Here is a 72,089-nt window from a genome sequence, read left to right as displayed (position 1 = left end):
ATCTGTTTGTGCGACAGAGGAGTTGAAGTTTTACAAGGATAATGTCGACCCGACGGACATGACGTCTTTGAAAAAGCCAACCACGGAGCATGAGCCAGTGCTAAAGTTTAAGTCAGCCGACGATACCAAGATGATTGATTTTGTGCCTGGCGACTCATCCAAACAATTCATTATCAGTGCTAACTTGGATCCAAAATAGGAAAGCACGCTCATTGAGTTCATCCTTGAGAACCGGGACATCTTTGCATGGAAGCCTTCTGACATGCCAGGTGTACCGAGAGAACTCGTTGAGCACACTCTCAATATTGATCCGAAGTTTAAGCCGGTCAGGAAGTTTATTCGGCGGTTCAATGAGCAAAGGCGCAAGGCTATTGGAGAAGAGGTGGCCCGGCTCTTGGCGACCGGGTTTATTGTTGAAGTTTTTCACCCAGAGTGGTTGGCTAACCCGGTGTTGGTGCTAAAAAAGAACGGCACATGGCGTATGTGTGTGGATTAAACAGATTCAAACAAGGCTTGTCCGGCTGATCCTTTTGCTCTCCCTCATATTGATCAAATCATTGATGCTACGGCAGGTTGTGAGCATTTGAGTTTTCTGGATGCTTATTCTGGCTATCATCATATCAAGATGGCAGTGAAGGACCAAGGGAAGACGGCTTTCATTACTTTGTTTGGGGCCTTCTACTATGTGTCTATGCCTTTTGGGCTTAAGAGTGCTCAGGCGACTTATCAGCAGTGTGTGCAGAACTGTCTTCATAATCAGATTGGGCGTAATGTTCATGCTTATGTGGATGATATAGTGGTGAAATCCAGAGAGAAGGAAACTCTGGTAGATGATGTGAACGAAACCTTTGATAACCTCCGGGTCTACAAAATGATGCTTAACCCGACCAAGTGCGTTTTTGGAGTCCCAACCGGCAAGCTTTTGGGTTTTTTGGTGTCTAACAGAGGCATTGAGGCTAATCCAGAGAAAATTAAGGCGATTATGTCTTTGGCTAAACCGGCGTGCATCAATGACATTCAGCGGCTGGCGGGTCGTGTCGCAACTTTAAGCCAGTTCATAAGCTGGTTAGGCGAGAAGCCTATGCCGTTATATCAAATGATAAAGAAGACAGATAGTTTTGCCTGGAGTGACGATGCTAACTCTGCCTTTGAAGATCTAAAAAACAGCTCGTCGAGCCGTCGGTTCTTGCTGCTCCTGTTGAGAAGGAGCCACTGTTGTTATATGTGGCTGCAAACACACGTGTTGTTAGTGTGGCCATTGTTATCGAGTGCAAGGAGGCTGGCAAGGAACATCCGGTTCAACGGCCGGTTTATTACGTCAGTGAGGTGCTCATTGAGTCCAAACAAAGATATCCACATTGGCAGAAGCTTGTTTATGGGGTGTTCATGGAAAGCCGAAAGCTTAATCATTACTTTCAGGGTCATCCTATCACTGTGGTTAGCTCTTCTCCTTTAGGAGATATTATTCAAAATAGAGAAGCCACAGGACGAGTCGCCAAGTGGGCCATTGAACTTGGGTCTCATGGTTTAAAGTATGTGCCACGTACCGCCATCAAATCTCAAGCACTAGTGGACTTCATTAACGATTGGACGGAGTTGCAGATACTTGAAGAGAAGCCAGACAACACATATTGGACGATTCATTTTGATGGGTCCAGACAATTGGAAGGCTCAGGGGCTGGAGTTGTTTTAACTTCCCCTCGAGATGACAAATTTTGTTATGTGTTGCGATTGGTGTTTCCTTGTACTAACAACGCAGCTGAGTATGAGGCCTTACTCCATGGTCTTCGAATGACTAGAGAGATGAGTTTAAGCCGTGTACGGTGCCTTTGCGACTTAGATTTGGTGGCTCAGCAAGTATCAGGCAAGTGGGATTCCAAGGACCCTCTCATGGCGGCTTATTACTGTGAGGTTGACGCTGTTGCTGGACACTTCAAGGGTTATCAGGTGGAGCACATTGACTGCGGAAAGAATGAAGCGGCCGATGCTTTAAGCCGGCTGGGATCTCAGCATAAGCCGGTGCCACCTAACACCTTTTTAGATGTTCTGCATAACCCTTCTGTCAAGTTGCCTATAGAGGAGGACTTGGCTGTTCCAAACCCAGAAGCACAATTGGTGGCGGCTCTTCATGTCATTCATGATTGGACAGTGCCATATTTGGCTTATATGGCCCAGGGTGAGTTGCTGGAGGATGAGACCATGTCTCGACAAATAACCCGACGGTCTAAGTCAATGAAAATTTCCAATGGTGAGTTGTATCATCGCAGTGTCACCGGAGCGTTTCAATGTTGTGTCTCTCCTGAAGAAGGTCAAGAAATCCTTCGTGAGATCCATGAAGGAGATTGTGGCCATCGTGTCGGTTCAAAGTCTCTTGTGGCCAAAGCTTTTCATCATGGTTTTTACTGGATAATGGCTCACGCCGATGTGGAGGATCTGGTCAGTAGGTGTGATGGGTGTCAAAAATTTGCACGACGAGCACACGTGCCGGCTCAAGAATTGCGAATGATTTCAATCACTTGGTCGTTTGCGGTCTGGGGGCTTGACATGGTTGGACCTTCCAAAAGGTCCAAAGATAAGAAGACACACCTTTTGGTGGCAGGGGACAAGTTCACAAAATGGGTTGAGGCGGAGCCAGTCAGTAAGTGTGATGTGGCCATGGCAGTTCAATTCATGAAGAAGGTGATCTTTCATTTTGGCTTTCCACACAGCATTATCACTGACAATGGCACCAACCCGTCCCAAGGAGATATGGAAGAGTTCTGTCAACGAGAGCATATCCGGCTTGATGTTTCATCAGTAGCTCACCCCAATCCAATGGTCAAGCTGAAAGAGCCAATCAGGAAATCCTGAAAGGTCTAAAACCCCGGCTTATGGTCCCTTTACAATGGACGCCGGGTTGTTGGGTGGAAGAATTACCCTCTGTGATATGGAGCACCAATACTACCGCTAACAGGTCTACGGGTTATACGCCTTTCTTCATGGTTTATGGAGCAGAGGCAGTTCTGCCCAGTGACATTCGTCATGACTCGCCCCGTGTGGCGGCTTACGTTGAATCTGATAACGAGCAAGCCCGACAGGATGTGTGTGACGCCCCAAGGCCGTTGCGCCAGGTGTCTTCCAGTTATTCGTTGTTGTTAACTTGTCTTTTGCTTGGGTGTCGCTTCTTGCCATGTCATCATCCGCATTGCATCATCATGTTTTCAAAACTTGCATCTGTCCCGGTCTCATCATTCCTTCCGTTTTCCGTTCTGAGCCCAGACACACTTGCACGCGCCCGCAGCATGTCCGAAATAGTATTTTATAAGTGGCCAGAAAATGTTCTCGGAATGGGTTGAAAGTTGGCATGTGCTGTTGTTATGTTGTAGTTAGGCCGCCTGCCAAGTTTCATCGCATTCGGAGTCCATTTGATGCCCCAACGGATAAATATAGCGGCAATAGTAGCCGGTCAAAACGTCGGACGTTTTCGGTCTCTGGAAACAGTCGCCGGGCCTCTCTCTCTCTCTCTTCTCTTCTCTCAGCTCAAGCCCTTCTGCACAACCCACAAGTTCCAACCGACCCCTCGCGTGCGCGTCTGAAACTGTCCCGAACCCGACCCGGACAGTCGTCACCATTGGATCCGGATCATCCCCAAACATCCACAAAATATCACCGTTTTATTATTTGGACTCCCTAGCCTATTCTTTCTGAACCATCCGATTTTGATCGGAGGCTCCAGATAGCCCCTACCAAAAATCCAGTGCTTTATATATAGACCTAGGCAGCAACCCTAAAATCTAGGGGGTTTGTCCCATCACCGCCGCCACTCCACCGAATCCACATCGGGATCCTCCCATTCCTCCTCCCACCAACCACTGCTCGAGCCCGAGCTCTTCGATTCGAGGCCGCCAGAAAACCCCGCCGCCTCGATCGAGAGCTTCCTCCTCCCTCTTCGATCCAGAGGAGTGGAGATCCTCCTCGCTCTTCTGAAGCCCCTACCTCCTCTCTTGTCCACCAGGAACAGTGCCGCCCCTCTCCTTCCCGTGCTTCCTCTCCTCTCGCCCGTCCTTGACCTCTCTCTTCCCCTTCGCAGGTGCTCCGCTCGCCATGGCCCCGAGCTCCGCTGCACCAAGTCCGTCCACGCCTCGTCTCTGCATTGCAGTGAGCCGCCACCTGCGTTGACCCGCTGCTGCTCGTCTTCAACGAGCCGGCCAAGCCCTAGGAACGTTGCCCGCCCCTCTCCTCCTCACGGGTCCTGGACCCCTGCGCCCCATCACCGGCGTTCGGCGCCGCCATGGATTCGCGCCAAGGGTTCCTCACCTTCGCCCGGTTCCTCTCGCGTCGTCGCCCTGCTCCCCTGATTCGAACAAGGAGACGAGGGCCTCGCCGCACTCATTGACCGCATCGCTCCCCGCTTCCTCTTTGCGCTTGTGGCCCACTGCAGCCTGCCCGTGGCCCAGACCTGCAAGGCCCAGCGCCCGCCTCTGCGTTGCCATCGCCATGGGCCGCCAGATCCACAAGCCTCTCCACAAACGGGCTGAAGCCCACGGGTGAGCCGCCCCAGCGCCTGCCATGTTTCAGACTCGGCCCATTAGTGTTTTTTCCTACAGCTGCAATTTAGCTATTCTCCAGAAAACTGTTGTTTTACAGATTAGTCCCTCTAGTTCATGCATTTCATAACTCACCAACCGTGCATCGGATTAAAATAAGTTATATATGAAATATGCTTAGATTTCTGTCCAGTTTCATAATATGTCATTTTCATCCATGTTTAAAATGTTTAAAATCCTGTTTACATATATTTTGCCTATTGCCATGTTAAAATGATTTAATTCATAACTATTTAACCGTAGCTCGGATTTAATCAATCTTTATATGTAAATGGGGTAGAAAAATGCCTAGTTTAACATGGTGGCCTCACTTTGCATGTTTAATAACTCTAAAATTGTGTTTAGGGCAGAACAGTACCAAAACCAAAAATATGCACATGAGGAGTTTCCAAACTTGTTGTTTTGTTGTTCCGGCCTCATTTAAACTTGACTAGATCGGTAGTTTTACTTTCCTTCACCCTCTTGCCATGTTTAACAACATTTAATGTTGTTGGGTACATAAACGAGATCGAACTAAATAACTTGAATGTGGTGTTTCGTCAATATGCAACGGAGTTTCATATTGAGCTCCACTTAATTTGTAGGGTTGTTTGTGCACTTTGCCATGCCATGCTTCCTTAAACCGGACATGCATCATACTTGATTGTGCATCATGTCATGTTTATGTGATGGTTGTTTACTATGTTGTTTGCTTCTTTCCGGTGTGGCTCCTCCGGGTTAGTTCCAATAATGTCGCGTTTGTGAGGACCCGTTCGACTACGTCCGTTTGTCTTCTTCATGGACTCGTTCTTCTTCCTTGCGGGATCTCAGGCAAGATGACCATACCCTCGAAATCACTTCTATCTTTGCTTGCTAGATGCTCTCTCTATTGCTATCCTTTGCTGCGATACCTACCACTTGCTATATCATGCCCCCATTAGCTAAGCCAAGCCTCTAACCAACTTGTCCTAGCAAACCGTTGTTTGGCTATGTTACTGCACTGCTCAGCCCCTCTTATAGCGTTTCTAGTGCAGGTGAAGACTGAAGTTTGTTCCTTGTTGGAACATGGATATTTTGTTGGGATATCACAATATCTCTTATTTAATTAATGCACCTATATACTTGGTAAAGGGTGGAAGGCTCGGCCTTATGCCTGGTGTTTTGTTCCACTCTTGCCTCCCTAGTTTCCGTCATACCGGTGTTATGTTCCTTGATTTTGTGTTCCTTACATGGTTGGGTTATAATGGGAACCCCTTGACAGTTCGCCTTGAATAAAACTCCTCCAGCAAGGCCCAACATTGGTTTTACCATTTGCCACCTAGCCTTTTCTTTCCCTTGGGTCGGTCGGCTCAAGGGTCATCTTTATTTAACACCCCCGGGCCATTGCCTCTCTAAGTGTTGGTCCAACTGAGCGATGTCCGGGGCTACTAGTGGCAACTCTAGGCTGGCCTACCCGACGTCTTGCTCATCCGGTGTGCCCTGAGAACGAGATATGTGTAGCTCCTATCGGGATTTGTTGCCACATCTGGGTGGCTTTGCTGGTCTTGTTTTACCATTGTCGAAATGTCTTGTAACCAGGATTCCGAGCCTGATCGGGTCTTGCTGGGAGAAGGAATATCCTTCGTTGACCGTGAGAGCTTGTGATGGGCTAAGTTGCGACACCCCTGCAGGGTTTTGAACTTTCGAAAGCCGTGCTCGCGGTTATGGGCAGATGGGAATTTGTTAATGTCCGGTTGTAGAAAATCTGAAACTTATCCTAATTAAAATGCATCAACCGCGTGTGTTGCCGTGATGGTCTCTTTCCGGCGGAGTCCGGGAAGTGAACACGGTGTTGGAGTTATGCTCGAACGTAGGTTGTTCTAGGATCACTTCTTTATCATAGATTCTCGATCGTGCCTTGCCTTCTCTCCTCGCTCTCATTTGCGTATGTTAGCCACCATATATGCTAGTGCTTGCTGCAGCTCCACCTCATACCTTTTACCCTTCCTATAAGCTTAAATAGTCTTGATCGCGAGGGTGTGAGATTGCTGAGTCCCCGTGACTCATAGATTACTTCCAAACCCAGTTTGCAGGTGCCGATGATACCATGCAGGTGACTCAACCAAGCTCAAGGAGGAGCTCGATGAAGATCTCGTTCTTTGTGTTGTTCCGTTTCCAGTTGATCAGTAGTGGAGCCCAGTTGGGACGATCGGGGATCTGTAGCATTTGGGGTAGTCTTCTTTTATTTTGGTTCCGTAGTCGGACCTTGATTGTATCTGGATGATGTAATGCTTTATTCATGTATTGTGTGAACTGGCCATTGTAAGCCAGCTATGTATCTCTTTCCCTTATGTATTACATGGGTTGTGTAAAGATTACCTCATTTGCAACATTGCTTACAATGCGGTTATGCCTCTAAGTCATGCTTCGAAATGTGGGAGATATAGCTGCATCGTGGGCGTTACAAGTTGGTATCAGAGTCTTCCCCGACCTTAGGAGCCCCCTACCTGATCGAATCGCTGGCACTGTTGAGTCTAGAAAATGTTTTGAGTCATCTTGGAATTATATATATCGGAGAGTAGGATTCTTTTTACTCCTCGGTCCCTTCGTCGCTCTGGTGAGGCATCCTGACTTAGAGTTTTAACTCTTCTATTCTCAAATTTCATTAAATTTTTTTAGGATCATGCGGGTATCTTGGAATCGTTCTGATGGTTTTGTGACGAGAACATTGTTCTTGGTGCCTCCTGACATTTAGGGGTTGTGGCAGTGTCCCGGGGAGTTGAGCTCCGAGGTGTTGTCGTCACAATTTTATCGTTGCAATTCCGGAATACCTGAGTTTTGCCGACATCGAAAATCTCTTTTATGCAGTTGTTTGTGAGATAACCTCGATGCCACCCAGTACTGGGGTGGGAGTTCGGTAGTATTGCCATAACTCGTATAACGGCTTCTTTTCGAAGGTTGAGGTAAATGATTTTCGAGGGTTTCTTGGTTATGTGTTGAAGGATGGATACAGCTGGATGTAGGATTTGCTAGTTTTGGGTGAGATATTATGCTTCCCCTGTATCCCCAACACCTGATTGCATAACCGGAAAGTTTCGGGAGTTTATAAGTGGGAATTTAAGTAGCTCTTGGGATATCTTTCCGACAGATGTATGATATGAAATTGGGGTTCGACGTCTAGTGGTCTGCCTATCCACAGTTGGTTTTATAGTGGTCTCGTTGTGTCTTAAAGAGTCCTTGGCTATGCTGACTCGGGGATGCTTCGTATGTCATGTGCAGTGCCTTGTACATGATGGTGCTGTATGATCGAGCCCGTGTGGGCCCCACCACAAAAACTTCAGACGAAATCTCTATCATATGTTTGTTCCGGCTTATTCTGCAAGCCAATCCTTTGTTTTGCTTTTGAGTTGTGGTATTCGAGTTGCTTCGAAGTCAAATGTTGATTCCATACCTTTCCAAACCGGTGTTCTCATACTCCAATGTGAATACTAATCCTTCATGATAATCGAGATTGTCATGTCAATCCTTTTCAATCGGAGTTTTTCTCTTCAGGTGGATCCAATCTTTTCAACATTCGCAAGATCAACTCAAATCTTTCTCAACGGTGTTCGTTTTCATCCGTCTCCAAGTGTATTTGTTTTTTTCCCGCCCACCCACCCTTTTTCTTCAAGGACTCATATTTCCTAATCAAGTATCCATCTTATGGATGTGAATTCTCTCCATTCTTTTCCTTCAATGTTCTTATCCGGTGATTTTCATGAAGATTCTAATGGAGCTTCAAGATCATCATTCATCTTTCTTTTTTCTTCTCCGGTTGATCTAATTCAAGCTTGTTGATCATATCCTTTTCATTGTTTCAAATGTCTTCTCTTGCCGGTGCACCTCATATGCCGGCAGTCCAGAATCAAAGAACACAGGTATGACATTGTTGTTCGTAAACAGACTTATCTGTGTTTTTTCTTTAATCAAAGGCTTTTTCAGCCTTGTTTATCTTTACATCTGGTCCTGATTATTCCACTATGGTAATTCCATAGTTATATATTGGGTGTTTTGACCCATCCAGCGATAAACCACCAGGACAGTTTCTCATCTTTTACATACAGGAACAGGTTTAAACACTGCAGATATGATAAAGGATATACGGCATATATTGACATGACGGATAAAATGTTGTACGTAGTATGATATGCATGATGGCATAGGCAGAACATGCAGGTTTTGAAGCTAGCCTATTACAAGGCGTTGGGAGCCCAAAAGGTTAAAACTGTTCTATCTCCTAAGCAGATGCTAAGAGCCGGTTCATTAAAGTTTCAGCCGGATTAATTAGATGTTTACGACTCCTCCCTCGCCGGTTCATCTTCCTCCACTAGTTGGAAACTGGGCTTGCACCGATCAAAGCCATGAAGAGCAACAAACTCAACTTCATCGCCAATTAGACCAGACGGGTCAATTTCTGGGGCAAAGGTGTGTTGGCGAACCGGCGGTATGAGATCTGTCACTTTATACGACGGCGTCGCCATCTTTTTATTCTCAATATCAAAACCCGGCTAATACTTATCAACATTGGTCTCATCACCAAGGATAGTAGCATGCGGACGAACTCCCCTCACATAAGCGACAAAATCATCTTGATCAAACGGAGTACCGTCTTCCTTCAAGGGGGGATACCCCTTGGCTACATCCACCGGGTCTAGTTCTGGCACCCAGGCTTTCAAGCGGCTTAGAGCGGTTAGGGCTCAGTCTCTTGCACAAGACCGCTTGACCTCTTGGAATCTGGCGGGTAAGATAGATAACTTATTCAAAACATCACTCAAGAGGTTTGGTCCTTGGTTGGCTGGGGAGATAATAGCAAGCGCCCGTTGAGCCCCAGTGTACAGTTGCTCCACCAGGGTGTAAACCACCTTGAGTTTTGTCACACTGTTTTGGCTCAGATTGTCGCTCCATGGACCTATGAGTATTTTAAAGGGTTAAGCAGGCGACTTATATTTCTGGCAAAACTAGAGTTTAAGTAAATAATACAAATGACTCACCAAAGATTGCGGAGACCATCTGAGACACACGGTTTTTTAAGCCGGTAAGCTCCGTGGTAACCTCCTTGAGATCCGCCTCAGCTGTCTCAGCATGCTGTATCAGCAAGGTTTTCTCATTGGCCCGGGATTTCTTCTCTGCATCAAAACTGGTCTTCAGTTTTTCTGCTTCAGAGAGGCTCAACTGGAGCTTGGAGTCAACATTCTTTGTCTCGGTCTCTTGGTCCGCCAGCCGGGTCTTTACATCAGTCAATTGAGAACTCAATTCAGTTATGGCGGTCTACAGACATGCACAGGTGTGTTAAAAATTCAGCAACGCAACACCACTCGGCACTTTGGGGCTAATGTTTGCCAAAGTAATTTTTTAAATGCAAAATGGCTCTTCTATGATTAAAGTCCCAAGTGTTTTACAAGTAACAACGCTTGGCACTTGGGGGCTAATGCATGATATTAAGAAAGTTTTCATCTTCAGACGGATCACACTATTTGTTTGGAGTGATTCAAGACAGTTATGAAATCAAGTACTGGCTCGTTCATGATAAATTAAGCCAGCCCTTGGGGACTACAGGTGAAATTTATGCTAGTCCAATGGACTTAGGTAAAATCTAAGACAAAGGATCAACCTATATCACAAGTCTACAGATCATTCCGGTTCATCATAATCCGGAGACTTGGGGGCTGGTAGAGCATATGTAAACTAATGAAAGCCGGAGAACATACCTCATATTTCAATTGCAGCTGTTTGACCATCTCAATTTCAGAGTCACGGCTGGAATGCACAGGTATCCAGACAGCGCGTCACCAACATTCAGGTGAGCATAGTGAGAGACGTCAAACCGTACTTTATGCCTTTCCAAAGCCTCTTGTTTGGCAGAGTGCCTGGCCAGTACAGTTGGATTGCCCGGCTCAACGAATCTGCTACCGGTGAATAGGACGTCATTGTCAGAAGGCGCCGGTGGGTTAGCTGAGCTGGACGGCCCAACGGTGGATGGATTGAGAATGGTCTCATCAATTGACGGCTCAGGAAGGTTGGGTTGAATGTTGATAGGAGGGTCTTCTGGTGCTTCAGATTGATCAGGAGCAGGAGTTGGTATTGCCGGTTCAGGAGCAGTGTCTTTCGGGTCTTCCGCTGGCTTAGTCACCTTGGCGTTCTTGGGCTTTGCTTGACTGCTAAGAAGGATTTCATGAGTTAGTATAATGATGCAGTCTTAAAGATGCAGAAGAAAGATGATTTTCTTTACCCAGGGGGCAGTCTTGAAAGCCGGAAATTGAGTTTGTGAAGAATCGTCAGAAGAGCAAGAAACTTCCTGCAATAGTAAAATTACAGTTAAGAAAGTAAGGAAATAGATTCATTGACAAAGGTCAAAGGTGAAGGAAATCTCTTTCTGGCGTTTCCGAGGAGTTTTTGGTAAGCCGGAGGGCAGTTCATTGCCGTCGTTGGTCCGGGCATGACGGCGGCTCTCTTGTAGCTGCTTTTTCAAAAGAAAATGAGGATCCAAATAAGTCAAAGGGTGTGAAAACCTTACTTTCTGGGTTACCAGTCGAGGTTTCTATCTTGGCAAAGGGGCTAAGTCGGAGGAAATAGTTACCTCTTCTTCTACTGCCTGGTTGGCCCCCGTGTCATCCTGGCAATAGTCAGTGTTAATAAGATTGTTAAAAAGCAGGCCAAGAGAGTCAAGGGCTACCTCCGACTCAGAAATATCATCTAGCTTGAACATATCAGAAGTAGTTCTTTTCTTCTTGGATTTCCGGGTTGTCTTCTTGGCGGCTATGGCGGCGGCTCTAGCCTTCTTGGCAGCTTCGTGATCATATTTGGCCTTCCAAAAGTCAGATTTGGCCTGTAGGCAGATAACAGGTTAAAAGTTAGACAAGCACTTAACTACTGAAGAAAAAAAGGGAGTCAAGGGGACTTACCTCTGGTGTCGGGTTAAGGTTGCAGAAAGGATTCAATCCAACTATACTGCAATCCTCATATTTACTGTTTACGTGGGTGGTTGACATTTCAACAATGGCCTCTTCAGTCAGTTGCACAGAACTATGACGCAGAGAGTCATCTGGGCCTCCGCCATATTTATACATAAAGTTGGATCGTCGGCTCAGAGGGATGACCCGCCATGCGATCCAACAACGGATCAAGTCAACTCTAGTTAGGCCGTTTCGCAATAAGGCTTGAATCCTTTTAATGGATGGAATGAGCTTCTTACGTTCAGCAGCAGTCAGCTTGTCGGGGAGCACCAACTTAGAGTCAAGACGCTCCACGCGATAACCCGGCATTGGTTTTTCATCAGCTGGCGACGTGTCCTTGCAATAAAACCAAGTTTGGTTCCAATCCTTGGGATGGCTTGGTAAGATAACTAAGGGAAAGACAGTGCCCTGTCGGCGCTGAATCGAAATTCCGCCAAGTTCCAAGCTAGGGCCTTTGGTGCATCTGTTCTGGCGGTTCAGATAGAAATAATCTCTGAAGAGTTCAACGGTAGGTTCTTCTTGAAGATAAACCTCACAGAGAACTTGAAAATTGTAGATGTTGGATATGGAGTTGGGTCCAAGATCTTGAGGATGAAGCTTGAAAAAATGTAGAACATCTCTGAAGAATTTTGAGCCGGCGGTGAAAAACCCGGTTCATATGATCAGTAAAGATAATGACTTCACCATCTTTGGGCTGAGGTCATTCTTCGTCCGGGTCAGGAGCACGATAGGATATAATGTTTTTCTCTGGCAAATATCTGATGGTGACAAAATCCTTCAAAGTGTCCTCAATGACTGTGGAAGGGCCCCAGTTGCAGACTGTTGGCGTCTTTGGCGACAAAATGAAAAAGGACAAGCTGAAAAGAAAGTAATTGGCCGGTTCAAATTAATTGGTGGAGTTACAGGTTAATGATTATAGTACAGATGGGTACTGGCTTAAGTAAGGGCTAATGATATATAAAGGAAAATGTGCCGGCATGATAAGCCGCCATGACTAAAGATATTCGAAGGTTGCCTGAGACAGAATTGGCTAAGTACTGAGATAAACAAGTTTCACAAGTTGTTGCTATTATTTTGGATCAAGATGGTTCAAAAAAGAAAAATAAATCTAGACCTGAAGAACCAGCACAGAGGAGTTCATCAGTTCTAAGGAGGCCTTTGTACAAGAAAAAGGGATATGCTAGCATCTAGAATGGATGCAAAACAACTATCGCATGAGTTCTATAATTCTTTTAGATCAAAGGAGGATGTGGTGGAGAAACTACAAAGCACCCGCGATGAACAACAAAGAACATAGAAGGAACTCGCAAACCCTAATGCAGATCTAAGGTATGGGAAAGCAAGGACTTATGAACGCAGATCTACTGCGGAGAATCGCCACCGTTCTCTGGACAAACTCAGGGTGATGCAGCGGCCGAGGTTGAGGACGACGGTGATTGTTGCGATGGCGGCGGAGCTCGAGCAATAGAGGGCTTGCGAGAGGAAGAAGGAGAAGACTGAGGAAGACCGGTCGTACCTATTTATAAGGGGATAAGTGAACAGGCAGGCGCGAAAATCGAGGAAGGCCAAAATGATGATTATCCAACTAAACAGACGCCTCGATTTTCGGAATACATTTAAGATAAGGATCCGTTAAAAGATGACATCGTGGCGGTTTTCCAAATTTTATGAAGGTGATGTCATGGAGGGTTACAAGATTTTCACAGCTGTGGTAGATGGATTTTTTCTAAGTGTTAAAGATTTATATGAACAAAGTTCAAAACAACCTGGGGCCTAATGTTGGGGATATGACTACCAGGTATGACCTGCCCAGGAGGGGCCAGGTCAATCCCAAGGGCGGGTTACTTAAAAGGAAGCCCGAAGAGTATACAAGGTGACGATTTATGATAAAGCTTGTAGTAGGCCCAAGCCCAGAGGCGGCTTAAGGCCCGTAAGTGTAAACCGCCATGTATGGACAAGACTTGTAAGATAAGACATGTAAGAGTTGTCACTGAGCCGGACACATAGTATGAGCCGGCCGGGACTCTGTAGGCCGCAGGGCGTCAACCTGTGTATATAAGGGACGACCCGGCGGCGGCTTAGGGCAAGAAACAATAGATCGAGAGCCAAGCTAGTGTATTTCGCTCCTTGTTCATCGAAACCTAGCAATACCACATCAACTGGACTAGGCTTTACCTTCACCGCAAGGGGCCGAACCAGTATAAAAACCTCTCGTGTCCTTTGTCCCGATTAACCCCTTTAAGCTTCCTAGTTGCGATGGCTCCACGACTAAGTCCTTTCACTAGGACATCTACCGTGACAATTCCACGACACAAGGGGATAATTATTTTTGCGAGAACTATCATGAAAAATTCTACATTGTTTCCATGAGCATGAACACAAGTGTCCAAGGTCGACCCTCACTTCTCCAATGCATCACCTTTCAATTGCTTCTCTTTTCGAAAAAGTTTTTGGTTCCCCTCTATATTTTTGTTGTTTTTAAACTTTATAAAAGCACTCAACTGAAATAAATGACTCCCTAAAACTTTCGGGTTGTCTCCCTGGCAGCGCTTTCTTTAAAGCCATTAAGCTAGGCCTAAAGTGCTCAAGTAATGGATCGACCCGGATCCCAAGGTATATCAAAGCCAATTTTAATCAACAATGATTTGTAATTTAGTAGTGAGCACAAAGCAACATATATCATGAAATGACAAAATTTAACTCTCTTCCTATGCATCGGCATGTTATAAAACAACAATTCATGCACATCAAATAAAGGCCAATACATAGCATAAGCAGTTTCTTACAATTTTATCGTGTTGGAAACATAGAGAGGCGGTAATCTAGTTCCTCTCACATAATAATTACAAGTAGGCGTGGCAAGCACATGCATATTATATTCATCAAAATCATCATGTACAACAGTAAAAGGCAACCCATCAATGTAATCCTTAATAAAAGCAATCTTCTCCGATATAGTGTAGTTTGGAGAATTCAAAAATATAATAGGACTATCATGTTTGGGTGCAATAGCAACAATTTCATGCTTAACATCAAAAACTATAGCAAGTTCATCTCCATAAGCATAATTCATATTGGCATCATGGCCATAAGCATAGAAATCATCAATTTCATCAAAAAGGGATATTTTAAAGGAACCCAAGGCATCATAGCAATCATCATAACATTCATCCTTCAGTAAGAACGAAGAGAAATTAAATAATGTGTGAGTTGAAGAGTTACTCTCGTTAGAAGGTGGGCACGGGTAGCTAATCCGCTCTTCCTCCTTTTGTTCTTCGCTCTCCTCGTCATCTTTTTCATCCAATGAGCTCACAGTTTCATCAATTCCTTCTTCCATAGACTCCTGCAAAATATAGTCTCTTCTTGGATAGCGGAGACTTTCTAAATAAATACATCAATATCAAAATTTTATTTATAATTCTCATAGCAATATTAAAGGATAGCAAAACTTTCAGGTCTATAAATTGAATCATCAAAATCTTCATACTTTTCAAACAAAGATTCTATTTCATAAGCACCCTTAAAAGCAACAAATTCTTCGATTTGTTTCACATCATAGTAATCATATCTACCATTAGCATAAGAAGCCAAGGTTTCATTATCACTAAATTCACATGAAAAGGAAAGGCGTGGAGCCTTCATCCTAGAGCAACAAGTAAAATCATATCTAGAGCATAAATCTCGAGCATACCAATGCAAAATATGAATTTGATCCCATAAAAGTTTCCCTTTTTGAGTCAAGTGATAATCCCTAAAGTATTCACATTGATCTAACATGTCTCCCATTATCATGTTGAATGGGGTTTTCTCAGGATTATCAAAGTAGTCTTTTATATTTTTCACATAACGAGCATCGAAGGTTTTAGGAGGTTCCCCATCTCTATGAGTAGCAAGTACCACTAATTTTTTTTGGTGTTTCATGTTCCATATTCATAAATAAAGATAGAGAACAACTTAGAACAAAAAAAACTACTTAGTGATAAAGCAAACAAGCACACACGAGAATATTCACCCCATGCTATTGCTCCCCGGCAACGGTGCCAGGAAAAGGTCTTGATAACCCACAAGTATAGGGGATCATTTGTAGCCTTTTTCGATCAATAAGAGTGTGAACCCAAGGAGGAGCTAAAGGTAGAAGAAATATTCCCTCAAGTTCTATCGACCACCGATATAACTCAATGCGCTTTACCTAAAACAAGTATGTAACTATTTCTACTTTGCGAGAGTAAAACTACGAATAAATTGCAAGGTAATAAAAGTAGATAGCTTTTATCAACAAGAAAGTCATTTGTCCCTAGGCAATCGATAACTAGACCAGTAATCATTCATGCAATTTTATATGAGGGAGAGGCATGAGCTAACATACTTTCTATACTTTGATCATATGCACTTATGATTGGAACTCTACCAAGCATCCGCAACTACCAAAGTTCATTAAGGTAAAACCCAACCATAGAATTAAGTATCAAGTCCTCTTTACTCCCATACGCAATAGCCAACTTACTCGGGTTTGTGTATTCGGTCACTCACGCCACCCACTATAAGCGAAATATGAACATATTGCAACACCCTACAGTGGGGATCCCTCATGTTCGCGTGACATGGAGGGCGTTGTAGGACAACACCATAATAAAATATACACTCATACCAACCAAGATCACGATTAACCCATAGGACAAAATGGATCTACTCAAACATCATAAGATAGCCATAGATCATTGGGAAATAATTTATAGCATTGAGCACCATGTTTAAGTAGAGATTACAACGGAGAAGGGGTGTTACACCGCTGCATAGAGGGGGGGAGTTGGTGTTGACGGTAGCAAGATTGTTCATGTAGATCGCTATCACGATCCTTGCCCCGGCGGCACTCCGGCGCCACCGGGAGAGAGGGGAGAGAGCCCCCCTCCTTCTTCTTCTTCCTTGGCCTCACCCTAGATGGGAGTGATACGTCTCCAACGTATCTATAATTTTTGATTGTTCCATGCTTTTATATTATCATTCTTAGATGTTTTACAATCATTTTATAGCAACTTTATATCATTTTTTGGGACTAACCTATTGACATAGTGCCCAGTGCCAGTTGTTGTTTTTTACTTCGCGGGAAATTGATACGTCTCCAACGTACCTATAATTTTTGATTGCTCCATGCTATATTGTCTACTATTTTGGACATTATTGGGCTTTATTATCCACTTTTATATTATTTCTGGGACTAACCTATTAACCGAAGGCCCAGCCCAAAATTGTTGTTTTTTGCCTGTTTTAGGGTTTCGAAGAAAAGGAATATCAAACGGAGTCCAAATGGAATGAAACCTTCGGGAACGTGATTTTCTCAACGAACAAGACCCAGGAGACTTGGACCCTACCTCAAGTCACAAGAGAGGAGGCCATGAGATAGGGGGCGCGCCTACCCCCCCCCCCAAGGTGCGCCCTCCACACTCATGGGCCCCCTGTTGCTCCACCGACGTACTCCTTCCTCCTATATATACCTACGTACCTCCAAATGATCATATATGGAGCCAAAACCCTAATTCCACTGCCGTAACTTTCTGTATCCACGAGATCCCATCTTGGGGCCTGTTCTGGAGCTCCGCCAGAGGGGGCATCGATCACGGAGGGCTTCTACATCAACACCATAGCCCCTCCGATGAAGTGTGAGTAGATTACCTCAGACCTACGGCTCCATAGTTAGTAGCTAGATGGCTTCTTCTCTATTTTTGGATCTCAATACAATGTTCTCCCCCTCTCTTGTGGAGATCTATTCGATGTAATCTTGTTTTTGTGGTGTGTTTGTTGAGACCGATGAATTGTGGGTTTATGATCAAGTGTATCTATGAACAATATTTGAATCTTCTCTGAATTTTTTTATGTATGATTGGTCATCTTTGCAAGTCTCTTCGAATTACCAGTTTGGTTTGGCCTACTAGATTGATCTTTCTTGCAATGGGAGAAGTGCTTAGCTTTGGGTTCAGTCTTGCGGTGTCCTTTCCCAGTGACAGTAGGGGAAGCAAGGCACATATTGTATTGTTGCCATCGAGGATAACAAGATGGGGTTTTCATCATATTGCATGAGTTTATCCCTCTACATCATGTCATCTTGCTTAAGGCGTTACTCTATTTTCATTAACTTAATACTCTAGATGCATGCTGGATAGCGGTCGATGAGTGGAGTAATAGTAGTAGATGCAGGCAGGAGTCAGTCTACTTGTCTCGGACGTGATGCCTATATACATGATCATACCTAGATATTCTCATAACTATGCTCAATTCTGTCAATTGCTCAACAGTAATTTGTTCACCCACCATAGAATACTTATGCTCTCGAGAGAAGCCACTAGTGAAACCTATGGCCCCCGGGTCTATCTTCATCATATTAATCTCCCAATACTTAGTTATTTCCTATGCTTTTACTTTGCTTTTATTTTACTTTGCATCTTTATTACAAAAATACCAAAAATATTATCTTATCATATCTATCAGATCTCACTCTCTTAAGTGGCCGTGTAGGGATTGACAACCCCTTATCGCGTTGGTTGCGAGGATTTATTTGTTTTGTGCTGGTACGAGGGACTGGCGCGTAGCCTCCTACTAGATTGATACCTTGGTTCTCAAAAACTGAGGGAAATACTTACGCTACTTTGCTACATCATCCCTTCCTCTTCAGGGAAAACCGACACAGTGCTCAAGAGGTAGCAAGAAGGATTTCTGGCGCCGTTGCCGGGGAGGTCTGCGCAAAAGTCAATATACCAAGTACCCATCACAATCCCTATCTCCCGCATTACATTATTTGTCATTTGCCTCTTGTTTTCCTCTCCCCCACTTCACCCTTGCCGTTTTATTCGCCCTCTCTCTCTATCCTCCCTCTCTTTCTCTATTTGCCTCTTTTTGCCCGCTTGCTTTTTGTTTGCTTGTTTGTTAGTTTGCTTGCTTGTAACGATGGCTCAAGATAACACTAAGTTCTGTGACTTCACCAATACCAACAATAATGATTTTATTAGCACTCCGATTGCTCCTCTTACTAATGCTGAATCTTGTGAAATTAATACTGCTTCGCTGAATCTTGTCATGAAGGATCCGTTTTCCGGCCTTCCTAGTGAAGATGTCGCTACCCATCTAAATAGCTTCATTGATTTGTGTGATATGCAAAAGAAGAAAGATGTGGATAATGATATTGTTAAATTGAAGCTATTCCATTTTTCGCTTAGAGATCGTGCTAAAGCTTGGTTTTCGTCTTTGCCTAAAAATAGTATTGATTCATGGAACAAGTGCAAAGATGCTTTTATCTCTAAGTATTTTCCTCCCACTAAGATCATCTCTCTTAGAAACGATATTTTGAATTTTAAGCAACTTGATCATGAACATGTTGCACAAGCTTGGGAGAGAATGAAATTAATGATACGTAATTGCCCTACTCATGGTTTAAATTTGTGGATGATTATACAAAAAATTTATGCCGGATTGAATTTTGCTTCTAGAAATCTTTTAGATTCGTCCGCGGGAGGCACTTTTATGTAAATCACTTTAGGAGAAGCTACTAAACTCCTATATAATATTATGGTTAATTGTTCTCAATGGCATACTGAAAGATCTACTAATAAAAAGGTGCATGCGATAGAAGAAATTAATGTTTTGAGTGGAAAGATGGATGAACTTATGAAATTATTTGCTAGTAAGAGTGTTTCTTCTTATCCTAATGATATGGCCTTGTCTACTTTGATTGAGAATAATAATGAATCTATGGATGTGAATTTTGTTGGTAGGAACAATTTTGGTAACAACGCGTATAGAGGAAATTTTAATCCTAGGCCTTATCCTAGTAATCCCTCTAATAATTATGGTAATTCCTACAACAATTCTTATGGAAATTATAATAATATGCCCTCTAATTTTGAATCTAATATTAAAGAATTTATTACTTCGCAAAAGAATTTCAATGCTTTGATTGAAGAAAAATTGCTTAAGATTGGTGAGTTGGCTAGGAACATTGATAGAATTTCTCTTGATGTTGATTCTTTGAAACTTAGATCTATTCCACCTAAGCATGATATCAATGAGTCTCTCAAAGCCATGAGAATTTCCATTGATGAGTGCAAACAAAGAACCGCTAGGATGCGTGCTAAAAAAGATGCGATTATAAGAGCGTGTTCTTCTAGTTCCTATGAAAATAAAGATGAAGATCTAAAAGTTATTGATGTGTCCCCTATTAAATATTTGTTTTGCAATATGAATCTTGATAATGATGGGACTGAATATGGTCCACCTTTACCTAGAAGGCGTTCTAAGAATTCGAATTTTTTTGATCTTGATGCTAAAATTGATAAAAGTGGGATTGAAGAAATTAAAACCCTAGATGTTGCTAAACCCACTATTATGGATTTCAAGGAATTTAACTATGGAAATTGCTCTTTGATTGATTGTATTTCCTTGTTGGAATCCGTGCTAAATTCTCCTCAGGCTTATGGTCAAAATAAAGCGTTTACTAAACATATCGTTTATGCCTTGATGCAATCTTATGAAGAAAAACTTGAATTGGAAGTTTCTATCCCTAGAAAACTCTATGATGAGTGGGAACCAACTATTAAAATTAAAATTAAAATCAAAGATCATGAATGCTATGCTTTATGTGATTTGGGTGCTAGTGTTTCCACGATTCCAAAGACTTTGTGTGATTTGTTAGGTTTATGTGATTTTGATGATTGCTCTCTAAACTTGCACCTTGCGGATTCCCCTATTAAGAAACTTATGGGAAGAATTAATGATGTTCTTATTTTTGCAAATAGGAATTATGTGCCAGTAGATTTTATTGTTCTTGACATAGATTGCAATCCTTCATGTCCTATTATTCTTGGTAGACCTTTCCTTAGAACGATTGGTGCAATTATTGATATAAAGGAAGGAAAGGCATGGAACACTTTACTAGAAAGAAAATTAAATTACCTTATGAATCTATTATGAGAGCCACTTATGGATTGCCTACCAAAGATGGCAATACCTAGATCTATCCTTGCTTGTTATGCCTAGCTAGGGGCGTTAAACGATAGCGCTTGTTGGGAGGCAACCCAATTTTATTTTTATTCCTTGCTTTTTGCTCCTGTTTAGTAATAAATAAATTATCCAGCCTCTGTTTTGGTTGTGTTTTTTGTGTTTAATTAGTGTTTGTGCCAAGTAGAACCATTGTGAAGTCTTGGTGAAAGTCTTGTTACACTTGCTGTAAAAAACAGAAACTTCGGTGCTCACGAGAACTGCTGCCATTTTTATTTGGAAAGTGCTATTTAGTTAATTCTTTTGGAAGATGATTAATAGATAAATTCCTGATACTTCTCAACGTACCTACTTTTCCAAACACTTCTGCCCTTGTTTTGGACTCTAACTTGCATGATTTGAATGGAACTAACCCGGACTGACGCTGTTTTCAGCAGAATTACCATGGTGTTATTTATGTGCAGGAGCAAACGTTCTCGGAATGACCTGAAACTTCACGGAACCACTTTTCAGAAAATAAGAAAAATATGTGCAAAAGATGAAGGCCAGGGGGCCCACCACCTCCGACTCCAACTCCACCTCCATATATTGAGTTTCGGGGAGAGAAAAATTAGTGAGAAGAAATCATCGCATTTTACGATACAGAGCCGCCGCCAAGCCCTAAAAACTCCAACTCCATCCTCCATCACCAATTTCATGATGCTCACCGCCGTGCGTGAGTAATTCCATCGTAGGCTTGCTGGACGGTGATGGGTTGAATGAGATCTATCATGTAATCGAGTTAGTTTTGTTAGGGTTTGATCCCTAGTGTCCACTATGTTCTGAGATTGATGTTGCTATTACTGTGCTATGCTTAATGCTTGTCACTAGGGCCCAAGTGCCATGATTTCATATCTTAACCTATTATGTTTTCATCAATATATGAGTGTTCTTGATCCTATCTTGCAAGTCTATAGTCACCTATTATGTGTTATGATCCGTTAACCCCGAAGTGACAATAATCGGGATACTTACCGGTGATGACCGTAGTTTGAGGAGTTCATTTACTCACCATGTGTTAATGCTTTGTTCTGGTACTCTATTAAAAGGAGGCCTTAATATCCCTTAGTTTCCGTAAGGACCCCGCTGCCACGGGAGGGTAGGACAAAAGATGGCATGCAAGTTCTTTTCCATAAGCACGTATGACTATATTCTGAATACATGCCTACATTATATCAACGAACTGGAGCTAGTTCTGTGTCACCCTAGGTTATGACTATTACATGATGAACCGCATCCGGCATAATTCTCCATCACTGATCCATTGCCTATGAGCTTTTCATATATTGTTATTCGCTTATTTACTTTCCCGTTGCTATTGCTATCATCACTACAAAATGCCAAAAACATTACTTTTACTACTGTTACCTTTTGCTACCGTTATCACTACTATAATATTACTTTTCTACTAAACACTTTGCTGCAGATATTAAGTTTCCAGGTGTAGTTGAATTGACAACTCAGCTGCTAATACTTGAGAGTATTCTTTGGCTCCCCTTGTGTCGAATCAACAAATTTGGGTTGAATACTTTACCCTCGAAAACTGTTGTGATCCCCTATACTTGTGGAATATCAATTACTCACGTCCATAAATTTATTTTATAATTTTTGGGGTTCCAGATCTTGCGCTAGCTACAGATTACTACAGACTGTTCTGTTTTTGACAGATTCTGTTTTTCGTGTGTTGTTTGCTTATTTTGATGAATCTATGGCTAGTAAAATAGTTTATAAACCATAGATAAGTTGGAATATAGTAGGTTTAACGCCAATATAAATAAATAAGGAGTTCATACAGTACCTTGAAGTGGTCTTTTATTTTCTTTCGCTAACGGAGCTCACGAGATTTTCTACTTTGAGTTTTGTGTTGTGAAGTTTTCAAGTTTTGGGTAAAGATTTGATGGATTATGGAACAATGAGTGGCAAGAGCCTAAGCTTGGGGATGCCCATGGCACCCCCAAGATAATCTAAGGACACCTAAAAGCCAAAGCTTGGGGATGCCCCATAAGGCATCCCCTCTTTCGTCTACTTCTATCGGTAACTTTACTTCGGGCTATATTTTTATTTGCCACATGATATGTGTTTTTCTTGGAGCGTCTTGTATGATTTGAGTCTTTACTTTTTAGTTTACCACAATCATCCTTGCTGTACACACCTTTTGAGAGAGCCATACATGATTTCGAATTTGTTAGAATACTCTACGTACTTTGCTTATATCTTTTGAGTTAGTTTTACTCTAGTACTTCACTTATATCTTTTAGAGCACGGTGGTGGATTTGTTTTATAGAAACTATTGATCTCTCATGCTTCACTTAGGTTATTTTGAGAGTCTTAAATAGCATGGTAATTTGCTTAAAATCCTAATATGCTAGGTATTCAAGATTAGTAAAATTTTCTTATGAGTGTTTTGAATACTAAGATAAGTTTGATGCTTGATGATTGTTTTGAGATATGGAGGTAATAATATCAAAGTCGTGCTAGTCGAGTAGTTGTGAAATTGATAAATTCTTGTGTTGAAGTTTGCAAGTCCCGTAGAATGCACGTATGGTAAACGTTATGTAACAAATTTGACATAGGAGGTGTTATTTGATTGTCCTCCTTATGAGTGGCGGTCGGGGACGAGCGATGGTCTTTTCCTACCAATCTATCCCCCTAGGAGCATGCGCGTAGTGCCGATGTTTTTGATGACTTGTAGATTTTTGCAATAAGTATGTGAGTTCTTTATGACTAATGTTGAGTCCATGGATTATACGCACTCTCAGCCTTCCATCCTTGCTAGCCTCTTCGGTACCGTGCATTGCCCTTTCTCAGATTGAGAGTTGGCGCAAACTTCATCGGTGCATCCAAACCCCGTGATATGATACGCTCTTTCACACATAAACCTCCTTATATCTTCCTCAAAACAGCCACCATACCTACCTATTATGGCATTTCCATAGCCATTCCGAGATATATTGCCATGCAACTTTCCACCATTCCGTTTATCATGACACATTCATTATTGTCATATTGCTTAGCATGATCATGTAGTTGACATAGTATTTGTGGAAAGCCACCGTTCATAATTCTTTCATACATGTCACTCTTGGTCCATTGCATATCCTGGTACACCGCCGGAGGCATTCATATAGAGTCATCTTTTGTTCTAGTATCGAGTTGTAATCATTGAGTTGTAAATAAATACAAGTGTGATGATCATCATTTTATAGAGCATTGTCCCAAGTAAGGAATTATAAAAAAAGGGAAGAGAAAGGCCATAAAAAAAGAAGGCCCAAAAAAATATGAGAGAAAAAGAAAGAAGGGAGAATGTTACTATCCTTTGCCACACTTGTGCTTCAAAGTAGCACCGTAATCTTCATGATAGAGAGTCTCTTGTTTTTTCACTTTCATATACTAGTGGGAATTTTCATTATAGAACTTGGCTTGTATATTCCAACAATGGGCCTCCTCAAGTGCCCTAGGTCTTTGTGAGCAAGCAAGTTGGATGCACACCCACTTAGTTTCTTTTGTTGAGCTTTCATACGTTTATAGCTCTAGTGCATCCGTTGCATGGCAATCCCTACTTCTTGCATTAACATCAATCGGTGGGCATCTCCATAGCCCATTGATTAGCATCGTTGATGTGAGACTTTCTCCTTTTTGTCTTCTCCACATAACCCCCCTTCATTATATTCTATTCCACCCCTAGTGCTATGTCCATGGCTCGCGCTCATATATTGCGTGAAAGTTTATAGGTTTGAGATTATAAAGTATGAAACAATTGCTTGGCTTGTCATCGGGGTTGTGCATGATGAGAGCATTCTTGTGTGATGAAAATGGAGCATGACTAAACTATATGATTTTGTAGGGATGAACTTTCTTTGGCCATGTTATTTTGAGAAGACATAATTGCTTACTTAGTATGCTTGAAGTATTATTATTTTTATGTCAATATGAACTTTTGTCTTGAATCTTTCGAATCTGAATATTCATACCACAATTAAGAAGAATTACATTAAAATTATGCCAAGTAGCACTCCGCATAATAAATTCTGTTTTTATCATTTACCTACTCGAGGACGAGAAGGAATTAAGCTTGGGGATGCTTGCTACGTCTCCAACGTATTTATAATTTTTGATTGCTCCATGCTATATTATCTACTGTTTTGGACATTTTTGGGCTTTATTATCCACTTTTATATTATTTTTGGGACTAACCTATTAACCGGAGGCCCAGCCTAGAATTGCCATTTTTTGCCTGTTTTAGGGTTTTGAAGAAAAGGAATATCAAACGGAGTCCAAATAGAATGAAACCTTCGGGAACGTGATTTTCTCAACGAATAAGACCCAGGAGACTTGGACCCTACGTCAAGACACAAGAGAGGAGGACACAAGATAGGGGGCGCGCCTACCCCCCCCCCCAGACGCGCCCTCCACCCTCGTGGGCCCCCTGTTGCTCCACCGACTTACCCCTTCCTCCTATATATACCTACATACCCCCGAACGATCAGATACGGAGCCAAAACCCTAATTCCACCGCCGTAACTTTCTGTATCCACAAGATCCCATCTTGGGGCCTATTCCGGAGCTTCGCCGGAGGGGGCATCGATCATGGAGGGCTTCTACATCAACACCATAGCCCCTCCGATGAAGTGTGAGTAGTTTACCTCAGACCTACGGGTCCATAGTTAGTAGCTAGATGGCTTCTTCTCTCTTTTTGGATCTCAATACAATGTTCTCCCCCTCTCTTGTGGAGATCTATTCGATGTAATCTTCTTTTTGCAGTGTGTTTGTTGAGACCGATGAATTGTGGGTTTATGATCAAGTCTATCTATGAATAATATTTGAATCTTCTCTGAATTCTTTTATGTATGATTGGTTATCTTTGCATGTCTCTTCAAATTATCAGTTTGGTTTGGCCTACTAGATTGATCTTTCTTGCAATGGGAGAAGTGCTTAGCTTTGGGTTCAATCTTGTGGTGTCCTTTCCCAGTGACAGTAGGGGCAGCAAGGCACGTATTGTATTGTTGCCATCGAGGATAACAAGATGGGGTTTTCATCATATTGCATGAGTTTATCCCTCTGCATCATGTCATCTTGTTTAAGGCGTTACTCTGTTTTCATTAACTTAATACTCTAGATGCATGCTGGATAGCGGTCGATGAGTGGAGTAATAGTAGTAGATGCAGGCAGGAGTCGGTCTACTTGTCTCGGATGTGATGCCTATATACATGATCATACCTAGATATTCTCATAACTATGTTCAATTCTGTCAATTGCTCAACAGTAATTTGTTCACCCACCATAGAATACTTATGCTCTCGAGAGAAGCCACTAGTGAAACCTATGGCCCCCGGGTCTATGTTCATCATATTAATCTCCCAATACTTAGTTATTTCCTTTGATTTTACTTTTCTTTTATTTTACATTGCATCTTTATCACAAAAATACCAAAAATATTATCTTATCATATCTATCAGATCTCACTCTCGTAAGTGGCCGTGTAGGGATTGACAACCCCTTGTCGCGTTGGTTGCGAGGATTTATTTGTTTTGTGTAGGTACGAGGGACTGGCGTTTAGCCTCCTACTAGATTGATACCTTGGTTCTCAAAAACTGAGGGAAATACTTATGCTACTATGATGCATCATCCCTTCCTCTTCGGGGAAAACCAACGCAGTGCTCAAGAGGTAGCAGAAATCAATACCAAACGGAGTCCAAAGGCAGCAAAACTGTTTCGAGATTTTTTTCTGGACCAGAAGAGACCTTTTGGGCCAAAGAAGTACCAGAGGGGGATTCCGAGGGGAGCACAACCCACTAGGGCGCGCCAGGTAGGTTGTGCCCACCTCGGTGGCCCCCACACTGCCTCTTTGCTCTATAAATACCCCAATATTCCAGAAACCCTAGGGGAGTCGACGAAAATCAATTCTAGACACCGCTAGTTCTAGAAACCACAGATCCAATCTAGACACCATCACGGAGGGGTTCATCATCCTCGTTGGCGCCTCCATGATGATGCGTGAGTAGTTCATTGTAGACCTACGGGTCCGTAGTTAGTAGCTAGATGGCTTCCTCTCTCTCTCTTTTGATTCTCATTACAATGGTCTCTTGGAGATGTATTTGATGTAACTCTTTTTGCGGTGTGTTTGTTGGGATCTGATGAACTTTGACATTATGATCAGATCTATGTTTTTATCCATGAAAATTATTTAAGTCTTTTGATCTCTTATATTCATGATTACTTACAGCCTCAGATTTCTAATACAAATCTTTGGTTTATTAAGGCCGACTAGATCGATTTTTCTTACCATGGGAAGAGGTGCTTTGTGATGGGTTCGATCTTACAGTGCTTGATCCCGGTGACAGAAGGGGAACCGACACGTATGTATCATTGTTATTAAGGATAACAATACGGGGTCTATTTCTACATAAATAGATCTTGTCTACATCATGTCATTGTTCTTATTGCATTACTCCGTTTCTCCATGAACTTAATATACTAGATGAATGCTGGATAGCAGTCGATGTGTGGAGTAATAGTAGTAGATGCAGGCAGGAGTCGGTCTACTAATCTTGGACGTGATGCCTATATAATGATCATTGCCTGGATATCATCATGATTATTTGAAGTTCTATCAATTGCCCAAAATTAATTTGTTTACCCACCATATGCTATTTTTCTCGAGAGAAGCTACTAGTGAAATCTACGGCCTCCGGGTCACTTGTTTATCATATTTGCCTTCGAGATCCATTTTTATTCGCTTTTATTTTCGAATGTATTAATCCAAAAACCCCAAAATACCTTTCTGCACTTTATTTTATTTAGCATTTATTCGCGATCTATTTATCCAATCTATCATATTTTCATCCCGTCAACCCGACAATATCTGGCACCTTTACCTTAGAGGGATTGACAACCCCTTTAACAGGTTGGGTTGCAAGAATTTGTTCTTTGTGTGCAGGTACTGTTTACATAGTGTTCTGTGATTCTCCTACTGGTTCGATAACCTTGGTTTCATCACTGAGGAAAATACCTACCGTTGTTGTTCTGCATCATCCCTTCCTCTTTGGGGAAATACCGACGTAGTTTAAGCCGCAATCAAAAGGAATGTCTGGCATCGTTGCCTGCGAGACATCATCAACATCTACCAGGTTCCTAGTCACAAGTCTCATCTCCTTGCAATTTACATTATTTGCCATTTGCCTCTCGTTTTCATCTCCCCCACTTCACAAAATTTGCCGTTTATTCGCCCTCTTTTTCATTCTCCGTTTTCTCGTCAGATCTATTTTTCGTGTGCAATTTTGTTTGTCACTTTTTGTCGTTATGGATAGTTCTTCCTCTATTGCATGCACTCCCGAGAATGAGGTTCTTAACTTTAAACAAAGGGGAGGGGGAGTTTAAAAGATGCTTGGTATAGGATTTGCAATGCTCGTAATAGATCCATTCATAAGCAATCTACCATTGTTCTTCTTCGTTGTTTTTATGTGGGCATCACTACTTGGTATAGATTTGTCCTTGATATGATTACTAGTGGAAATTTCGTGATGTGTCCTCTCTTGATGCTTTTAATGCTATGGGAAATTTAGTGGGATCACCACCTCTTATGATTAATGAAACAACTTTGACTCTAGAACATGTTATGGAAAGACTAGATGCTATTGACAAGAAAATGCTTACTGAAGAACATATTGAAAATTTGGATACAAATGCATAATTTTTCTACTAAGTTTGGGTCAAAAGCGGGAGAAGTTTTTAAGTTGTTAAAAGAAAAGGGGGCCATAATTCAGGAAAAAAATTGAAGAAAGCCTATCTCGGAATGATAAATTGGAAGAAATCTTTAGTAATCTAAGCACGGCCATTGCTTCCGCTAAAAATATTGAAAAAACTCCCATAAAAGTTGGCAAGATCACTCAATTTACTAAGAACAAGGGTGCAACTTCTAGTAATAATAAAGGAGATCTTAAGATGATTAGTATTCATCCGGATTATGTTGAAGTTATAAGAGACCCTATGTGCAAGAATGAACTCCTTAAACTTGTTCCTAGGAGTATTGAAAATTTGTATGCTAGATCCTTGAAGAATTCTAAGTGTTTGATTGAAGAGTTGGAAACCAAAGATGATAACACTTGAATCTTTGCATTATGCCTAGCTAAAGGGGCATAAAACGATAGCGCTTGTTGGGAGGCAACCCAATGAATAAAATTTATTTTGTATTTTTCTTTATGTTCTTGAGTGTTTGCACAATTATGATACTATTATGATTGTGTTTTTTATGTTTTAGTTAGTGTTTGTGCCAAGCAAAGCCTTTGGGATCATGTTGGGTGATAGTTGATTTGATCTTGCTAAAAAAACAGAAACTTTTGCGCTCATGAAAATAATTCTCATATTTAACAGAAGCACGATAAACTACTGACTCTTTTTGAATAAGATTAATATACAAATTTTCCATGTTTTCCTAATTTTTCAGAATTGTTGGCGTTACATAAGTATTCAAAGTTTTCAGATTTCTACAGACTGTTCTATTTTTGACAGATTCTATTTTCTATGTGTTTTGTGCTTATTTCGATAAATCTATGGTTTGTATTGGATGGTATAAGCTATAGAAAAGTTGGATACAGTAGGTATAATGCAAAAGTAAAATACGAATGGGTTTGCAACAATACTTATAGTAGTGATTTGCTTTGTTATACTAACGGATCTCACGAAGGTTTTGTTGAGTTTTGTGTGATTGAAGTTTTCAAGTTTTGGGTGAGATCACGATGGATGAAGGAATAAGGAGTAAGAAGAGCCTAAGCTTGGGGATGCCCATGGCATCCCAAGCCATTATCTAAAAATATAAGAAAGCAACTAAGCTTGGGGATGCCCCGAGTGGCATCCCCTCTTTCTTCTAACGACCATCACTATTTTACTTGGAGCTATATTTTTATTCGTCACATATCATGAGTTTTGCTTGGAGCGTCTTTTGTGATATGAGTATTTGCTTGTTTTTCTTTCTATTTTAAGTCATCTATCCTTGCTAGACACACCTATTTGAGAGGGCCTAAATTATGCTATGACTTGTTAGAATTGCTCTCTATGCTTCACTTAAATCTTTTTGAGCTATGGAATTGCTCTAGTGCTTCACTTATATCTTTTTTAGCACGGTGTGCTTTATTATTTTTGGATAAATGCTCTCATGCTTCACTTATCTTTATTTGGGAGTTAGTAAAACTTTGAAGAAATTCTCTCATGCTTCACTTAAATTATTTTGAGAGAAGAAAATTTGTATGCTCATGTTCTTCACTTAGATTTGTTTGAGCTACCAGAGCAACTTATGAAATTAGTCCCAAAGTGATAGATATTCAAGAGGGATATAATAAAAACTTTCATGAAGATCATTTTTCAAAATAAACTTGATTCCTTGTAATAGTTTTGCGATATGTTGATAGAATATGTGAGTCATGTTGATGAGTAATTATGCTTTAGTAAGAATATTGGTGTTAAGGTTTGTGATTCCTTATGCAAGCATGAAAGTCAATAGTTATGCTATGAAATTACATCCTACTTGTGGTGCATTATTTCATGTTAGTTATGCTTAATGATCGCTTATGAGATTTTTCGTTTCTTGGTTGGATGCTTCTCAATCCTTTTGCTAGCCTTCATTTGCACTAAGTATGATCACTACTTGTGCATCCAAAATCCTTAAACCCAGTTTTGCCACATGAGTCCACTATACCTACCTATATGCGGTATTCTTTTGCCGTTCTAAGCAAATTTGTATGTGCCATCTCTAAATTTAAAAATAAATTTCTCTTTTGAGTGCTTGTACCACTCATGAAACGGTAGGGGGTGGCTGATATATTTCCATGCTAGATGTGTTATTCTCAAGATGAGTGTTTATTCACTTGCATTGCACGAGAGAATGACAAAGGTATTAGGGATGCCCAGTCCCGAAATGAAAAATGAATTTACTTTATGTTGTCAAATAATAAATTCCTTGGAAAGTGTTGGTATGGACAGCACCCGTGGATTCGGTTAGACGTGCAATGTGAAAGTATGGTGGAAAAAGAATAAACTTTATTTTCTATTTGGGAACCGCCTATGATATATCTAGCATGGAAAGTATTGGGAACTACTCGATTGTTTTCGTTGACAGGAAAAGCATGCCACCAAAAAAGTTTTTATCTCTATCTTTCTCACTTTGAACTCTGGCACCTCTACAAATCCCTACTTCCCTCTGTGAAGGGCCTTTCTTTTACTTTATGCAATTTTTATTTTTACTTGAGTCTCCATCTTCTCTTATAAAGCACCAACTAAGGGGCACTATGATCGTACTTGAGCATTGCGTGTAGCTAATATGTGAGTGTGTTTCATGAATGGATCAATGATTGAGCATAATGGGCTAGGGATAACTTGCTTTAGTGTTGATATTTTGAAAGACATGGTTGCTTCTTGATATGCTTGAGTATTGAAATCTTCATGTCAAAACTAGACTATTGCTTTGAATCATATAAAAGTCCAAATGTCCATGCTACAAGGAAAAGAATATGTGATGAACATGTTAGGCAGCATTCCACATCAAAAATTCTGTTTTTATCATTTACCTACTTGAGGACGAGCAAGAATTAATCTTGGGAATGCTGATACGTCTCCAACGTATCTATAATTTTTGATTGCTCCATGCTGTTATATTATCATTCTTGGATGTTTTAAAATCATTTTATATATTATTTTTTGGGACTGCCCTATTGACATAGTGCCCAGCGCCAGTTTCCATTTTTTGCTTTTTTTACTTCATAGAAAATCAATACCAAACAGAGTCCAAATGCAGCAAAACTTTTTGGAGATTTTTTATGGACCAGAAGACACCTGTTGGGCCAAAGAAGTACCAGAGGAGGGCCCCAAGGGGAGCCCCCAGGCGCGCCCAGGTGGGTTGTGCCCACCTCGGTGGCCTCCTGCACCGCCTATTTGCTCTATAAATACCCCAATATTCCAGAAACCCTAGGGGACTCAACGAAAATCAATTCCAGCCGCCGCAAGTTCTAGAAACCATAGATCCAATCTAGACACCATCACAGAGGGGTTCATCATCCTCATTGGTGCCTCTTCGATGATGTGTGAGTAGTTCACTGTAGACCTACGGGTCTGTAGTTCGTAGCTAGATGGCTCCCTATATCTCTTTTGATTCTAATAGAATGGTCTCTTGGAGATCTATTTGATGTAACTCTTTTTGCGGTGTGGTTGTTGGGATCCGATGAACTTTGAGTTTATGATCAGATCTATGTTTTTATCCATGAAAGTTATTTGAGTCTGTTGATCTCTTATATGCATGATTACTTGTAGCCTCGTATTTTTTTTCTTCAATCTTTGGATTAGTTAGGCCAACTAGATCGATTTTTCTTGCCATGGGAAGAGGTGCTTTGTGATGGGTTCGATCTTACGATGCTTGATCCGAGTGACAGAAGGGGAACCGACACATATGTATCGTTGCTATTAAGGATAAAAAGATGGGGTCTATTTCTACATAAACAGATCTTGTTTACATTATGTCATTGTTCTTATTGCATTACTCCGTTTCTCCATGAACTTAATACAGTAGATACATGCTGGATAGCGGTCGATGTGTGGAGTAATAGTAGTAGATGCAGCCAGGAGTCGGTCTACTAATCTTGGACGTGATGCCTATATAATGATCATTCCCTGGATATCGTCATGATTATTTGAAGTTCTATCAATTTCCCAATAGTAATTTGTTTACCCACCGTATGATATTTTTCTCGAGAGAATCCACTAGTGAAATCTACGGCCCCCGGTCTCTTCTTTATCATATTTGCCTTCGAGATCTATTTTTATTCGCTTTTATTTTCAGATGTATTAATCAAAAAACCCAGAAATACCTTGCTGCACTTTATTTTATTTTGCATTTATTCACGATCTATTTATCCAATCTATCATATTTTTATCCCGTCAATTTGACATCGTTACATTTTTGTTTCTGTTTCCACATAAAAAATTCCATTTCCATTTCCATTTTGCAAATTTTCATTTTTGTTTTCATATTTCTTCTCTGTTTCCATTTTCCTCCAAAAAAGGACAATTTTCACTCCCTTTTCATCCCTACTTCCTTGCGACCGAAGTAGAGCTCCAACCAATTTACGAGGAGGGCACAACCCACCACCACGCGCATGGGCTGCTTGGCGCGCCCAGGTGTCTTGTGGTGGCTGTGGGCCCCCAATTGCGTTGATTCCACCTCCCAAAAATCACATATATTCCAAAATAATTCTCCGTAAATTTTTATCATGTCTAGACTTCGTTTGATATGGATATTTGATAACCCACAAGTATAGGGGATCGCAACAGTTTTCGAGGGTAGAGTATTCAATCCAAATTTATTGATTCGACACAAGGGGAGCCAAAGAATACTCTCAAGTATTAGCAGCTGAGTTGTCAATTCAACCACACCTAGAAACTTAATATCTGCAGCAAAGTATTTAGTAGCAAAGTAATAGGATAATAGTGGTAACGGTAGCAAAAGGTAACAGTAGTAAAAGTAATGTTTTTGGTATTTTGTAGTGATGATAGCAATAGCAACGGGAAAGTAAATAAGCGAAGAACGATATGTGGAAAGCTTGTAGGCAATGGATCGGTGATGGAGAATTATGCGGGATGCGGTTCATCATGTAACAGTCATAACCTAGGGTGACACAGAACTAGGTCCAGTTCGTCAATGTAATGTAGGCATGTATTCCGAATATAGTCATGCGTGCTTATGGAAAAGAACTTGCATGACATCTTTTGTCCTACCCTCCCGTGCCAGCGGGGTCCTTACGAAAACTAAGGGATATTAAGGCCTCCTTTTAATAGAGAACCGGAACAAAGCATTAACACATAGTCAATACATGAACTCCTCAAACTACGGTCATCACTGGTAAGTATCCCGATTATTGTCACTTTGGGGTTAACGGATCATAACACACAATAGGTGACTATTGACTTGCAAGATAGGATCAAGAACACTCATAAATTGATGAAAACATAATAGGTTCAGATCTGAAATCATGGCACTCGGGCCCTAGTGACAAGCATTAAGCAGAGCAAAGTCATAGCAACATCAATCTCAGAACATATTGGACACTAGGGATCAAACCCTAACAAAACTAACTCGATTACATGATAGATCCCATCCAACCCATCACCGTCCAGCAAGCCTTTGATGGAATTACTCACGCACGGTGGTGAGCATCATGAAATTGGTGATGGAGGATGGTTGATGATGACGATGGCGACGGATTCCCCTCTCCAGAGCCCCGAACGGACTCCAGATCAGCCCTCCCGAGAGGTTTTAGGGCTTGGCGGTGGCTCCGTATCGTAAAACGCGATGATTTCTTCTCTCTGATTTTGTTCTCCCCGAAACACAATATATGGAGTTGGAGTCGGAGAGGCAACATGGGGCCCACGAGGTAGGGGGCGCGCCCCCACCCTCGTGGAGAGGTGGTGGACCCCCTGGCCTTCATCTTTTGCAGGTATTTTTCATATTTTCTGAAAAGTTGCTCTGTGAAGTTTCAGGTCATTCCGAGAACATTTGTTCCTGCACATAAATAACACCATGGTAATTCTGCTGAAAACAGCGTCAGTCTGGGTTAGCTCCATTCAAATCATGCAAGTTAGAGTCCAAAACAAGGGCAAAAGTGTTTGGAAAAGTAGATACGACGGAGACGTATCAATATTCTGCGAAACAAAAAACATGCAACAAATAGGAACTGGCACTAGGCACTGGATCAATAGGTTAGTCCAATAAATCATATAAAATGTTGCCAAAATATGGGAAAGTTGTATAATATTGGTATGAAACGATCAAAAATTATAGATACGATGGAGATGTATCAGACACACTAGCACCTACAACACATAAAACATTAAAATTATTTAAATCTCTATCTCACCATTTGGTTCGAAGATATCTAAAGCGTACACATTTTTTGTGAGCCCAGCAATCTTACCAGTCATTTGACCAAGAAATCCAACATCATTCTTCAATATATCAGTACATGTCTTTTTTAGTGAGAAATTATAAAATTTTGAGAGTTTCTTCTAATAGATTCGTATTACCATTGCTCGCCACATTTAAATTATCAGGTGCTCCTTGATTGGTAGGCTAAGGTGTCTTAGGATAATTATGAGCATACCCTTCATTCTTCCAATTAGAGTTATGGTTGTCTTGAGTCATAAAATTAACATCACCCATATTAGTATTGATATTGGAAATAACATATACCTCTTCTTTATCTTTGACATATAGTATCGATCAATTTGTCGATCTTAAAGTTCAACTCATTGTTCATCTCCGTAGAGATGGAGTACACCTTCCTTGTGGTTGAACTTCCTACACGCCATTGGTAATTTGTTTTCTTGCACTTCATTAAGTAGTTTCCTAGCTTCTTGAATTGGTCATTCCATGATGATTCCTCCTGCAACTATGTATAACATGGTTTTTGACATGGGGTTAAGGGCATTATAAAATATATGAATAATAAACCACTCTTCCATTCCATGGTTTGGGAAAAAAATTATAGCCTCTTTCATGCTATCCCATGCAAGCGCTAGTGGCTCGCGATATTCCTAGTTAAAGCCAGTTATATGAGATCATAGTTGCATAATTTTTCCAGGGGACAAAACTTATATACAAATATGCTATAGAGCTAGAAGCCATTCTTTTACTTTTCCTTTTAGAGAGAAAGGAAATAGACCCAACTTCAAAGTGTCAGGTTTGTAATTGTTAATAGGTGTCATAACAAAAAGTTTAGTAAAAGTATTCAAATGCATGCCGACATCTCTAGATGTGGAGTCTCCAAATTGGTTTTTGTTGAACCATAAGAACAAAATGGGGATTATGAAAGGATCGGTATGGTTGACTAGAGGGGGGTGAATAGGCTTTTGGGAAACGTTGCATGCAAAACAAAAAATTCTACGCACACGCAAGATCTATCGATGGAGATGCATAGCAACGAGAGGGGAGAGTGTGTCTATGTACCCTCGTAGACCGTAAGCGGAAGCGTTTGTTAATGCGGTTTCTGTAGTCGAACTTCTTCATGATCCAACTGATCGAGTACTGAATGCACGACACCTCCGTGTTCAACACACGTTCAGCTCAATGACATCCTCAAATTCTTGATCTAGCAAGACGACGAAGTAGTGGAGGAGTTCCTAAAGCGTGACAGCATGGTGATGGTGATGCTATCTCCGTAGGGCTTCTCCTAAGCATAACGAAAATATGACCGAGGGACTAAACTGTGGAGGGGGGGCACTGCACACGGCTAAGAGATTGTCTTGGTTATGTGTGGCGCCCCCCTCCCACATATATATAGGCAGCGAGGGTGGAGGCGGCCTGGAGGCATCCCAAGTGGGGCCGAATTCCACTTGGGGTCCTGCCCCAAGACGGGCCCCCTGCCATGTATAGGTACGGGAGAAAGGCAGGGGAGGGTGGCGCGCCCCCCTTTCCTTTCTCACGTGAGAAGGGAAAGGAAGGAGGGGCCACCCCTCCCCTTTCCTGCCCCATAGGGCCGGCTGGCCAGGGAAGGGGCACACCAACCCCCTTAGGCCTTGTTTGGCACAAGGGGGTCGGAGGGGTTTTGAGGGGATTATCCCTGCGAGGCCCAGACAGCCTGTTTGGTACGCGAGGGATAGATGGGATAAACCACTCGGTTCCCCTTCGATCCCCTTCTACCCACGCTCTTCAGAAGACTCGAGGGGGCTCAAGGATTTGGTCGCCCGACTCCTCACAAGACGCCGCCGCCGCTGACTCCTCCCAGCCGCCCGACGCCTCGACGCCGACGATCTTCTCCAGCGTACTGGACTTCTCCCCGATGGTAAGTGATACGTCTCCAACGTATCTATTTTTTCAAACATTTTTGCCCTTGTTTTGGACTCTAACTTGTATGATTTGAATGGAACTAACCCGGACTGACATTGTTTTCAGCAGAATTGCCATGATGTTGTTTTATGTGCAGAAAACAAAAGTTCTCGGAATGACCTGAAACTTCACGAGATATCTTACAATAAATAATAAAAAATCCTCGCCAAAGATGAAGACCAGGGGGGCCACACCCTTCTCATGAGGGTGGGCCCCCCCTAGGGCGCGCCCCCCTACCTCGTGGGCCCCCTGGAGACCCCCCGACTCCAACTCCAACTCTATATAACTGCTTTCGGGGAGAAAAAATAAGGGAGAAGAAATCATCACGTTTTACGATACGGAGCCGCCGCCAAGCCCTAAAACCTCTCGGGAGGGCTGATCTGGAGTCCGTTCGGGGCTCCGGAGAGGGGGATTCGTCGCCGTCGTCATCATCAACCATCCTCCATCACCAATTTCATGATGCTCACCGCCGTGCATGAGTAATTCCATCGTAGGCTTGTTGGACGGTGATGGGTTGGATGAGATTCACTATGTAATCGAGTTAGTTTTGTTAGGGTTTGATCCCTAGTATCCACTATGTTCTGAGATTGATGTTGCTATGACTTTGCTATGCTTAATGCTTGTCACTAGGGCCCGAGTGCCATGATTTCAGATCTGAACCTATTATGTTTTCATCAATATATGAGAGTTCTAGATCCTATCTTGCAAGTCTATAGTCACCTATTATGTGTTATGATCCGTTAACCCCGAAGTGACAATAATCGGGATACTTACCGGTGATGACCGTAGTTTGAGGAGTTCATGTATTCACTATGTGCTAATGCTTTGTTCCGGTTCTCTATTAAAAGGAGGCCTTAATATCCCTTAGTTTCCATTAGGACCCCGCTGCCACGGGAGGGTAGGACAAAAGATGTCATGCAAGTTCTTTTCCATAAGCACGTATGACTATATTCGGAATACATGCCTACATTACATTGACGAATTGGAGCTAGTTCTGTGTCACCCTATGTTATGACTGTTACATGATGAACCACATCCGGCATAATTATCCATCATTGATCCGATGCCTACGAGCTTTCCATATACTGGTTTACGCTTATTTACTTTCCCGTTGCTATTGTTACAATCACTACAAAATACCAAAAACATTACTTTGCTTTCATTACTCTTTTGTTACCGTTACCATCACTATCATATTACTTTGCTACTAAACACTTTGCTGCAGATACTAAGTTTCCAGGTGTGGTTGAATTGACAACTCAGCTGCTAATACTTGAGAATATTCTTTGGCTCCCCTTGTGTCGAATCAATAAATTTGGGTTGAATACTCTACCCTCGAAAGCTGTTGCGATCCCCTATACTTGTGGGTTATCAAGACTAATTTCTGGCGCCGTTGCCGGGGAGCATAGCTCTATTCTTTGAGTCACTTGGGATTTATATCTGCTTGACACTATGAAGAACTTGAGAGATCCAAAAACCAAGATCTATCCCTCAACTACGAGGGGAGGTAAGGAACTGCCATCTAGCTCTGCACTTGATTCACCTTCTGTTATGAGTAAGCTTGCGGCACATAAACCTGCTTCTGCTGTTCGTTCTGATATGTCGCATGTTATTGATGATGCTACTTCTGCTATGCATGATACTTATGATGAAACTACCTCTATGCCTGATACTACTATGCCACTTAGTGATTTTCTCGAGGAACGACTTGCTAGGGCTAGAGAGATTGAAAATATTGAATCTGATTATGAAGATGAAAGTGATGATGAAGAATCACTTGTTATTCCTGAGGGTTATTTATTTGATCAAGATGCTTCTTTAGCTATTTTAGCTTGCAAAGATAGATATGAACTCAAAAGGTTATTAGCTAAATGGAATAAGCAATCTCTAAATGCTAGGATGAGACCTGACCCTGCTTTTGCTACTTCACCTATCTGTGTTGCTGATAAGGATTATGAATTCTCTGTTGATCCTGATATAATTACTTTGGTTGAATCTGATCCTTTTCATGGCTATGAATCTGAAACTGTTGTAGCACATCTTACTAAATTAAATGATATAGCCACCCTGTTCACTAATGATGAGAGATCTCGCTACTTTTATATCCTTAAAATATTTCCGTTCTCATTAAAGGGTGATGCTAAGATATGGTTTAATTCTCTTGATCCTGGTTGTGTGCGTAGTCCCCAGGATATGATCTATTACTTCTCTGCTAAATATTTCCCTGCTCATAAGAAACAAGTTGCTTTAAAGGAAATATACAACTTTGTGCAAATTAAAGAAGAGAGTCTCCCACAAGCTTGGGGGAGACTTCTCAAGTTACTTAATGCTTTGCCTGATCATCCTCTTAAGAAAAATGAAATACTTGATATCTTTTACAATGGACTAACCGATGCTTCCAGAGATTACCTGGATAGTTGTGCTGGTTCTCTTTTCAGGGAAAGAACACCTGATGAAGCTGAAATCTTATTGAATAATATGTTGACAAATGAAAATAATTTGACACCTCCGGATCCAGCTCCTGCTCCAATTAATGATCCTATTCCTAAACCAACTCCGAAGAAGAGAGGTATTCTATTTCTCAGTCCTGAAGATATGCAAGAGACAAAGAAATCTATGAAAGAAAAAGGTATTAAAGCTGAAGATGTTAAGAATTTACCTCCTATTGAAGAAATACATGGTCTTAATTTACCGCATGTTGAAGAAACATATGATCTTAATCCTGTATTTATTGAAGAACCTCCAGACCTGGATAGCTCGACACAGGTAGTAAAGGTAAATTCTCTCGATAGATATGATAAAGCTGAAATCCCATTTACTAAAATTGCTAGCCCATGCTTAGATGAGTTTGATAAATTTATGGCTAAGCAAGAAGACTTTAATGCTTATTTTGGTAGACAATTAAAATACAATTCAAATATGCTTGGACACTTGGGTGATTATATGGCTAATGTCAAAGGTCAACTTAAACTAGTTAGCAAACATGCCTCTATGGTTACCACTCAAGTAGAACAAGTACTTAAAGCTCAAAAAGAATTGCTCAATGAGATGAATAGTAAGAAAAATAATTATGTTGTTAAAGTGGCTACTAGAACTGGTAGGATGACTCAGGAACCTTTGTATCCTGAAGGCCACCCTAAGAGATTTGAGCAAGATTCTCAGAGAAATAAAATTGATGCACCTAGTTCTTCTAAAAAGAAGAAAAAGAAAAATGATAGAACTATGCAAACTTTTAGTGAACCTATTGCTGAACCACTTGATAATCCAAATGATATCTCTATGTCTGATGCTGAAACACAATCCAGCAATGAACATGAACCTAATGAAAATGTTAATGATGATGTTCATAATGATGCTCAACCTAGTAATGATAATGATGTAGAAATTGAACCTGCTGTTGATCTTGATAACCCACAATCAAAGAATCAACGTTATGATAAGAAATATTTTGTTGCTAGGAAACATGGTAAAGAAAGAGAGCCTTGGGTTCAGAAACCCATGCATTTTCCTCCCAAACCATCCAAGAAAAAGGATGATGAGGATTTTGAGCGCTTTGCTGAAATGATTAGACCTATCTTTTTGCGTATGCGATTGACTGATATGCTTAAAACAAATCCTTATGCTAAGTACATGAAAGATATTATTACAAATAAAAGAAAGATACCGCAAGCTGAATTTTCCACCATGCTTTCTGATTATACTTTTAAGGGTGGAATACCAAAGAAACTTGGAGATCCAGGAGTACCTACTATACCATGCTCCATTAAAAGAAACTATGTTAAAACTGCTTTATGTGATCTTGGAGCCGGTGTTAGTGTTATGCCTCTCTCTTTATATCGTAGACTTGATTTGAATAAGTTGACACCTACTGAAATATCTTTGCAAATGGCTGATAAATCAACTGCTATACCTGTCGGTATTTGTGAGGATGTGCCTGTTGTGGTTGCAAACGTTACTATTTTAACGGACTTTGTTATTCTTGATATTCCCGAGGACGATAGTATGTCTATTATTCTTGGAAGACCTTTTCTTAATACTGCAGGGGCTGTTATTGATTGCAACAAAGGCAATGTCACTTTTCATGTTAATGGTAATGAGCATACGGTACACTTTCCGAGGAAACAACCTCAAGTTCATAGTATCAATTCTATCGGAAAAATTCCATCGATTATATTTGGAGGTTTTGAATTTCCTCTTCCTACTGTCAAGAAGAAATATGATATACTTATTATTGGGGATGTGCATATCCCCGTTGAGGTAACCTAGTGTTATTCGAAATTTCTCCGGTTTCATGTTAATCGGAATGAGTTTGTTAACAAGACTTGATCAACCTTGTTAGTGGATTCCTTTTGACGAGCATGAGATGGATGAAACTAGAAGCACAACCTTTTGTACCCTCTCTATACTTTCTGTTATTTAGTTGAAATAAAATAAAAATAAATAATTTTCTGTTTGTTATCTGATTATCCGTGCAATATAAAAATACCTCGAAAATAAAAGTTCTCCAAATGCCCTGAAAATTAAATATGATTTTTTATAGAATATTTGAGGATTTATGGAACAAAGAACACACCAGGGGGGCCAACCACCTTGCCACGAGGGTGGAGGGCGCGCCCACCCCCCTAGGGCGCGCCCCCTGCCTCGTGGGCCCACGGTGGCCCTCCTCCACTTATTCTTTCAGCCACACACTTCATCTTCCTCCCCCAAACACGAAAAACCAGCTCAAACCCGAGTCCAAGCTCGTTTTGCTGCCATTTTCGATCTCCTTGCTCAAAGCACCTCTCACAAAACTGCTTGGGGAGATTGTTCCTTGGTATGTGACTCCTCCATTGGTCCAATTAGTTTTTGTTCTAGTGCTTTATTCATTGCAAATTTTTGCTGCTTAGGTGACCCTGTTCTTGAGCTTGCATGTCAAATTTATATGGTCAAAAGTAGTTTTGATGCATGATATAGGCCCTAGGCACTTGTAGGAGTAGTTGCTATCAATATTATTGAGTTTGGTTTACTTTTATTTTGAAGTTACTAAAAAAATTCAGAATTTTTCAGAGGAAGAAATATGCTTAGGAAAATGTTCCAAGGTGGTTCTTCAAAGAAGCAAGGACACAGGCTTGCAATGCGTGATGCTGATGAAGAGCCACCAAGAGACGCTCCAGTGCGTCCTTATGAATAGCCTTCTAAAATTTTTATGGATTGAGCAGGAATTAAAGAAGAATTTAACACATATTTGCGTAATGCCGATCTTGAGGACTTTGAGGCAGACAAATGCCCCCAGTATCATGAGCTCACAAGCTCTTTTGTGAGGAGGTTTGAGTATTCATCTTCGCGTAATTCTCCTTCAGTCATGTTTGATCTTTATGACAAATCTTATACCATGGATCTAGAGGATTTCACTTTTGCTTGCAAACTTCCACAATGGGGTAGTGTTAGGGATCTCCCTAAATCTGAATTTAGAAACTTTCTTGCTAGTATAACTGTAGGGGAATCTAGAGATATAACGAAAGCTACCATGGGGAGCATTCACTTTCCTGCTATACATTATTTTGCTCTCTTCATAGGTAGGTGCATAAATGCTAAGGATGAAGCATGTCACATGTGTGTCCCTGACCTTAGCATTCTCAGGAGTGCTGTGTCAGGAGACCAATCTTATCATATGGGAGCCATTGTAGCTCGTAGGTTGCATCATAATAGACATAATGGAGATTTCTTTGGAGGAATTTATGCAACCCGCTTAGCTAAAATTCTTGAGATAGACGTTCGTGAAGGAGACATGGAGTTGCCTCCTGCTTATTTAGATTTTGATTCTATGGTTTCCCACCATTTTGTCGAGAGGAACGAATCACCTCTCCAGTACGACTAATCTTTGACAGACGCCGTGCTGTCCATATTACTCTCCCTGCTCCTGCTTTCTTTGATTATCAGGCAAGAGGAGGATATACTATTACCAGAGAGGAGGCAGATGAGTACGAGAGGAGAGCGGAGGCCGCTCGTCGCCACGCTGCAGCTCAGGAGGCGATAGCTGCTGCATCACAGTACGACCCCAACAACTATTATTATGGATATCAGCCAGGCCAGCCGTGGCCATAGACCAACTTAGGCCAAAAGCCTAAGCTTGGGGAGTACGTATTTCTCACCGACATTACATTTATGTTCACACACACTCATTGCTAGATGTCAGTGCTCATACTTTTTCATTGTATCATCCATGCTAGTTTATTTCCTTTTATGCTTTCTTCTTGTGTGTTTAATAAACCTTAAGAAAACCAAAAAAATTAGTTGTAGCTTTTAATTAATTTACTTTCCATGCTTGTAGTAGTAATTAAAAAGAAAACCCAAAAATATTTCTTGTTCTTCTTTTGCTTGTTGGGAGCTTTCCCGTGTAAATAGTTTTATTTCTTTTCTTTCTTTGGGGGTCAGTAGGAGAAGATCATGATTAAATTGTTGAAGTGGCTCTTTTATGCATTATTGTTTATCTGACAGAAGAGCCCATATTGCCTTGTCTTCTCCTGTTTATTGAATGCCTGCAGATTCCAGCTTAGTCCAATGCACGTGCACTCTTATTATTATTCACATCGTTCGGTCGTGCAAGTGAAAGGCAATTATGATGATATATGATGGACTGACTAAGATGAGAAAAGCTGGTACGAACTCGACCTCTCTTGTTTTTGTAAATATGATGAGTTCATCGTTCTTGATTCAGCTTGTTATGAATAAACATGTTTGCAATGACAATTAGAGATCATAGTTGCTTATGCCATGCTTGATTAGCTATGAGTTATAATGGTTTACCTTGCGTGCCAACATGCTATTAAAATGGTTATGATGTGGTATGATAGGGTGGTATCCTCCTCTGAATGATTTAAGTGACTTGACTTGGCACATGTTCACGCATGTAGTTGAAACAAATCAACATAGCCTTCATGATATTTATGTTCATGGTGGATTATATCCTACTCATGCTTGCATCCAATGTTTATTAATTTTAATGCATGTGCATGGTTGTTGTCGCTCTCTAGTTGGTTGCTTCCCAGTCTTTTGCTAGCCTTCACTTGTACTAAGCGGGAATACTGCTTGTGCATCCAAACTCCTTAAACCCCAAAGTTATTCCACATGAGTCCACTATACATTCCTATATGCGGTATCTACCTGCCGTTCCAAGTAAATTTGTATGTGCCAAACTCTAAACCTTCAAATAATTATCCTATTTTGTATGCTCGAATAGCTCATATATCAACTAGGGCTGTCTGTATCTTCCATGTTAGGCGGGTTACTCTCAAGAGGAGTGGACTCCACTCCTCACTCACGAGATAAAGGGCTGGTCATCGGGATGCCTAGTCCCATGCTTTATGCAAACTATATCAAAATAATTGCAAACAAAACTCCCCCTGGGACCTAATGTATGTTGGAGGCACTCGTTGTTTCGAGCAAGCCATGGATTGATGTTTGTTGGTGGAGGGGGAGTATAAACTACCATTCTGTTTGGGAACCGCCTATAATGTGTGTAGCATGGAAGATATCGCCATCTCTTGGTTGTTATGTTGACAATGAAAGTATACCGCTCAAAATGTTATTCACCCCTATTTCAAAACCGAGCTCTGGCACTTCTACAAATCCCTGCTTCCCTCTGCGAAGGGCCTATCTATTTCCTTTTATGTTGAGTCATCACCCTCTTATTAAAAAGCATTAGCTGGAGGGCGCAGCTGTCATTTGCATTCATTTCCTTATAGTTTATATTGGGTGTGACTATGATTGGATCTCTTTTACCATGAATTACAATGTCTAGTCAGTCCTTGATCTTTAAAGGTGCTCTGCATTACCCGGACTGACGCTGTTTGTAACATCCCAAATTTTCAACTTGGAATGTTATACATTAGGTCATCACTGCATATCATATTTTATTTGCTTTTGGCTTGATCCAGAAATTCTACGCAACTCGAGGACCCACGGAGAGAGTTGGGGATTTTGTTATTTTCATATTTGAGTTTTCTCAAATTTTGAAAATAGGATCATTTGATTTTATTTATTTTATCTTCAATTATTTCAATTATAAAAATAAGTGAGAGGGAATAAAATGACTTTCACAAAATAAAGAAATATTGAGGATGTAATAAAAAATCAAGTAAGTTTTTATTTTGAAGTTTTCTTCCTATTTTATTTGAATTTAGGAAAAATTGCACGTTTTTCAAAACTGCATTTTAGGGCCAAGGAAATGTTCATCTTGTTCTAAATATTTTATTTAGACGGTGAAAATTTGTTTTGGCATTTTTAGAATTTTATTTAATTTTCTAGGATTTTTCTTAGTTTGGCGGGATTATTTTAAAAAAATCTCTGCCCCCGACTAGGCCGAAGGCCCAGCCGAGCCAGGCCAGTCCGCTCCGCCGCCGCCTTCCCCACGCCGGGCCGCCGCCGACCCGGACTCCAAGTCCGAGACGGACTCCTCCGTGCCGCCCCGCCTTGCCCCTTCCCCAAGCCGCCACCTCCCTCCCTCTTAAATACCGCCGCCACCCTCCCCACCCCGCCACCCGCCCCGCCCCGCCGCCGATAGTAGCAGCAGCAGCAGCCGCCGCCGCCTCCCGCCGTCGCCGCCGCAACCCCGCCACCCCACGCCGCCCCGCTGCCGCACCGAAACCACGCCGGAGCCCCGCCGGAGACGAGCTGAGGTGGCCGCCCCGCCGCCCCGGTTTTCTAAAGAAACCGATCTGGGTTTTTTAGAAAACCCTAGATTCATTTTTTTTAGAAATAGATCAGTTTTACTTTTGTTTTTCGGTTTATTTATTTAGCGAGCGTTTGCCCGTTCGTTCGTTTTAATGAACGAATTCACCGTTTAGTTTCAGTTAACGAACGTTCATTCGTTAATCTGTTCGTCAGTTTTTCTTTTTCTCAGATTTTTTCCACGGTTATTTTTTGATCGCGATTTCTGATCCGATTTTCGTTCTAGTATAACTTTTCGCTCGTTTATCGGAATTAGGCAATTCAAGCGCCTGGAGTTTCGTCTCGAAACCCTCTTTACGTTTAACCTACTCAAAAAAGATTTTGCTTCTGTAAAAGTTGACATAGATCCAAATTAGTAAACAAAGTTTGTTTCTTTCGCCGTTTGCCTTTCCTTGCTTCGTTCGTTTTGTTTCTTTTTGCAAATGGAGTTCTTAAGTTGAAATTTCTGGTTACCTCTCTTATTTGAGTTTTACATGTGCATTAGTTGAGTACTTATTGTGTGCTTGTTTGTTTGCGATAGAGTACCCGGAGTGCGCCACTTGCTACTTCGAATCTGTAGGTTTCACGGATCATTAGCAAGGCAAGTAACACTTTGATCATACCTCCTTACTACCCAGTTTTTATTGCATTAGATCAAACCTCAAACAATTGCATGATTAGGATCTGATTACTATGTGGGTTTTGGGAAGTATATGAGGTAGTACCTATTACCTGTTTTATTATCAAACCCTTGGGAGTTACTTCTACGTTTGCTTGTTATGCCATGCTATGCTAGTAGACGTGGATTGGGTGAGTGTATCCATGACAGATGTGAGATTGTTAAATTAATGGTTTGTTTAAGGTGGCAACTTGAACACACATCTGGGTGGATTGAGGCACCTGGGTATTCCAGTGATTGCCTGTTTTTCTTTATGGACAGCCACACAGGCTCAAAGGGATCATGAGATTTTTCAGACTAGAAACTTCTATGTGCAGCCACAAGCTACTATGGGCTCTAGCATAGTTGACTAAGTCGTGCGAACTCTTATAGTGGTAGACTAGCAGATGTAGGGGATGTAGGTTGGTACTGTCTACCCGATCGTAAGGTGCTAGCGCTTCTGAAAGACTATGTCTCGGTCATTCATTTCTCAAACATCGTGTAGTGCGAGAATCCCAACGGAGGAGATCGAGTCTTGTGGGGAAAAGTGTGCAAACCTCTGCAGAGTGTATAAACTAATCATGGTTAGCCATGTCCCCGGTTATGGACGTCTTGAGTATCTAGTACTTGGATTATTATGTGAATCTCATCATGTTACTTTAATTAATATTGTTGGATTTTTATGATAACGCTTAATTGGGATTGAGAGGATGTTTATCTTCTCAATGTTCAACAACCACCATGATAGTTAAATATAAATTTATTCCTTTGTAGTAGGGAAAAATTGGCTTTATGCAAAAACTGTAACCGTAGAGCTTTCCACCAGCCATATATGCATGTAGTATAACTTTATTCCTTCATTACTCTCTATGTGTTACATTTCCAGCATATTCTATGTGCTGACCCGTTTCGGGCTGCAACGTTCATGTTGCAGACTTTTCAGACGACAAGTAAGGTGCCTTTAGGTCGTGGTTCTATACTTAGTGATGCCGTTGGAGTTGATGGACTCACTTGTCTTCCAAGCCTTCCGTTGTTATCGTTATTAGATGGCCTTAAGCCATATTTATTGTAATAAGTTCTCTTTTGAGACATTCGATGTACTAAGTGTGTGATTGCTACTCTGTTATAAATCCTTCAAGTAATGTGCGTGTTAGCATTACTGATCCAGGGATGACACTAAAGCACAGAGATCATACTTTTTGAGGTCTGGTCACTACAAGATGGTATCAGAGCACACGCTGACTATAGGACACGACCACTAAGATAAAGACCTAGATCACTACTCCCTCTTCTCATTTCTGACTCCTCATCTTTTCTACTCTTTTAGGATGGCGGATGCAAGGAACAAGTTCACGCAACCGGATGAAGATACACCCTTTGGACGCCACCTGAAGGAAGTCACTAAGTACCTGAACATCGGAGTACCAAGTTTCACCGGGACCTACAACGCCACTTTACCCGAGGAGGAGCTCTGGATAATTCAAGTTCAAGTTCCAGGAAGGATGTTTGCGCCAGTCACTGAGCCCATAGAGTTTTCCTTTGATGCACCAACCTAGAGTTTAGGAAAGAGCATGGCGGCCCACATCACCATGGGACGTATTGGAGAAGTTTACTGCAATTATCTCAAGGATACTATCTATCAGATTTGTGGGCGCCGAGATGAACACTGGGAAATGATCAGCACCAAGAAGGATAGATCAATCGCAGCTTTTATCCAGGAGTTAAACCAGCACATTCGACGTTAGGAGAACCAGATGTGCACAGACATGATAGATCTGAAGAAGCGATGACAAGAATCACGGAGCTGGAGGAAGAACTCAAGGCTACACGTGAAGATTATGAGGAGGAAATCGTCGTACTCATGGAGAAGAATGACGACCTGATTAAGAAGATCGGAATATTCATGGGAGACCCCACACCAGTAGAAGAAGACGAATAACCCAAGGAGATTCGCCCGGAAGACTACATCATCATCGACGACACCGACTCTGACCTGAGCGATGGTGAATATGAAGATGAAGCTGGAGCAGATATCATGGAGTCTGCAACCGAGGAATATTTCTAGTAGACCACCAAATCAGTAGTAGTATTCCACCATGTAAATATAATAGTCCGAGCACTTTCGCGATAGTTCTAGATTGATTGTTTGCCCTTGATTGATTGAGTGAAATGTTTGTGTTTGTCTCATGTGCATATGGGTAGTGCTTTCTCATTAGACCTCATTCTATTCTAATCTCTCCCCTCTAAACCCATCACATGCCTCTGAGACGTGACAATGGATTTGCTTTCCCACCGGAGCTCACCCAGTTAATCCAGCAGCAGAATACCTTGATGCAGTTGCTAGTCCAGAATCAGAATCAGGGGAACAACAACAACAACCCACCCCCGCCACCACCTGTTGATCACTTAACCTGTTTTCTTAGACTGAATCCGCCGGTGTTCTCCAGTAGCACCGAGCCTATAGTAGCAGATGATTGGCTCCGCAAGATTGGAAGGGAGTTAACCACTACAGGATGTACTGATGCTGAGAAGGTGCGCTTTGCCGCACTTCAGTTGGATGGACCAGCAGCATCATGGTGGGAAAATTACACTGTCACCTACCCTATAGCCACGGTGACATGGGACCAATTTCAGCAGGCTTTCCGTACTGCCCATGTTTCAGCAGGAGCTATGGCCATGAAGAAGCGTGAGTTTCGCAACTTGCGCCAAGGAGGACGGACAGTTGGCCAATACGTGGATGACTTTAGTAAGTTAGCACGTTATGCCCCGGATGACGTTGCTATGGATGCAGCTAAGCAGGAGAAGTTTCTGGAAGGACTGAATGATCAGTTGAGCATGCAGTTGATGGTAGCAACTTTCAACAACTACCAGGAGTCGGTAGATTGTGCTCTTATGATTGAAGGGAAGCAGCAACAGATTGAAAACCGCAAGAGGAAGTATGGACAATGGAAGTACAATTCAGGAGCTCAGCAGAAGCCATGTTTTACCCCGAAATCGGGAGGACATTTTCAGCATACCCATGGAGGAGGGAGTTCGGATAATCAGAATGGCCCCAAGAACGGTAATGGGAATGGGGGAAGCAACGGTCAGAACCGTACCAACCCATCAACCCCAGTCAAGAGAGACCTGAGCCAAGTCACTTGTTATAAGTGTCAGAAGACCAGACATTATGCCAATGAATGTCCTGAAGCCCGGAATGGACATGTCAGTGGAAGCTCTGGGACGAAGCCGAACCCTTTCAACAGGGGACAGGTGAACCACGTTAACGTGGAGGAGGTTGAAGCCCAGCTAGATGCAATAATAGGTAAGTTTTTGGTTAAGTCATTTACTACACTCATTCTTTTTGATACTGGTGCATCACATTCATACATCTCAAGGGGATTTGTGGATAAGTATAAACTGCCAACCCAAGCCCTTAGGTCACCCATGTTAGTAACCTTGCCTAGAGTAGAGTATATGGCTAGTCTATGGTGTGATCGGTTACCATTAAGGATTGGTAACTTTGTATTTCCATCGGACCTAAAAGTATTGGAATCTCAAGGATTGGATGTGATAATAGGCATGGGTTGGTTATCGAAGTATGGAGAGAACATTGAATGCGCCAGTAAGTCAATTTGGCTTACGACGCCAGAAGGAAGAAGGATCAAGTACGTATCCCGGCACGTGCCGAAGAGGACTCAAATATATTCCTTATCAGGAGTTGTGCAGGAAGAAGTACCAGTGGTGAAGGATTTCCCTGACGTATTTCCAGAGGAGTTGCCAGGCATGCCACCAGATAGAGATATTGAGTTTTTGATTGAGCTTTTGCCAGGCACAAGGCCAATATCTAAGAGACCATACAGGATACCCGCAAAAGATTTGGAGGAGATTAAGAAGCAGATTAAAGAGTTACTGGATAAAGGTTATATTCGCCCAAGTTCTTTGCCTTGGGGATCGCCAGTACTTCTAGTGGAGAAGAAGGATGGATCGTTAAGGATGGTTGTTGATTATCGAGGATTTAATGAAGTAACAATCAAGAACAAGTACCCACTGCCGATGATCAATGATCTGTTTGATCGATTGCAAGGAGCTAAGGTATTTTCCAAGATCGATCTGCGATCAGGATACCATCAGTTGAAGATTCGAGAGTAGGATATACCTAAGACGGCTTTTACCACCAGGTATGGGCTGTACGAGTATACCGTTATGTCATTTGGTCTAACTAACGCACCTGCATATTTCATGAACATGATGAACAAGGTGTTTATGGAGTTTTTGGATAAGTTTGTCGTGGTGTTCATTGATGATATTTTGGTCTACTCAAAGAATGAACAGGAGCATAAGGAGCATTTGCGTTTGGTACTTGAGAAGCTCAGAGAACATCAGTTATATGCCAAGTTCAGCAAATGTGAGTTTTTGTTGAAGGAAGTCGGATTCCTCGGACACGTTATATCCGGAGAAGGTATAGCAGTAGATCTCACCAAGGTTGTCACTATGACAAATTGGGAAGCACCGACAACAGTTGGAGAGATCCGGAGTTTTCTTGGACTTGTAGGATACTACCGGAGATTCATTGAGAATTTCTCAAAAATTGCGAAGCCTATGATGGAGTTGTTGAAGAAGGATACCAAGTTCAAATGGGCTGAGGAATGTGAGGCCAGTTTCCAGGAGTTGAAGAAACGTTTGGTTACATCACAAGTGTTGATTATGTCAGATCAGAGCAAGGATTATGAGGTGTATTGCGACGCTTCACGTCGAGGACTTGGAGCAGTGCTAATGCAGGAGGGAAGATTTGTTTCGTATGCTTCACGACAGCTGAAACCTCATGAGTTGAATTATGCCACGCATGATTTGGAGTTAGCAATCGTAGTGCATGCATTGAAGACTCGGAGACATTTTCTCATTGGAAACCATTGTGAAGTGTACATGGATCACAAGAGTTTGAAGTATATTTTCACGTAGAAGGAGCTAAATCTCAGGCAAAGGAGATGGTTGGAGCTCATCAAGGATTATGACATGAGATTGCATTATCATCCTGGAAAGGCTAACATAGTAGTTGATGCACTGAGCCGTAAGAGCCATGTCAACACACTAATGACAGGAGATTTACCAAGGGAGTTAGCCGAAGACCTTCGTGAGCTATGTTTGGAGATAGTTCTGAGAGGCTATGTAGCAGCATTGGAGATTCAGTCTACCTTGATGGATAAGATCAGAGAAGCTCAGAAGACTGACAAGGAGGTTGCCTCTATAAAGGAGAAGATTAGCAAAGGAAAAGTTAAAGGATTTCGTGAGGATGAGCATGATGCCCTATGGTTTGAAGACCGTGTTTATGTGCCTAATGACCCAGAGATCAGGAAGTTGATTCTGTAGGAGGCCCATGATTCACCATATTCGATTCACCCAGGAAATACCAAGATGTATTTAGATTTGAAGGATACTTTTTGGTGGACCGGAATGAAGAAGGATATTGTGGAGTATGTAGCAGTTTGTCATGTATGCCAGAGAGTAAAGGAAGAGCATCAGAAGCCAGCAGGATTGCTACAGGCATTGCCGATACCCGAATGGAAGTGGGATAAGCTAGGCATGGATTTTATCACGGGATTACCCAGGACCCATTCAGGCTATGACTCGATATGGGTTGTAGGTAGAGACCCGACCTCAAACGGTCAAGCCTCTGTGTATTCGTGCCATCCCTGGATCGGTATGCTGGCACACACAGTACATCAATGTATATATCAAAGTGCAATCACATGTATAAATAACGTAAAACTGATATATACCTCGTAAGTCTCAGTGGAAACAAACATAAGGGCATGGAGTCCATCAACGCCAATGGCAAGTTGAGTGTAGACCGTAACCCTACAACGTAACTCTTACTCGTCGTAGAAAAATCCCTGCAACATAAGACGTTGCAGCCCTGTAGGTCAGTACATTGAATGTACTGGCAAGTCACATCATAAGAATAATGAACCTATTTGTACATGCAATTTGGCTGGTGGAAAGCTCTAACTTTAGTTTTTGCATAAAGCTAGTTTTTCCCTAGAATAAAAGATGTTATTCTACCACTACTGTATAGCATAGGATGAGTTGGCAAACCCAACTCAATCCATTCCCAAAGTTTCATTTAAAACCCAACTGTTTGATTAAGAGTGATGAGATCTCCCAGCATTTCCACTACTAGATGCTCAAGTTGTCCGTAACCGAGGACACAGCTAATTGATTAGGTTTTAACACTCTGCAGAGGTTTGCGCACTTTTCCCCACAAGACTAGATCGCCTCCCTTGAAGTTCTGCACTGCCTGGCGTTTGAGAACAGGATGACCGAGACATAGTCTTTCGAAAATGTTCCCCCTTAACCCACGGATAGGCCGGTACACCTACATCATTCTACATCTGCTAGCCCATCCCGGAAGGGGTCACACTAACTACTCAACTAAGCCAGAGCCCATATTGGCTTGTGGCTGCACACGTAAGCTTCTAGACATGAGAATACGATTGATCTCTTTGAGCCTGGGCGGCCGACCACTAGCGTTGCACCACCATGGATTAACCATGCATGCTCCCACTGTACTTCGCCACCATTCAAACCAAAATACCACCCGGGTAGTTCATTTACAAGTCTTGGTCCTAATTACTACTTTGTCACTCATGTCTCACCATGTTCGCTTCCCAAACCACGTCTATCTTTAGCAAGGCAAAAATAAACTTACACAATGATGACAAGGATGTATAGATCAGACCTACCTCAAATGAACTACTAGGTAACGGCATAGCCATCTGGCAACAATAAATCTTACCATGCAATCCTACCTCAAAGGACTAAGTGCATAATAAAAACATAGGTAATTAAAGGAATGGTCAAATGTGAACTTGCCTGGTAATAGTTGATGAAGATTATATCACTCTCAGAAATTTACTTAATAGAACTATTTGTCACTCTCTGATGAAAATCTATAAAGTCAAACATTGCATTCACATAAGCAATCATTTCAGAGAACCAAATAACATGCAACATGAAAAGACTCGGAAAATCCAAATGAACACACAACACACTTAACTATCAAAACTAAATACTAAGTGCAAAACAACATAGGCATGGGTGCCAAAAATTGTGAGATGGACCATAGTGCATACTAGGCATATGGAGTAAATCTACTATGGACAGATCCTAATGTGTGAAAAATATTGTGAGATAGGTCCAAGTGATAGGGTTTGGCAACGGTGACACAGTGCAAAAAGAATCACATCAATCGGAGCAACGGTTTAGGAGATATGGCTAGTTGAAGTTTGAATTCAAATCTGAATAAATTCAAATTTGAAATTGGCCAAAAGTTTTCAAAGTTGGTTCTTTGGATAAAGCTATTCAAGATGAACATTTGGCCGCTGGTTTCGTCGAATTTGGAGTTACGGTTAAAAAGATACAACCATTCGAAGTTCAGGGACTAATCTGAAAACTCAGGGACTAAACAGAAAAGAAATAACTGCAAACAGGCCCTTGGCCACGTGGTGGCTCATGACTGGCCGAGCAGCGTTCGCTGTAGAAGCTATACGGTGAATGGCCGGCATTTAATAAAAACGCCAACGCGCGGCTAACTAACAAAAACCGACCGGTGGTTTTTAAAATAAACCCAGGGTTAACCGCGGCTAAACTAATTAAGTGAACCGACCGGTTTAAAAATAAAAGCGGTGGTTTTGTTTTTCGTGTAACGGTTCAAAAAAAGACCTAGACTTTGAAAAGAATGAGGAGGCGGGGCGGCTCACAGAGGGCAACTGCGGCGGCGCCGGCGTTGGCCAGCACCTCAGCGTCGACGGGGTGGTGGTTCCGGCGGGCTTCGACGGCGGCAAAGTGGATGGAGGGGTGCCGCGTGGCGCGGGCGTTGCAGTGGTGGTGGCGAGGATCCTCGGGACGTCCGGATGGGCGGTGCGAGGACAACGGAGCTCCGTGCTCCGGCGGGGCTCTCCGTCGGTGGGGCAGCGGCTGTGGCGGTCCTCGGCGGCAGGGAAGGAGGCGGCGGGGTCCGGCGTGTCGAGGGCGTCCACGGACTAGTGGTGCAGGGCGTCGGCAGCATCCAGGTGGGCGGAGGAAGGGCGGCGGCTCCGGTGCTCCAGCGAGGGCACGCGTCATCGGGGCGGCTTCTCCAGGGGACCTAGGCGACAAGAAAAACGTCACAAAGACGCGGAGGAGCACGGGGGTCCGGATGAGCACGGAGATAGGGATCAAAAGGGTTCACCGGCGATGAATTCGTCCGGTGAGGAGCTCGGCTCCGGCGAGATGCACTCGATGATGGCGACAGATAGGAGCGGCGAGAGGACGAGCAAGTGGGCAAGATGGAGAGAGGGGGCTCCGATGCTTTTATAGGCGTGGAGAGGGGTGCTCAGGGTGGCGAGATAAGCCTCATCCGCGGGGTTTCGCCGACGGTTGCGGGCGGACGCGCTCGTGGCCTGTCCCATGCGGCATGGCGGGAGGTTGGGGACGAGCTGTTAGGCAGGGCCCACCAGTCGGCGGGTGTGGGCGGGCGGCCGAGCGAAGAGGGGCGCGGGCGAGCGAGGCGTAAGGCCTCGGGCGGCCTCGGGCACTGCTGGGCCAGCTCGGTGCGCTGGCTGGCTCTTGGGCCGAAGACCATGGGCCGGCTGGCGGTCGCGTGTGTGTTTTTTTTTGTTTTTTTTCAGAAAGGAGACTCCAACAGAAGTAAATTAAATTAAAAAAAATACATAGGCATATCATATACCAAAATGTTCAGAAAAATTCCCCGAATAAGATGAACTGTTTTTCAAGTTCAACTAAATTCCAAAAAAAATCATAAAAGTCAAATAGTGCTACTGTTGCATTTAAAATCAATAAAAATCATTTTTTAAATAGCAAAATGATTTCAAATTTATTTTCTCCTAATTTTCCATTGAAAGGAATCATTTTACCCTTATTTCCATTTATTTATTTTTAGGAGAAAAATAATTTGAATTAAAACTAAATAACTTCCAAGAGGATTTGAATTTGGAATTTGAAACAACTTCAATTGGAAAATGAGTTTCAAATAACTTCAAAGTGACTCAATTTATTTCTTTGAAACTTCCAACTCTCTTTCCTCAAATAGAGAAGTCATTTTATCTTCCCTCATGAACTCATTGAGTTGCTTAAAGTTTCTAAATTTAAAATATTTCAAATGGAATTCAAATCATTTTCAAACCCCTTTTCATTTCTTTAAATGGAAGAAGTCATATTATCTCCACTCTAGGGTTTTGTGATGAAATGAATTTGAATTCATGGAGATCAAAATGCAAGATGAAAGTTTTGGGAAAGTCCTTTTATTCCCTCTCATTCAACTTTCAAAAGGTTTCAATTTCCACTCAGTTTCACACAACAAACAAACAAACAATCATAATTACTTATTTAATATAACATTCCAAAATTTAGAATTTTGGGATGTTACAAACTACCACCCTTAAAATGAATCTCGTCCTCGAGATTCGGAGAGGCTAGAAAAGAAGGTTAGGTTTGGAGGGTCTCCTTGAAAATCCATTCATCCACACAAGGTATGGGGTGCTACCACCCTCAGAAGCATGGTTACACTTCCAACAAAACTCATACACCCATCAATTGGGTTGACGGTGTCAGTCTTCTCATATTCTCTGGGTTAACTCTTTCACTAGTGCTCTTCTGGTAAGGGCATGACCTTTTCCTCAAACTCAGGAGTCCTTGCATCAAATAAGGTCCTTCTGAATCTGGGTCTTCTTAGCTGTCAGGCTGTCGCCAATGCTAAACAACTATCGAAAATCTCATGATGGTCAACAATTACTGGTTCCTCCTGCAGGAAATGAGTCTGGGTTGAATCTCACCGCATAACCTACGATTGACAACAGGTGCCTCTACAGGGTTTCCATCATCCTGCCATTCTAAGGTTTTTGGCTTGTCATGTCGACACTCTTCTAGGGTTTTAAGGCTCTCTGATTTTCTATCAACATATGATAGCTCATGATAGAAGTCTCCGGTATGGGGGCCAATCCATCCCATACTTGAATCATTACTACATATGCAGATAGTGAATCACGTTTTCTAACACTTGGGCATCCTCACAAGCATTGCAGAACTTCTCTTCTCCCTGAACTGGGTTCGAGTAAATCCCTTGGTTCTGCAAGCCACACAAAATCTCTATCGTTTCTTCACAACTCTCAAGTTTTATGTAACCTCCTATGAAACGTATGCTGATGAAATCATAGCTTCTTTCAGAATTATTTTCTTCAACAAGATTGTGCTTGTTTCCTTATCAAATCCTGGGTCCTGTGGGTTATGGCCCACTTCAACACTTGTATATGTTTAACTCATCCTTGGAGTTACTATTGTTCCATATTCTAACATTACATCTCCTTTAAATCCAATAGTACGTCATTCCTTTATACTCTTGGGGTAACCATCATAACTAAAACCAAACTCCAACTCATTTGCCCAAACTCCACTCAATGGAATACATTTTCTTTTCCATTGTTCAAGTGTTCACACAGGCAAGTATCGCCAAAAAATGCACTAGTTCATCCATAATTCATATTCTCTTCATATCAAATCCCTTATTACATCCTTAACCACTACTCAAAACTCAAATTTCACAAGTACTCTATTATGAAAGCTGCCATCCACATAGTTTGGTATGGTCAAGCATTACTTCCATCTTTATTCATTTGCCCTTCTTGAAGATGTTTTAGTCCCACCGTAATAGTGCGATGTGATCCTTGAAATCATCGACCTTTTGCTTCATCATGGTGGCCATGAGCTTCATCTCCATCATCTCTGCATGGACCTCTCTCAGGTATTCCTGAGTGTGACGGAGTCTTGCTTCGAGTATTTCTCCAATCTGATGTATGGCTTCCATAGCAGCTTCACGAACAGAGTCGAAGAATGTTGCTCGTGGTACTCGAGAAATAAAAAAGTATTGCCCCATAGTCTTTGGGCAAACTCCCTTCACACGGTGGAGGTGTACCTCCACATACCAAAGTCCAACTCCCTTCTCCATGAAAGAATAACGCTTGTAGACTGAATCTCCTTCAAGATGAATATGCTTCATCATGTCCTTCATGATTTTTGGGTAATCCTGATCACTGGTCAGGGTCATGATCGTTTCCGGGCCCTTCAGAAAAGACTCATAAAGGGTTGTCATCTGCATGTATAAGATAGAAGGGGTACTCAGGATAATGTATCTATTTCCTTGGGTGAAATGTGGTTATTTTTCGGGAAATGTTTGGGTCAGCTTGTCCATGGGTTCAAGGTTTAAGTCTGGTGAGATAATGAGAGAGGCACTCCCAATCAACAACAACTCATAACATTTCACATGAGATTCCAACCACATCAACTTTTATTGCTTCATGAGCTATTACAATTTCCATTTCATAACTCAACTCAACATCCCCAACGAAAATAAAAGTGCGTTCCACATTTATTACATGCTTTATTCCAATATCAAGATCTCAACTACTCTGCTCAAGCTCTCCTCGGGTCTGAACATTCCTTGGCAAAATGTCCTACTCCTTTGCAGCATAAACAAATGACTTTAGACAAATCCAGGGGCTTCCTGGTGGTTATCTTGGCTCCTTGGGTTCTTGGCTTCCTTGCTGGGCATTTGCTAGCATAATGACCTAAATCCTTGCACCTGTAACAAGTGATTTGACACAGGTCCTTTTCTGCAGAAATTGGGTTGTTCTGGGGATACATGCTCCTTCTCTTCCTCGACTTCTTCATTCTAATCAGTTCCTCTATCTATTGTCGATCAAACTCCACTTCTTCCGTCGGGAAGTTTCCCAGATACTCTTGGCTTTCCTTCGTGCAATACTGTGAAAAATGTCCTTCTTCTCCACATGAATAGCAAGCATTGGAGTAAAATCTGTTTAGGCTTTCTCCATCAGGGTCGTCAACATCTTCTTTCATCACCAGTTTTCTTAAACTTTCCCCGAGGGCTTCTTCCACTACTTCCTTCTGCTGCTTGGTAATTTCTTGTACCCTGGGATAAATATGACACTGGGCAGGGTAGTGCGTAGTTCCTTCACATAAGAAACAAGTAACCTTCAGGGTTGGGCATTCTTCAGCTTGGTGATTTCCTTCACAATGAGGGTATCCATCCTTGTGTTCTTCATGGGTATGTCCTATCTCACCACAAATCTTGCATGCACAAGGTTTCTTAATTTTATTGCCATAGGGCTTCTGAATAAGACGAGACCTCGGTAGAGTCATCTTGAATTCCTCCCAAGTTTTTGCTCCGTTACATCCTTGTATGGCCTGATGCATTTTCCACTAGGTTGTAGCACTTTTTGTAAAGTACTGAATAGCGTATTGAACCTCATTCTTCCTTGCAACGAAATTGCTCCTGAAGTGATTCTCCATGTTTTGAATCCATAGCTCTGCCTCCAACTGAGTGATCGGTTCATAGAATGCAAGTCCATCTTCATTCATCATCTATTGGGTCCAAGGGTTTTGGGATGAGATACGAGAGAGGGATAGAGAGATACACACAATACACACAATATTGTTTTGAAAACAAGTTTTATTTGTGGCTGTCAGGAAAAACACACACGAAATATGACAGCTCACAAATCATCGCATCTAACGTGAGTATACAACAAGGGTTTGGTCCTCTAAAGTTCATATAAATCTTGGAATATGTCAGTGTCTTCAAATTCTTCAATTCTTCAGAGGCTTCGACTGTTGTAGCTTCAATTCTTCTGGTGTATGGTGAAGTCTGATCTCCTCGTTCTCGGAGTGGCTTCAATTCATCCTCCGTGTGGTCCAAAGGGAACGGGGTATTGTCTAGCTAAAAGGGAATATTTGATAAAGCTCGGAAAAGAAGAGAGGTAAAGGATCTTTTTGAAAATAAAGGTTTAGAGAAATCCTTTCCTAAGGGCTTTCCAGTTTCTAGGGTTACGTCCTACGGACAACATGTGCTCTGATACCATCTTGTAGCGGCCCGACCTCAAATGGTCAAGCCTCTATGTATCTGTGCCATCCCTGGATCGGTATGCTGGCACACACAGTACATCAACGTATATATCAAAGTGCAATCACATGTATAAATAACGTAAAACTGATATATATACCTCGTAAGTCTCAGTGGAAACAAACATAAGGGCATGGAGTCCATCAACGCCAACGGCAAGTTGAGTGTAGACCGTAACCCTACAACGTAACTCTTACTCGTCATAGAAAAATCCCTGCAACATAAGACGTTGCAGCCCTGTAGGTCAGTACATTGAATGTACTGGCAAGTCACATCATAAGAATAATGAACCTATTTGTACATGCAATTTGGCTGGTGGAAATCTCTAACTTTAGTTTTTGCATAAAGCTAGTTTTTCCCTAGAATAAAAGATGTTATTCTACCACTACTGTATAGCATAGGATGAGTTGGCAAAGCCAACTCAATCCATTCCCAAAGTTTCATTTAAAACCCAACTGTTTAATTAAGAGTGATGAGATCTCCCAGCATTTCCACTACTAGATGCTCAAGTTGTCCGTAACCGGGGACACAGCTAATCGATTAGGTTTTAACACTCTGCAGAGGTTTGCGCACTTTTCCCCACAAGACTCGATCGCCTCCCTTGAAGTTCTCGCACTGCCTGGCGTTTGAGAACAGGATGACTGAGACATAGTCTTTCGAAAATGTTCCCCCTTAACCCACGGATAGGCCGGTACACCTACATCATTCTACATCTACTAGCCCATCCCCGAAGGGGTCACACTAACTACTCAACTAATCCAGAGCCCATATTGGCTTGTGGCTGCACATGTAAGCTTCTAGACATGAGAATACGATTGATCTCTTTGAGCCTGGGCGGCGGACCACTAGCGGTGCACCACCATGGATTAACCATGCATGCTCCCACTGTACTTCGCCACCATTCAAACCAAAATACCGCCGAGGTAGTTCATTTACATGTCTTGGTCCTGATTACTACTTTGTCACTCATGTCTCACCATGTTCGCTTCCCAAACCACGTCTATATTTAGCAAGGCAAAAATAAACTTACACGATGGTGACAAGGATGTATAGATCAGACCTACCTCAAATGAACTACTAGGTAACGGCATAGCCATCTGGCAACAATATATCTTACCATGCAATCCTACCTCAAAGGACTAAGTGCATAATAAAAACATAGGTAATTGAAGGAATGGTCAAATGTGAACTTGCCTGGTAATAGTTGATGAAGATTATATCACTCTCAGAAATTTACTTAATAGAACTATTCGTCACTCTCCGATGAAAATCTATAAAGTCAAACATTGCATTCACATAAGCAATCATTTCAGAGAACCAAATAACATGCAACATGAAAAGACTCGGAAAATCCAAATGAACACACAACACACTTAACTATCAAAAGTAAATACTAAGTGCAAAACAACATAGGGCATGTGTGCCAAAAATTGTGACATGGACCACAGTGCATACTAGGCATACGAGTAAAACTACTATGCACAGATCCTAATGTATGAAAAATATCGTGAGATAGGTCCAAGTGATAGGGTTTGGCAACGGTGACACGGTGCAAAAAGAATCAAATCAATCAGAGCTACGGTTTAGGAGATATGGCCAGTTGAAGTTCGAATTCAAATCTGAATAAATTCAAATTTTAAATTGGCCAAAAGTTTTCAAAGTTGGTTCTCTGGATAAAGCTATTCAAGATGAACATTTTGCCGCTGGTTTCGTCGAATTTGGAGTTACTGTTAAAAAGATACAACCATTCGAAGTTCAGGGACTAATCTGAAAACTCAGGGACTAAACAGAAAAGAAATAACTGCAAACAGGCCCTTGGCCACGTGGCGGCTCGTGACTGGCCGAGCAGCATTCGCTGTAGAAGCTATACGGCGAATGGCCGGCATTTAATAAAAACGCTAACGCGCGGCTAACTAACAAAAACCGACCGGTGGTTTTTAAAATAAACCTAGTGCAACATCCCAAATTTTCAATTTGGAATGTTATACATTAGATCATCATGCATATCATATTTTATTTGCTTTGGGTTTTGATCCTAGAAAATTCTAAGCAACTCAAGGACCCACGGAGAGAGTTGGGGATTTCGTTATTTTCATATTTGAGTTTTTTCTCAAATTTTGAGAATAGGATCATTTGATTTTATTTATTTTATCATCAATTATTTCTATTACAAAAATATGAGAGAGGGAATAAAATGACTTTCCCAAAATATAGAAATATTAAGGATTTAATAAAAAAATCAAATAGTTTTATTTCGGAGTTTTTTTGTTTTTATTTGAATTAGGAAAAATGCGCGTTTTTCAAAATTGCATTTAGGGCCCAAATAAATGTTCACTTTGTCGGGCTTGATTTTAGAAGCCCGGGAAAATTTATTTCGGGATTTTTGGAGTCCGTTTAGTATTTCTTTTTATTTTTTTCTTCCGAGCGAAAAAAAAACGCAACCCACTACGGGCCGTAACCGGCCAGAACTCTGCCGGGCGGGGAGCTTTATAAGCCGCGCCTCGGGCCCGAGCCAGCCCACCAGCAGCCGCCACCCGAACCCTAACCCTAGCCGCCAGCCGCCGCCGCTGCCGCCCCGCCACCGATCCGCCGGAGCCGCGCGTCGCCCGAGGTTCGCCGCACCTCGAACCCATGCCGTTTTTTTTAAAAAAAATCCGTTCGTCATTTTTCTTTTCGTCGGATTTTTCCGCGGTTATTTTTTGATTGTGATTTCTGATCCGATTTTCGTTTTAGTTTAACTTTTTGCTCGTTTATCGGAATCAGGAGATTCAAGCGCCTGGAGTTTCGTCTCGAAACGCTCTATCCGAATAATCAACTTAAACAAGTTTTTGCTACTGTAAAATTTGACTTAGGTTCAGATTACTAGAACGAAGTTATTTTCTTTCGCCGTTTGACTTTCTTTGCTTCGTTCGATTTGATTCTTTTTGCCAACCGGAGTTCTTAAGTTGAACCTTCTGGTTAGATCTCTTATTTGAGTTTTACCTGTGTATTAGATGAGTACTTATTGTATGCTTGTTTGCTTGCCTGCGACAGAGTACCCGGAGTGCGCCGCCTGTTACTTCGAATCGTTAGGTTTCACGGATCATCAGCAAGGCAAGTAACACTTTGATCATACCTTTTCTACAACCCAGTTTTTTGCATTAGATCAATCTTCACACATTGCATGATTAGGATCTAATTAAACTGTGGGATGGGAAGTAGATGAGGTAGTACCTATTACCTGTTTATTATCAAACCTTTGGGAGTTACTTCTACGTTTGCTTATTATGCCATGCTGTGCTAGTAGACGTGGATTGGGTGAGTGAAATCCATGACAGATGTGAGATTGGTAATTAATGGTTTATCTAAGGTGGCAACTTAAATACACATCTGGGTGGATTGAGGCACCTGGGTAGTCCAGGACATGCCTGTTTTCTTTTGGACCGCCACCAAGGCTCAAAGGGATCATGAGATTTTTCAAACTAGAAACTTCCGTGTGTAGCCACAAGCCATTATGGGCTCTGGCATAGTTGATTAAGTCGTGCGAACTCTTACAGGGTAGACTAGCAGATGTAGGGGAAAGAAGGTGTACCGATCTATCCATCGTAAGGTGCTAGCGCTTATGAAAGACTGTGTCTCGGTCACCCGTTTCTCAAACACCATGTAGTGCGAGAAATCCAACGGAGGCGATCGAGTCTTGTGGGGAAAAGTGCGCAAACCTCTGCAGAGTGTAACAAACTAATCATGATTAGCCGTGTCCCCGGTTGTGGACATCTTGAGTATCTAGTATCTGGATTATCATGTGAATCTCATCATGTTACTCTTAATTAATGTTGTTGGGTTTAATGATGATGCTTAATTGGGATTGAGAATGATGTCAACCATTCTCAATGTTTAACAACCACCATGATAGTAATTAAATTTATTCCTTTGAAGTAGGGGAAAATTGGGTTTATGCAAAACTGTAACCATAGAGCTTTCCACGAGCCAAATATGCATATAGTATAGCTGTTGCATTCCATTACTCTCTATGTGTTACCTTGCCAGCATATTCCACGTGCTGACCCGTTTTCGGGCTGCAACGTTAATGTTGCAGACTTTTTATACGATGATTAAGGAGTTTTTAGGTCGTGGTTCTATACTCAGTGATGCCATTGGAGTTGATGGACTCACTTATGTTCCAAGCCTTCCGCTGTTATTATTATTAGATGGCCTTAAGCCATATTTATTGTAATAAGTTCTCTTTTGAGACACTTGATGTAATAAGTGTGTGATTGCTACTCTGCTATAAATCCTCCGAGTATTGTGTGGTGTCAACATTACTGATCCAGGGATGACACCGGAGCACAGAGATCAGACTGTTTGAGGTCTGGTCGCTACAGACATGGTATTAGAGCACACGCTGACTGTAGGACACGACCACTAAGCTAAAGACCTAGATCACTACTCACTCTCTTCTCTTCTGACCTCTCATCTTTTCTACTCTTTAGGATGGCGGATGCAAGGAACAAGTTCACCCAACCGGATGAAGATACACCCTTTGGATGCCACTTGAAGGAAGTCACTAGATACCTGAACATAGGAGTACCAAGCTTCACGGGAACCTACAATGCCACTTTACTTGAAGAAGAGCGCTGGATGATTCAAGTTCAAATCCCAGGAAGGACGTTCATGCCAGTCACTGAGCCCATAGAGTTTTCTTTTGATGCACCAACTTGGAGTCTAGGAAAGAGTATGGCAGCTCACATCGCCATGGGACGCATTGGAGAAGTCTACCACAAGGATCTCAAGGATACTATCTACCAGATTTGCGGGCGCCGAGATGAACACTGGGAGATGATTAACACCAGGAAAGATAGATCAATCGCAGCTTTTATCCAGGAGTTAAACCAGCACATTCAACGACAGGAGAATCAGATGTGCGCCGACATGATAGATCTGAAGAAGGTTAAGACTAGAATCAAGGAACTGGAGGAAAAACTCAAGGCTACACGCGAAGATTATGAAGAAGAAATTGAAGTATTGGTGGATAAGAATGCCGACCTAACTATGAAGCTAGCAGTATTTATGGGAGGCCCGACACCAGTAGATGAAGACGAAGAACCCAAGGAGATTAGCCTGGAAGACTACATCATCATCGACGGCACCGACTCGGAAGCAGATAGTAGCGATGATGACTATGTTGATGAAGCAGGAGCAGATATCATGGAGTCTACAACCGTAGAATATTTCTAGTAGACCACCTCATCAGTAGTAGTAGTCCACCATGTAAATATAGTAGTCCGAGCACTTTGCGATAGTTAGATCGATTGTATGCCTTTGTTTGTTTGAATGAAGTGAATTATTTGCTTTTGCCTCATGTGCATATGGGTAGTGTTTTCTCTTTAGACCCCCTCTATTCTTATATCTCGTCTCTTCTAAACCTCAGATGCCTCCGAGACGTGACCCCGGATTTGCCTTTCCGCCGGAGCTCACCCAGTTGATCCAGCAGCAGAACACCTTGATGCAGTTGCTAGTCCAGAATCAGAATCAGGGGAACAACAACAACAACCCACCACCACCACCACCTATTGACCACTTAGCCCGTTTTCTTAGGCTGAATCCGCCGGTGTTTTCCAGTAGCACCGAGCCGATAGTAGCAGATGATTGGCTCCGCAAGACAGCTAGGGAGTTGACCACAGCAGGATGCACAGATGCGGAGAAGGTTAAGTTTGCCGCACATCAGTTAGAAGGACCCGCAGCATCATGGTGGGAGAATTTCACAGCCACCTTTCCAGTCGACACTGTCACATGGGATCAATTTCAGCAGGCTTTCTGTACTGCCCATGTTTCAGCAGGAGCTATGGCCATGAAGAAGCATGAGTTTTGTAACTTGCACGAAGGAGGACGGACTGTTGGCCAGTATGTGGAGGAGTTTAGTAAGCTAGCACGTTATGCCCCAGATGACGTTGCTACGGATGCAGCTAAGCAGGAGAAGTTCCTGGAAGGACTAAATGATGAGTTGAGTATGCAGTTGATGGTAGCCACCTTCAACAACTACCAGGAGTTGGTAGACCGTGCTCTTATGATTGAAGGGAAGCAGCAGCAAATTGAGAACCGCAAGAGGAAGTATGGACAAGGAAAGTATAATTCAGGAGCTCAGCAGAAGCCACGTTTTACCCCTAGACCGGGAGGAGATTTTCAGCATACCCACGGAGTAGGTAGCTCGCACAATCACAATGGCACCAAGAATGGTAATGGGAATGGAGGAAGCAATGGCCAGAACCGCAGCACCCCATCAACCCCAGCCAAGAGAGATCTGAGTCAAGTCACCTGTTTCAAGTGTTCCAAGATCGGACATTATGCCAATGAATGTCCTGAAGGCCAAAACAGCAATGGAAGCTCTGGAAAGAAGCTGAACCCTTTCAACAGGGGACAGGTGAACCACGTTAATGTGGAGGAGGTTGAAGCTCAGCCTGATGCAGTAATAGGTAAGTTTTTGGTTTAAGTCATTTACTTCACTCATTCTTTTTGATACTGGTGCATCGCATTCATACATATCAAGGGGATTTGTGGAAAAGTATAGCCTACCCACTAGGGTTCTCAAAACACCTATGCTAGTAAGCTCACCAGGAGCAGAGTACATGGCCAGTCAAGGATGTTTTCAAGTGCCATTAAGTATAGGACGACATGTTTTCCCAACAGATTTAATTATTCTGGAATCCCAAGGTCTGGATGTGATTCTTGGTATGGATTCGCTGTCGATGTGTGGAGGAAACATCAATTGTGCTAGTAAGTCAATTTTTCATACCACCCCAGAAGGGAGAAGGATCAAGTATGTATCCCGGCATGCGCCAAACAAGACACGAGTAAATTCATTAACAGGAGTTGTGCAGGAGGAAGTACCAGTGGTAAGGGAATTCCCTGATGTATTTCCAGAGGAGTTGCCAGGCATGCCACCGGATAGAGATATTGAGTTCTTGATTGTGCTATTGCCAGGCACAGGGCCAATATCAAAGAGACCATATAGGATGCCAGCAAAGGATTTGGTGGAAATTAAGAAACAGATTAAGGAGTTACTAGATAAAGGTTACATTCGCCCAAGTTCTTCACCTTGGGGATCACCAGTACTATTAGTAGAGAAGAAGGATGGATCATTAAGGATGGTTGTTGATTATCGAGGATTGAATGAAGTAACAATCAAGAACAAGTACCCGCTACCAATGATCAATGATCTGTTTGATCGATTGCAAGGAGCTAAAGTGTTTTCCAAGATCGATTTGCGATCAGGGTACCACCAGTTGAAGATTCGAGAACAGGATATTTCGAAGACAGCTTTTACCACCAGGTATGGGCTGTATGAGTATACCGTTATGTCATTTGGTCTGACTAACACGCCTGCCTATTTTATGAACATGATGAACAAAGTGTTTATGGAGTTTTTGGATAAGTTCATCGTAGTGTTCATTGATGATATCCTGGTTTATTCAAAGAACGAAGAGGAACATAAGGAGCATTTGCGTTTGGTACTTGGAAAGCTCAGAGAACATCAATTATATGCCAAGTTCAACAAATGTGAGTTTTGGTTGAAGGAAGTAGGATTCCTCGGACACGTTATATCTGGAGAAGGTATAGCTGTTGATCCCACTAAAGTTGATACCGTGACCAAGTGGGAAGTCCCAACTACCGTTGGAGAGATCCGGAGTTTTCTTGGACTCGCAGGATACTACCGGAGGTTTATTGAAATTTTTTCAAAGATTTCGAAGCCTATGACGGAGTTGTTGAAGAAAGATACCAAGTTCAAATGGACTGAGCAGTATGAGGCTAGTTTCCAGGAGTTGGAGAAACGCTTGGTTACCTCACCAGTGTTGATTTTGCCAGATCAGACCAAGGATTATGAGGTGTATTGCGACGCTTCACGTCGAGGACTTGGAGCAGTGCTTATGCAGGAAGGTAGAGTTGTTTCATATGCCTCAAGACAACTGAAGCCCCATGAGTTGAATTACGCTATGCATGATTTGGAGTTAGCAGCTGTAGTGCATGCCTTGAAGACATGGAGACATTTCCTCATCGGAAATCATTGTGAGGTGTACATGGATCATAAGAGTTTGAAGTACATTTTCACACAGAAGGAGTCGAACCTCAGAGAAAGGAGATGGTTGGAGCTCATCAAGGATTTTGATATGAGATTGCGTTATCATCCCGGGAAGGCTAATGTAGTAGCTGATGCATTAAGCCGCAAGAGCCATGTCAATACGTTAATGACGGGAGAAATACCCAAGGAGTTAGCAGAAAATCTTCGTGAACTATGTTTGGAAATAGTTCCGAGAGGCTATGTAGCAATGTTGGAAATTCAGTCAACTTTGATGGACAGAATCAGGGAAGCTCAGAAGACTGACAAGGAGATTGCTTCCATAAAGGAGAAAATGAAAGAAGGAAAAGCTAAAGGATTTCGTGAGGATGAGCACGATACCCTATGGTTTGAAAACCGTGTCTATGTGCCTAATGACCCGAAGATCAGGAAGTTAATTCTGCAAGAGGCCCATGATTCACCCTATACGATTCACCCAGGGAATACCAGCAGTTTGTGATGTATGCCAGAGAGTAAAGGCAGAGCATCAGAAGCCAGCAGGATTGTTACAACCATTGCCGATACCCGAATGGAAGTGGGATAAGTTATGCATGGATTTTATAACGGGATTGTCCAGGACTCGTTCAGGCTATGACTCGATTTGGGTTGTAGTCCCCTCCTATCTGATAGAAAAGGGTCCCATGATCCCGAGCCAGATCGATTGACGAAAGTAGCTCATTTCATCCCAGTAAAGACCACTTATACCAGTGCTAAGTTGGCAAAAATATACATGACCAGAATAGTATGTCTGCATGGAGTTCCGAGGAGTATCGTATTAGATAGGGGAACCCAGTTTACCTCAAAGTTCTGGAAGCAGTTGCACGAAACTTTGGAAACCAGGCTAGAATTCAGTACAACTTTTCATCCGCAGACAGATGGACAGACCGAGAGAGTCAATCAGATTTTGGAGGATATGCTGAGAGCTTGTGCGCTAGATTATGGATCTAGTTGGGACGATAATTTTCCATATGCAGAGTTCTCTTACAACAACAGTTACCAAACCAGTTTGAAGATGACCCCTTTCGAAGCTTTGTACGGAAGGAGGTGCAGGACACCATTGTCGTGGGACGAAGTTGGAGACCGCCAGTTGTTTGGACCTGACTTGATTAAGGAGTCTGAACAGAAAGTGAAGTTGATTCGCGATAGGCTCAAGGTAGCCCAGTCCAGGCAGAAGAGCTATGCAGATTCTAAACGCAAGGAGATAGTTTACAGAGCCGAAGATAGAGTTTATCTTCATGTATCTCCACTTAGAGAAGTTAAGCGCTTTGGAGTTAAGGGGAAGTTAGCGCCACGTTTTGTGGGACCATACAAAGTTTTGGAGCGTATGGGAGAAGTTGCTTACAAGTTGGAGTTGCCCGAAGGATTGTCAGGAGTTCACGACATGTTCCACGTTTCCCAGTTGAAAAAGTGCCACGCAGAGATGGTTGATATACCGCTAAGAGATATGGTGCCGCTGGAAGCAATTCTGTTGGATAGTGATTTGACCTACGAGGAGAAACGAGTCAAGATTCTCGAATATGCCAGTCGAGTCACCCGTAGCAAGGTTATCAGGTTTTGTAAAGTTCAGTGGAGCCACCACACCGAGGATGAAGCCACCTGGGAGCGAGAGGAAGATCTGCTGAAGGACCACCCTCACCTATTTTCTAGCCAACCTGAATCTCGAGGGCGAGATTCATCTTAAGGGGGGTAGGTTTGTAACATCCCAAATTTTCAATTTGCAATGTTATACATTAGGTCATCACTGCATATCATATTTTATTTGCTTTTGGCCTGATCCAGAAATTCTATGCAACTCAAGGACCCACGAAGAGAGTTGGGGATTTCGTTATTTTCATATTTGAGTTTTCTCAAATTTTGAAAATAGGATCATTTGATTTTATTTATTTTATCTTCAATTATTTCAATTATAAAAATAAGTGATAGGGAATAAAATGACTTTCCCAAAATAAAAAAATATTGAGGATTTAATAAAAAATCAAGTAAGTTTTTATTTCAGAATTTTCTCGCTATTTTATTTGAATTTAGGAAAAATTGCACGTTTTTCAAAACTGTATTTTAGGGCCAAGAAAATGTTCATCTTGTTCTAAATATTTTTTAGAGGGTGAAAAATTGTTTTGGCATTTCTAGAATTCTATTTATCTTTCTAGGATTTTTCTTAGTTCGGCGGGATTTTAAAAAAAAATATCTCCGCGCCCGACTGCGCCAAAGGCCCAGCCGAGCCAGGCCGGTCCGCGCCGCCGCCGCCTTCCCCGCGCCACGCCGCCGCCGACCCGTACTCCAAGTCCGAGCCGGACTCCTCCGCGCCGCCCCCGCCTTGCCCCTTCCCCAAGCCACCACCCCCTCCCTCCTAAATACCGCCGCCGCCCTCCCCACCCCGCCACCCGACCCGCCCCGCCGCCGATAGTAGCAGCAGCAGCCGCCGCCTTGCGCCGCCGCCAGGAGCCGCCGCCCCGCCACCCCCCACCGCCGCACCGGAACCCCGTCGGAGCCCCGTCGGAGCCGAGCCGAGGTAGCCGCCCCGCCGCCCCAGTTTTCTAAAGAAACCGATCCGGTTTTCTTAGAAAACCCTAAATTTGTTTTTTTATAAATAGATCGGTTTTACTTTTGTTTTCCGGTTTATTTATTTAGCGAGTGTTCACCCGTTCGTTCGTTTTAACGGATGAATTCGCCGTTTAGTTTCAGTTAATGAACGTTCATTCGTTAATCTGTTCGTCAGTTTTTCTTTTTCTCGGATTTTTCCGCGGTTATTTTCTGATAGCGATTTCTGATCCGATTTTCATTCTAGTATAACTTTTCGCTAGTTTATCGGAATCAAGCGATTCAAGCGCCTGGAGTTTCGTCTCGAAACCCTCTTTCCGTTTAACCTACTCAAACAAGATTTTGCTTCTATAAAAGTTGACTTAGATCCTGATTAGTAAACGAAGTTTGTTTGTTTCGTTGTTTGCCTTTCGTTGCTTCGTTCGTTTTGTTTATTTTTGCAAACAGGAGTTCTTAAGTTGAACTTTCTGGTTAGCTCTCTTATTTGAGTTTTACATGTGCATTAGTTGAGTACATATTGTGTGCTTGTTTGTTTGCGATAGAGTATCCAGATTGCGCTGCTTGCTACTTCGAATCTCTAGGTTTCACGAATCATCTCTCCTAATGATGCCAAGTCATCTTTGATTGCTGTTGCTAAACTTCCATTAGTTCAAACCGGTTCAAAAATCAATTCAAAAAATTGGCAAACAACAAAAGTTTTCAAAATGTTGAACTAAAATGTTCGATGTGTGAAAAATATTGCTAGGGTAATTATAGTAAAGAAAACACATTTCTATAAAATGCCTAAATGACTTAAAATGAATTAAAACAGAAGGGAAATAAATAAAAGAAAGAAAATGCAAAAGGGAAAAACAAACAGAAAAGCAAGAAAGAGAAAAGAAGAACAGCAGTCGCCCCCACTCGGCTTCGGCCCAGCAGGCTGGCCCATTCGGCCACAGGCCCAACCGGCCACTCCCCCCCCCCCCGTTCCCCATATCCCCCACGACCCAAACCCTAGCCCCACACAGACCGCACACTCACCCCCACGTCGCCCACTCCCCTCCCCCCGATCTAGATCGGATCGGGGGTCGCCGCCGCCCGGATCGCCGTCGCCGACCATCACCACGTCGGAGCCCGCCTGGACCTCGCCGGCGCCCCTTCCCCACCGGCCTGCATCCTCTCCGCCGCTCATCACCGTCAACCCCCATGACCCCCGCTGCCCAGTCCCTACACTTCTGGTAAGGCCCCGGCCTCTTCCCCCGCACTACCCTGCCTCGCCGCGGCCCGTGCTCACCACCCCGCGGCCTCTCCTCCTCACCCCGCACTCGTCGTCCGCTCCGACCGCTCGTCCACGCGCGAGCACGCGCCGTGCTCGTCTGCACCGCGCCGTGACCCTGCCTAGCTATCGCTGCTTCTCTTCCTCCTGCTGCGCTGCTGCTTGCTCCGCCTACTTCCTCTGTGCGCCATGCTCGGCCGCGCCCCGCTCCGCTTCGCCCTGCACGGCCACCATGCCCCGCTCGCGTCGCGCGCCCCACACCACACGCGCACGCCACCCGCGCTCGCGGCTACGCCTCACGTGCCCACTCGCATCGCCCCCCCTGCCACTGCTGCTTTAGTTGCCCCTGTCGCCAGTGGCTCGTCGCACCCGCCTCCGCCCAACCGTACCGCTTGCTACTCCCGGCGAGCCACCCCGCACCCTCCTTCGCCTGGCCGCGCCGGCTTCGCCCGATCGCGCCTGCCGTCCGTCCCGTCCCACCATGCCTCCGCCCCCCGCCTGAGGCCGCCGCCACCTCTTCCCCTGCGCTCGCCCACGCCACCGTGTCGTTGCCTCGCCAACGCCACGGTCCCCTGTTCCGCTGCAGACCCTGGCCGCCATGCCCACGGCCGCCTCCGGCGCCCGGCTGCCAGCCATGCTCGTGCGGCTTCGCCTGGGTCGGGTGCCCGCGAGCCCCTGCGCCCGTAGGCGTCCAGTGCCCGTTTAGCCCCTTGGGGCCTATGACATGTGGGGCCCAGCCCCAGAACGAAACGATAAAAATTAAATTAAAATTTAAATTTAAATTTAAAAAATAAATAAATAAATAATAAAATATTAATTAATTAATTAAAGAGTTAATTAACTTAATTAATTTTGATTGATTAACTAATTAACTTGATTAACTACTGTTAATTAATAGGACATTTGATGACAGTAGGGACCCACTGGTCAATTTGACCAGTCAACGGTCAATGCTAACTAGACTGTTGACTTTGACTGGTCCCACCAGTCAGCCTCTGCCGACTGGGCAGTTGACCAAGTCAACCAGGCATACTGGTCCGCCACACAAGCCCTTCTGTGGGTACACTTCTGTGTACCCATAGCAATTTAACATTTAGTTTTTGAATTAAAACAATTTAGAAAATTATTTAAAACTTTGAAAAATCATATAAAATAAACCGTAGCTCGGATGAAAATACTTTCTACATGAAAGTTGCTCAAAACGACGAGGCGAATCCGGATATGCAGCCCGTTCGTCCGCCATGCGTCCCTAGCATAGTGAACACGCAACTTTCCCCCTCCGGTTCATCTGTCCGAAAACACGAAACACCGGGGATAATTTCATTTCCCCCTTCACCGGTACCACCTCATACCGCATTAGGACACACCTAGCATCACGCTTTGTCATGTCATGCATCGTCATGCATTTGTTTGCATTATATTTATTGTTTCTTCCCCCTCTTCTCTTGCTAGACACAGAGACCAACGCCGCTGCTACCCAGTAC

This window comes from Triticum aestivum, chromosome 3A (genome assembly GCF_018294505.1).
Source record: "Triticum aestivum cultivar Chinese Spring chromosome 3A, IWGSC CS RefSeq v2.1, whole genome shotgun sequence".
In the NCBI taxonomy this organism is placed as follows: Eukaryota; Viridiplantae; Streptophyta; class Magnoliopsida; order Poales; family Poaceae; genus Triticum; species Triticum aestivum.
The sequence above is the reverse complement of the archived record's forward strand: the minus strand, read 5'-3'. Positions refer to the sequence as shown.